The sequence below is a fragment of the Solanum verrucosum genome, unplaced genomic scaffold (genome assembly GCF_900185275.1).
Source record: "Solanum verrucosum unplaced genomic scaffold, falcon-dt-bn FXZP01000176.1, whole genome shotgun sequence".
Classification (NCBI taxonomy): Eukaryota; Viridiplantae; Streptophyta; class Magnoliopsida; order Solanales; family Solanaceae; genus Solanum; species Solanum verrucosum.
Window position 1 is genome coordinate 2,657,524 of NW_026020412.1, and position 72,089 is coordinate 2,729,612.

The 72,089-nt window shown below is 34.8% G+C and overlaps 1 protein-coding gene and 2 pseudogenes across 1 annotated transcript; 1 reads left to right on the plus strand and 2 right to left on the minus strand.

The window, feature by feature from the left end:
• Positions 1 to 6,851: 6,851 nt before the first annotated feature.
• Positions 6,852 to 10,346, minus strand: LOC125840643 (feruloyl CoA ortho-hydroxylase F6H1-1-like; annotated as a pseudogene).
• A 3,726-nt stretch (positions 10,347 to 14,072) lies between these two features.
• Positions 14,073 to 30,970, minus strand: LOC125840678 (feruloyl CoA ortho-hydroxylase F6H1-2-like; annotated as a pseudogene).
• Positions 30,971 to 49,864: 18,894 nt separating this feature from the next.
• Positions 49,865 to 53,513, plus strand: LOC125840645 (probable CCR4-associated factor 1 homolog 7). Its single transcript, XM_049519623.1, has 3 exons — positions 49,865 to 49,939; positions 51,438 to 51,534; positions 52,439 to 53,513. Exon 3 carries the CDS (start codon positions 52,491 to 52,493, stop codon positions 53,313 to 53,315), a length of 825 nt encoding a protein of 274 aa, XP_049375580.1. The 5' UTR covers positions 49,865 to 49,939; positions 51,438 to 51,534; positions 52,439 to 52,490; the 3' UTR covers positions 53,316 to 53,513.
• The last annotated feature ends 18,576 nt before the right edge of the window (positions 53,514 to 72,089 follow it).

The following is a 72,089-nucleotide window of genomic DNA, read 5'->3' on the forward strand; positions in this document are numbered from 1 at the left end:
AATGGGTCAATGATCAGGTAAAACTTTGTTGGATTTAACGAATCATATTTTCATGAATGAGTTTTTGTCGTTAGGGTGATTTTTTTTATATAGAATTTACGTTGTATTTGTTAATCAAAACTCGACATTTGATACCAATTTTTGCCATTCAGAGATTATCTATCACAATCTTTGATGATTGGAGGGTTTTGTCACCCTATATTTGATACCAGTCGTAGGAGTGAAAGTAAATTCATTCTAAAATCCAAATCTATAGTTGATGATTGAGATAGTTACTTCCGGTCATGATCTTAGAAAATGATAAGCATCATTTAAGTAGGTTTTTTTCCCCTTATTTTTTTATTCAGTATCCAATTTAAAACTGAATACAAATCATTGCTAAACTCGTGATCTTTAATTGATGGTGGATATAGTTACTACCCATCATGAGTACGTATTTTTTATTATTTTATATTCGGTATCCGCTTTAAAGAAAGCTCATTTATGAAATTATAGAGTTCAAGTTTAAAATTATTACAGTGTTACACACCAACGATTAAAAGAATAAACTCACAATATTACAAAGAAAAAATATGGGGTAAAGTTATTATAAACAAAAAGTAGGATAAAAAGTAAAATAAGATTATTGAATGATTAGAACAAAACAAGATAACGACACAATCATACAAACTCACTGGTTACGTAAAAAGTAACTTTTTGTCATTGCATGATAACAAATTTGACACTACAATAACATTTACACAACAAGATATTTTTAGATTAAAACATTAAATTTTAGCAAAATCTAGTGATGCCTAACTAGAAGGCCAATTATAAAAGAAATAATCCCAATAATCAGAAACCAAGACATGTTTGTACACTAGTTTTTCTCCATCTTTAAGCATTTGAAGAAATGGACCAATAACATTGTGTAACGACCTGCTCCCGTCGTTATAGAAAAGCCATCGGGGAAATTTTTTGGGTCAGAAAACTTTTTGGTAGTAACTTAAAATTTCCTAGCCTAGTCTAGATTTGGACAAAATCAGAGTCAGGAGAGTCTAGAGAAATATGGTAATGAATGAGAAGTGTAATAATGAAATTGATTGCATGAGTAGATAGCTAAGACGTTAAAAAAGTCGTATGACTTTACAGAATTGAATTTGGGTGAGCAGAACTTTTGAAATTGATCTTAGCGTGAACGGGTAGTTTTTGAATGTCAAGGGTTGAAGGTGTGTTGTGAAATGGGGGACTTGGAACTCAAATTCCAACATTCTATCTTAGTGTAGGCCGCTGTAGCGGTACAGTCGCGACTTAAATAAGGTAAAAAACCCTAAAACGTTATTTTTTCTAAAAGTTCATTCTTGAGAGCTAAGAAATGACCCGTGGCTATTTCTTGAAGGTTTTCCACCTCTTCTAGTGTTAAAGGTAAGGTTTTTACTTTCCTGATCCATTTTTCGATTCGTAGAACTTAGATTCTTGGGGGAAGGTTTTGACCTTCAATTAATGGTGGAAAAAGCCCTAGCTGTACCTTAGGATCATGGGTTTGGTCTAGGGTTATTGGGTTTGTTATAATCTGATTAATTAGCCCTTTGATTGTTGATCCTTGCGTATATTAACTGTTTGTAGACCTAGAACAAGCGGAAAGAATCGGGAAAGGGAAGATTCAAGTGCCTTAGAGGATTCAAGCTTGGATTCGAGGTAGGTGATGATTTGATTTCTTATTTGCGTAATGTATGTTGGTAATTGCTTTATTGTAATGCATGTATGTATGTGAACGAAACATTGTTGATCAACACTTGATTGTATGATTATGAGAATGCATATATGAGTGTGATTGTGATTGTGGTTGTGTTGAATGGATCGGGTGTCACATTTTGACACACTAACTTGTATTGGGTGCCACGTTTCGGCGCATATATTGGATTGGGTGTCACATTCTAACACACTAACTGGGATCGGATGTCACGTACTGACATACATATTAGAACAGGTGTCACGTTCCGACACACTACATGGGATCGGGTATCACGTACCGGTACACTAACAGTTTGGGTATGAGTTCCATGAGAGGACCATTGAATTGTCATATTTACTTGTTATTGAGAATGTGGATTTGTACATTGCTCTTGAAATGATAACTGTGTTTATATTCGGTACATGTCATGTTTACCTTGTTGTGATTCTGATATATGTTATGCTTACTGGGATAGCCGCGTGATCCTACCAGTACACTGTGGTTGTGTACTGATACTGCACTTGCTTCTTCTTTGTTGAGTACAGGTCATCTTTATGCGGCTACTGACAAACCTCAGTTTGGTGACTTTGAGCGTGACCGGATTCAAGGGTGAGTCAATTTTTTTAGGCAGCCATGGATCTCTTTTGTTTATGTCCACTCTTTTCGGACTCAAACTATTTGTTTACGGTGTTTTGGTTAGTTTTCGGGGTTGCGCCTCCTTTTCTTAGACTTGTTAGTTAATAGATGGTTTGGTACAATGACTTTCAGGTTCTAAGGGTTAAACCTCCGCAATAGTTTGGTTAGTTATTTGTTAAAACCTTTGGAGTTTATGAGAACTCTATATAATTTCTGCCTTTAAACCTGCTTCCGTATCTTTAAATGTTTAGTTATTCGTTAAGATGTTTGTTTACGTTATAGTAATGGTTCTCCCACTAGAGGGTTAGTGTGGGTGTCAATCACGACGGTCTGGGTCGTGACACACTGTCAAGGCTAGCATTCACAAATAGCGGTACAGATAATCGAGCCCCACTCGAATCTTAATACTCTTGTATCAATCGTTTCTCATGATCTACAACGAGTCACTTATATATGTTAACCTCTAAGGCACCTTTGATTTGATTTACGTGGATCAAGTTATCGCCTTTAGTCCCTCGGACATATAGGCCTCCCGTGTCATCCTGGAGGGGCAGAGTGATGCAGGACACGTTGCAGTGTCAGCGACAACCAATGGTGACACTTGGATTTAGGCATGGTGGATAGTAGTTAAAATTGATAGCCATATTTCCCATCAAGAGAGGTTCTAAATATTCATCAATTTCATTGACAATGAGGCCTTTCATGAAAGGAGGGTATGAGTAGTAATTATTTTTTAAAGGATGAGTATTTCTTTAATTACTTTGGGTTTGGGTATGGACATGTAATTATTTTGTGTTTTATGACCCATTTATGTAGTTTTCCCTATTTGTTTTTGGAGAAAATAGGAAAAAGCTTTAAAAAATCATAAATAGAGTACTACTTAAATCTGTTAGAAGAAAAAAAATTAATATGTGTGAGTGCATTTCCCCTTACATTACTAAATATTCATCATATTTGTGTTCTTTGTTTGTTAGAAAATCGACACATTAATTTGCCTCTATCCAAACGTGTTAGATCGTGTCAAATGTAAAATTATTAAATTTCAACTATGCCAAATGCTCAAAATTCAATAAATGTGAATTATACACTAATTTATAATGGTTAAATGGTTGAAAACTACATTCTACAACATATTAACATAATTTTTTAATGAGTTGAGCTGGTAAATAAATGGGTCAATGATCAGACCAAACTTGAATGCATTTGACAAATCATATTTTCATGAATGAGTTTTTTTGTTAGGGTGATTTATTTTTAGAATTTATGTAATATTTTATAATAAAAACTCGAAATTTGATACCAGTTTTCGTCATTGAGAGACTACCTATCACAATCATTGATGATTGGGGAGATTTCATCACCCTATATTTGATACCGGTCTTAGGAGTGAAAGTAAATTCATTCTAAACTCGAAATCTATAGTTGATAACAGAGATAATTAATACTTCTCATGATCTTAGATAATTATAAACATCATTTAAGTAGGTGTTTTCCCCTCATTTTTTGTAAAACTACGGAAACTAGTAGACCTAGCTAAGGCTTGACATTAGGGTTAGAATCTTGAACATACCTTCCCGTACCTTAAAATTTCATGTATTAGTGTTAAAACGTCAAAGTCTAAATCCCAAGGACCAACCCTAGGTCCTTGATGAAAAACCTCAAGGAGGCTGCCTGGCAATGACCCACGGAGGGCACCCATGCCTCGTGGGTCAGCCCACTCTCCGTAGATTGGAGTCGTGCGTCAAGCCTGCCAAACCAGGTCCCAGAACCAGCCCCAGAACCCCAACCCACGCTTCACCAACACGGGTCCTGGGTCCATCCACGGTCGGTAGGTGAGGGGGTCGTGGGTCACACCTGGAAGGAAACTTTTGGGAATTAGTTGAGGGGTAGTATAGGGTTTTCCATTTTAATTAACTATTAAGTGATGTCGTTTTGTATTATTTTAGACTAACTATATAAGTGTTTTAAGCCCCTAAACTAAGTCATCAAAATCATAACTACAACCTTCCCAAATCATAATCAATTTCCCCAAAAAAATCTTTTCTCTAGAACTCCAAGGAAGAAGATCAAGCTAGGGTTTAAAGTAGAGGCTTTTTCCACTCAGTTTCGTGAGAATCCTTCATCAAGGTATGGTAGTCTTGATCCATGGATTGTTATCATCCATGGAGCCCCTCAAACTCTTGATTTTAAAAGTAGAAATCCCCTAAAAAGCAGGGTTTTGACTCCAAGTCATGGATTCTTCCAGAAAATGATTTTTATGATTTAATTACTTTAAATTGTGATTGAATTGATGATTATTGTAGTTTTTATGATGAAATCTCCTATGAATCCATGATAATTCCCCATATCCCCAATTTATGAACTTATGATATGGGTGAATTGTGGTGAGATGAATCTTATGAGATTATGTTATAGTAATTTGGTGATTTGAATCATGTTATCTTCCATATTTAATGTAGTAACCCTAGATGTGGTTGGTTGAATGTGATCCTTGATCCAAGAGGGGTAAAACATGAGAATTATGCCAAATTGTGGGCTTTTTGTGTATACTTTATGAACATGATTATAATCTAATTATTGTGTTAATTGTAAGGCTATTCTCATAAACACATAATGAACATGATGTGAAATGTTTTCTGACAATATGATGATTCTAACGTTGAAAGTCCATTCTCACCTATTGAATCTATGAGTTATTTTATGACATGTGTTGGATATAGAGTCAAGGCACTCTTCCATGCTTATGAACTTAATATAAGACTAAACATGTAATTGTGTAAAGTAATGCTTAGCACCGAGCGGATATTGAATATGAGATAGAGGCTCTCCTGTTAAGTAAGGCCGTGTTCTAAAGGAAATCTCATGAGATAGAAGCTCCCCTGTTAAGTAAGGTTGAGGTTTCTAGTAGCAATCTCTGTATCCCATAACTATGTGCCCTCATAGTTCTTTAGCTAGTGGATCCACCTAAAAGCTAATACATGTTAGTTTTACCTTAGGGAAGTAGGACACCTCTTTTCGGTGTGGGGCATGACACCGGATTCCATGTTAGCTTTCATGGTCTATGTCGGTTAAGGCGTATTCCCACTATGCCAAAATATTAAAAAGGACATGAATTATGAACTATGACTACTCAAGAAGCTTTACTTAGCATGGGTAGGATTATGGGATCTTACTCATGCATCGCACAAGTAGACTTTGAGGGTGCTTATGGTATGTTTCCCTTATGCTATGATTATTTAAATGTTGAATATGCTTATGAATTATGCTCTTCCGTTGTCTTCTAAATGAGGTTTTAACTTACAAATTGCATGCATTTAACTAAATTGTCCATTTTAGCATGTTTGCAAGAATTTTATGCATGACTATCATACTTAGTGCATTTTTGTACTAACCCATATTTTTCTACCCTTTTTCCACAAAGTGTAGGTTCCGGTGTTTGAGGTGATCTTCCTTCGATACAAGCTTGGATCGACTATTTTCCTTGCTTGTGGTGAGTCCTCATGAATCCGAGGACGAGTGATGTCTTGTAGTTCCATTTCTTTCATTGTACTAGACTTTCAGATTTATTGTAAGGGTTGTGACCCAATTTGAGACTTCGATTGTAATAGATGGCTAAATGAGACAAGGTCTAGACTTCCGCTTTGCTTTTATGAAAACTTCTTAAGACTTGAAATATTTTTATTGTTCTTTACTTATGTTATAATATGCATAGTGGCTTACATTGTGCCTTTAGAGGCATTATGTGCCTTGTTACGTCTAGGGGGTACCCTTGGGTCGTGACAATTTTGTATTCAGTATCCGATTTACAAAATTATTAAATCTAAATATTATGCAATTTATTTTTAAAAATTTTGGAAAATTTATTCGTAAAAAAATAGTAATATTAATATTAAGTAGTTTAACTTTAAAATTTTCAGTGCATCCATTTATTTTAAAAAAATTCTTATGTAATACTTGGACACCCTTCGTAAAATTTCTAGCTCCGCCACTGGGGATTGTCACCCTTTATTTGATATCAATCTTACGAGTGAAAGTAAATTCATTCTAAACTTGAAATTTATAGGTGATGATGGAAATAGTTACTACCGGTAACGATCTTAGAAAATGATAAGCGTCATTTAAGTAGGTGTTTTTCCCTCATTTTTTAAATTCAGTATCCGATTTAAAACTGACTGCAAATTCATTTCAAAATTTGAGATCTTTAATTGATGGCGGAGATAGTTACGACCCATCATAAGTAGGTATTTTTTCTTATTATATATTCTATATCCACTTTAAAGAAAGCACATTTTTCAAATTATAGAATTTAAGTTTAAAATTATCACAGTGTTACACACCAACGATTAAAAGAATAAACTTAAAAATATTATAAAGAAAAAAATGGGGTAAAGTTATTATAAATAAAAAGTAGGATACAGGTAAAATAAGATTATTGAATGATTAGAACAAAACAAGATAACAACACAATCATACCAACTCACTGGTTACGTAAAGAGACATTTTTTGTCATTACATAATAACAAATTTGACAATACAATAACATTTACCTAACATGAAATTTATAGATTACAACATCAAATTTTAGAAAAATCTAGTGATGCTTTACCAGAAGGCCTCTTATGGAAGAAATAATCCCAATAATCAGAAAACCGAACATGTTTATACACTAGTTTGTCTCCATCTTTAAGCATTTGTGGAAATGGACCAATTACACTATCAAGGCTAGCATTCACAACCTGCTGTACATATATTTGAGTCCTGCTCGAATCAACTGCTACACAATGCTCAATACTCTTTTATCTATCATTGCTCATGATCTGCAACGAATAGCCTATATATGTTAACCGCTAAGGCGCCTTTGATTAGATTTTTGTGGATCCAATTATCACATTTAGTCTCTGAACATATAGGCCTCCCATGTCGTCCTAGAGGGGCAGAGTGATGCAGGACACGTTGTAGTGTCGGTGACAACTAAAGGTGATACTTGGATTTGGGCATGGTGGATAGTAGTTTATGTTGATAGTCATATTTCCATCAAGAGAGGTACTAAAAATTCTGTAATTTCATTGACATTGAGACCCTTCATGAAGGGAGTGTATGAGTTGTAATTATTTTTAAGAGAAAGGGTATTTCTTGAATCACTTTGGGTTTGGGTAGAAATATGTAATTAGTTTGGGTTTTATGACCCTTTTATGTAGTTTTCCCTATATGTTTTTGGAGTAAATAGGAAAAAGCATTAAAAAGTCATAAAAACAGTACTGCTTAAATATGTTAGAAGAAAAAACATAATATGCTTGAGTGCATTTTCCCATACATTATTAAATCTTCATCATATTTGTGTTCTTCGTTTGTTAGAAAATTGACACAATAATTTGCCTCTCTCCAAACGTGTTAGATAGTGTCAAATGTGAAATTATTAAATTTCAACTATGTCAAATGCTCAACATTCAAGAAATGTTAAATTATACACTAATCTATAATGGTTAAAAGTTCGGAAATTACATTCTACAACATATCAACACAATTTCTTTAATGAGTTGAGCTAGTAAATAAATGGGTCAATGATCAAGCCAAACTTGGATGGATTTGACGAATCATATTTTCATTAATGAAGTTTTTTTTGTTAGGGCGAATCTTTTGTAGAATTTACGTAGTATTTGATAATAGAAATTCGAAATTTGATACCAGTTTTTTTCATTGAGAGACTGCCTATCACAATTATTGGTGATTGAGGGTAGGTTTCCTCACCTTATATTTGATACCAGTCTTAGGAGTGAAAGTAAATTCATTCTAAACTCAAAATCTATAGTTGATGATGGAGATAGTTAATACTGGTCACGATCATAGAAAATGATAAGCGTCATATAAGTGTGAGTTTTTCCCCTCATTTTGTAATAAGTATCCAATTTAAAACTAAATGCAAATTCATTTCTAAACTCGAGATCTTTAATTGATGGCGGAGATAATTACTACCCATCATGAGCACATGTTTTTACTTATTCTATATTCGGTATCCACTTTAAAGAAAGTTCATTTTTCAAATTATAGAGTTCAAATTTAAAATTATCACATTGTTACACAACAACGATTAGAAGAATAAAATTACAATATTACAAAAAATATATGGGGTAAAGTTATTATAAACAAAAGGCAGGATAAAGATTATTAAATGATTAGATCAAAACAAGATAACAAAATAATCATACCAACTCACCAGGTATGTAAAGAGAGACTTTTTGTCATTATATGATAACAAATTTGACAATACAATAACATTCACATAACAAGAAATTTGTAGATTAAAATATTAAATTTTAGCAAAATCTAGTGATGCTTTACCAGAAGGCCTCTTACGGAAGAAATAATCCCAATAATCAGAAAACAAGACATGTTTGTACACTAATTTTTCTCCATCTTTCAACACTTGTGGAAATGGACCAATGACACTGTCAAGGCTAGGATTCACAAATAGCGGTACAGATATTCGAGCCCTACTTGAATCAACTGCTACACAATGCTCGATACTCTTGTATCGATCATTGCTCATGATCTGCAATAAGTCACCAATGTAAACCGCTAAGGCACCTTCGATTGGATTTACCTGGATCCAATTATCACCTTTAGTCCCTCAGACATATAAGCCTCCCATGTCGTCCTGGAAGAAAAGAGTGATGCAGGATACGTCGCAGTGTCGGCGAGCCCCAATGGTGATACTTGGATTTGGGCATGGTGGATAGTAGTTTATGTTGATAGCCATAGTTCCCATCATGAGAGGTTCTAAAGATTCATCAATTTCGTTGACGTTGAGGCCCTTTAATAGCACCTCTAACAACTTTTTAGCAAGTGGTTTAGCCCACTTTTGATACTCCAAGACTTGGTTCCTATAAACCAATGACAAAGTCAGGAATTTCGTTAAGAGCGTACGAAATTTAAAGGCAAGTTAATTTAATGTCAAAGTCAAGAACCTCACTAAGAGTTTTCCGATAGTCCATCAGAAACAACATTTTTACTCTACAAAGGTAGCAATAAGATCTGCGTACATCTTATCCTCTCCATACTCTACTTGCGGAATTATACTAGATATATTATTGTAAAAAGGATAAAAAAAATTCCTACATATGGAATATAATTCTGATTTTAAGTTATAGAGACCTTTATAAAATTTAGAGATAATGGTCAAAAACACGCCTAAAATTGCAAGTCTCCTCTGAACTATCATCAACTAATTATCAAACCACATATCTAAATTAATGAGTCAGTTGCCAATAGTTCGAAATTTTATGCCTAATTAACTTGTGACACAACCTTTTGTGAATGTATTGATACACTTGGTCTAGTAAGTTTCAAGGTTTGTTTTGATAAATAGCTAACAATTCAGATAGAAAACACAAACACCTTACCATTAAAAATATGAGATTCATTAAAAAAGTAATACTACATGTATGCTTTTTTACTTACTCAAAAACACATGACCTATAAGTTACATAGAATAGAAAACCCAAAAAGTTACCTTGTTTGAGGAGGCCAAAGATTGCTATCATTTTTTTGATTACAACCATGTTTTATACTATCCTTCCACTCCAAAACCTTCTCATTTTTCTCACCAATAGCACTCCAAAACATTAACACAGATTCACCAGCACTATAGCTCTCTTTAAAAATCTTAACTTTTTCTTCAGTTGGCAATTCAAAGTACTTGTGTGCTGCATCTTTCAAATCTTCAAGAACTTCAATTGAGATCCCATGATTGATGATTTGGAACAAACCCCACTTGCTTGCTGCTTCTTGAATTTAAATCATCAAAATTTGATAAATCAATCGTTGGGATTGATTCTTGATTGTCAATTTGGGATTTGTCTAGTCTGTGTTCTTTTGGTTGAATTCATTGATTTGGGATAATTTCAAGGCTTTGATCTACTAGGCCTTTTATTCCATTTGCTTTCTTGATTACAAAATCAAGTTTGTCATCGTTTGGTTCAAATTTTGATGAAGTCATTTGTGTGTTGAATCTCGATAAGTGTGTATTAATAGAAAAAGAAAATTTGGAGGTTTTTTTATGATGGGTTTGAGATGGTGTGTGGTGGGAAGAAGGGGGGTTAGCTATGAAATGATGGAAGAATGACATTTGGGGTTTTTATGGTGGGTTTGAGGGGGGAGGGGTGCTAGGGTCTTTTTCCTAATTTTCTTACCTTATTTAAAGTTTATTTTCTCTTGAAGGAAAGTCAAAGTATCACCATAAATGTTTCAACTTTTCCAGAAAGGAAAATATAAATTTCTTCCATATTTGGTTTATTCTTTTCTTTAGACAAAAATTCTGAAATCCTATAAATTGAATACACATCTTCTCATACCAAGAACGCAAGAACATTCACAATGTAGACATGTAGGAGTTTAGCTTAGGGAAAATTTTCTCCCAATATGTTTATTCTTTTTCAATATTAGTTTTAGCCCCCAAGGCCAAGCTCGAGTGGCAAAAGGTGGAGGATTTGTGACTTAGGTCATAGGTTCAAGCCCCACACCATGCAAACCGAAGCCCGGTATTTAAGTGGAGAAGGGTAGAGGGGCGGGCCCATTATCCACCGAGTTTAGAAGGTTTTGATTGGTCCAAAGGACAGGTCACATGCATATTTCTCGGTTATCAAAAAAAAATTACTTTAATAATATGTAGGTCGTTTGGACAAATCATATTAACAATATACTTTTAGTATGCTTTTATTTTTCATCTGATTTATCGACCATATGATTTTCAATTGTAAGCTTCAGCATAATACCCCAATCATATTTTGAACTTAACAAGGGAAAGGGGGGAGAAGCGGGGTCAGTTTTGAATGGTGGAGAAGTCTGTACTTTTTCAATTTTAACCTGACATTCTAGATTCGAGTTTTTATGATTACAAAGTCACTTTTGTTAGGGAGTGATTACTCTAAATGTAAGATTTTCTGGCACGAATTCAAATTTAGTTAGATTCAACATGAATATCGAACATCAAATGAGGAAAACATTATTTCTTCATTCTATTATTTCAAGGGAGTGGGGTGGGGGTATATGGATGATATATTACTGACCTAAACAAAATTCTTGAATAATTTTTTTATTTAGTGTTTCAATTTTTTTTCTTTTAAGTTTAATCAAACATTATCATCATCCAATATATCTTCTAGAAATAGCTATTTAGAAATTAGTGAGGTGGCTTCTTGGGTTCATATACATGAATTGTGGTTTATTTGAATAATATTTTTTTGAAATTTGTGTACTCTATTATATCCATAAAAAATTAACAGCAAAAATAGCGCTACTATAATTTAATACTTTATTTTACTTTTAATATTATAATTTTATAGCTATAAAATTTTATGACAATTGAGAATATATGATGGGGACATATACCAAATGTGTATTATTATTTTTTGAGTAAATAGGAAAAAGATTTAAAAATAAAAGCAGTACTACTTAAATCTATTAGAATAAAAAATTTCATATGCTTGAGTGCATTTCCTTATACATTACTTTATCATCATATTTGTGTTCTTCGTTTGCTAGAAAATTGACATATTAATTTACCTCCGTCCAAACATGTTAGATAGTGTCAATTGTCAAATGTGAAATTATTAACTTTCAACTATGCCAATTTCTCAAAATTCAAGAAATGTAAAATTATACACTAATTATACCTGTTAAAAGGTTTGAAACTACATTCTACAACATATCAACACAGTTTTTAATGTGTTGAGCTAGTAAATAAATGAGTCAATGATCAGGCCAAACTTGGATGGATTTGACGAATCATAATTTCATGAATGAGTTTTTGTTGCTAGGGTAAAGTTTTTGTAGAATTTACGTAGTATTTGATAATTCAAAACTTGACTTTTGATATCAGTTTTTGTCATTGAAAAACTACCTATCACAATCTTTGATGGTTGGGGGGGGGGGGGGTTCACCCTATATTTGATACCAGTCTTAGGAGTGAAAGTAAATTCACTCTAAACTCGAAATCTATAGTTGATGATGGAGAAAGTTACCACCAGTGACGATCTTAGAAAATGATAAGCTTCATTTAAGTAGGTGTTTTCCCCCCTCATTTTTTGTATTGAGTATCCGATATAAAACTGAATGCAAATTCATTTCTAAACTCGAGATCCTTAATTGATGGTGGAGATTGTTACTACCCATCATGAGTATGTGTTTTTCTTATTTTATATTTGGTATCTGCTTTAAAGAAAGCACATTTTTTCAAATTATAGAGTTCAAGTTTAAAATTATCACAGTGTTACATACCAATGATTAGAAGAATAAACTTATAATATTACAAAGAAAAAATATGGGGTAAAGTTATTATAAACAAAAAGAAGGATAAAGGGTAAAATGAGATTATTGAATGATTAGAACAAAACAAGAAAACGACATAATCATACCAACTCACTGGTTACGTAAAGAGACGCTCTTTGTCATTACATAATAACAAATTTGACAGTATGATAACATTTACATAACAAGAAATTTGTAGATTAAAACATCAAATTTTAGCAAAATCTAGTGTTGCTTTACCATAAGACTTCTTACAGAAGAAATAATCTCAATAATCAGAAAACAGGACATGTTTATGCACTAGTTATTTTCCATCTGTAAGCATTTGTGGTAATGGACTAATGACACTATCAAGGCTAGAATTCACAAATAACGGTACAAATATTCGATCCCTACTCGAATCAACTGCTACATAATGCTCGATACTCTTGTATCAATTGTTGCTCATGATTTGCAACGAGTCACATCTATATGTTAACCGCTAAAACGCCTTGATTGGATTTACGTAGATCCAGTTATCGCTTTTAGTCCCTCGGACATATAGGCCTTCTGTGTTGTCCTGGAGGACTAGAGTGATGCAGGAAACGTTGTAGTGTTGGCGACAACCAATGGTGATACTTGGATTTGGGCATGTTGGATAGTTGTTTGTGTTGATATCCATATTTCCCATCAAGAGAGGTTCTAAAGATTCATCAATTTCATTGACATTGAGACCCTTCGTGAAGGGATGATATGAATTTTTTTGTAGAATTTACGTAGTATATTATAATAAAAACTTGACATTAGATACTAGTTTTCATCATTGAGAGACTACCTATCACAATAATTGATGATTGGGAGGGGGGGGTTAGTCACCCTATATTTGATACTAGTCTTAGGAGTGAAAGTAAATTCATTCTAAACTCGAAATCTATTATTGATAATGGAGATAGTTAATACTGGTCATGATATTTGAAAATGATAAGCGTCATTTAAGTAGGTGTTTCTCCCCTAACTTTGTATTCAATATCCGATTTAAAACTAAATGCAAATTTATTTCTAAACTCAAGATCTTTAATTGATGGCGGAGATTATTACTGCCCATCATGAGTACATGTTTTTTCTTATTCTATATTCAGTATCCACTTTAAAGAAAGCAAAATTTTCAAATTATAGAGTTCAAGTTTAAAATTATCACAGTGTTACACACCAACGATCAGAAGAATAAACTTACAATATTACAAAGAAAAATTATTAAGTAAAGTTATTATAAACAAAAAGTAGGATAAAGGGTAAAATAAAATTATTAAATGATTAGAACAAAACAAGATTACGACACAATCATATCAATTCACTAGATATGTAAATAGAGACTTTTTGTCATAACAAATTTGACAATACAATGACATTCACATAAAATAATTTATAGATTAAAATATCAATTTTTAGCAAGATCTAGTGATGCTTTATCAGAAGGCCTCTTACGGAAGAAATAATCCCAATAATAAAAAAACAAGATATGTTTGTACAATGGTTTTTTCAATCTTTCAGCATTTGTTGAAATGGACCAATGACACGCTCAAGGCTAGGATTCAGAAATAGTGGTACTGATATTCGAGCCATGCTCGAATCAACTGCTACACAATGCTTGATACTTTTGTACCGATCATTGCTGATGATCTGTAACAAGTCACCTATGTTAACCGCCAAGGCACCTTTGATTGGATTTACGTGGATACAATTATCGCCTTTAGTCCCTCAGACATATACGCCCCATGTGTCATTCTGGAAGAGCAGCGTAATGCAGGACACGTCGCAGCGTCGGCGAACCCCAATAGTGATGTCATGATCCCAGCCTACACCTTGGATGTGGCCGACACTCGAGAACCATTGGTGGTCCCCAAGCGAACCCTCATCCTGGCTGACTAAAAGAGGAAGATTCATTCGAGTAAAATGGGAACTCCAAATGTATAACTAAAATTTAAAAACTCAATTTGAACTCAACTCCAATAAATGTCTAAAAATAATTAACAAGTTATAGTTAACTGTCTCATGACCTCAATACATCTCAACAACAAAATGAAATAATGAGAGACTCCTCAACTTTTAAACTATCTATGAAGCCTCTAATATTAAGATAGGTGTCGGGATAGAACCCCCAACAACTTAACCAAACAAGAAGTAAATGTGAACCCCTACGAAAGCAAGGAGGCTCACCAAGGCTAACTGGAATGTCAAATGATCTCAACGAAGCGCCTGTCGATAATCCTGAACACCTATAATTGCACCATAAAATGATGCAAGTCGAATCAGTACATTGAATGTACGAGTATGTAAGGGGAAAACTGAAAGCAATAACTAATTAAACTGACAAGGATAGAAGAAATACTCAACTCAACTCAATACAAAGCAACAATAATAGATGCAATATAAAACAACTGATAAATCTCAATGATGTATAATTATACAATAAAATACTTTTATTCTTATTTGGGAGATTCTCTAACTGACAACCATCACTATGAGCTACGTGATGATATATTGTCTCGCCCACGCTGCCAGGATTGTCCTATACCTTGTCGAGGTATATGACACCTCAACTAAGTGGATCCACTAAGCTCTGCCCGGAGGCACTTAGGATTCATCTAAAAAGTATGATCATGTACTCATGTTGGCATACATGGTTTATGAGGAATGTGAGTTGTCTGAACTCATCCCTATATCAATGCTCTATACTACTCCCAATAATATATACTCATGCTCAATGTTTAAAAACATACTCTTCCTCTAGTTTGAGATAATTGCTCAAACTATCCACTTAAATGAGATAACTGCACTTAAATATATCTGAACTCATTAACTCATTTAGAATTCAAAGTTTCTCTGTTATTAATGTAAAAACTGATACCTTTGGGAATACTTAGTTCCCTTATACTCTTAATTCATATTTGAAAATTCTTTCTCAAAAATATATCAAAATCATATTGTGATATGATCATTTATGACTCGGGAAGTCATACTGCATAAACATTGATGTCATATTTAAATACCATACTGCTTAAACATTGATGACATACTCGACTGTTATACTAATCATATTTTAAAAACTTTTTCTCAAAACTCTTCTTTACTTCCTCAAGAACTCAGTTTAAAACTCAAATATTAGCTTTAAAAAAAAAGCTTCTCAAGATTTATAACTAAATTTATAAGGTTCATGAGGAATTATGAACATGAACGACTTAACTCAAGGATCTCAATAACAATATGAAAACTTAGTACTCAGAACTCAAGAACTCAACGATACTACTCATCTCAAGAATACTCACTTCATAAGGTTCATGCAGAATTATAGGCATGAACGACTCAACTCAAGGATCTTAATAACAATGTAGACTCATAAATACAACTCTTTTCATGCTCATACTCATTTACTCAAGACTTAGTTCATGTCTATAGTTAATTGCAAAAGACTTCTCAAGATGACTTAAAAAGGACCTCTTGAACTTTCCTCTTAACTTTACTTTAATTCGAAGTGTAAATTAAGAGTTGTGAATAAGATATGTAGGATCTCTCAAGTATTAATGAATACTTCAAGACTTAATATCAAGAAGAGAAAGAAGACACGATTCAAAGGAACACTTTTGGGATGAAGAACGGAGAAGAAAAAGGGCAGACGGCTCTAGCGTATCGGTGGCGCGTCGTGCTAGCCCCAAAAGTACTGGGAGTACTTTGAGGCGCACTAATGGCATAGAGCGCCAGCCCTTCTGGCACTATGAGGGCGCATTGCCCCAGCTCTCCTGGCACTATGGGAGCGCATTGCCCCAGCCCGAACCCAGAAATCCGACAATTTTTCTTGTTAAATTTTGGGTCCTAGCTCATTTTGAATCGATTGGTTTCTTCCAAAATCTCTTTGATTCATAAATCCAACACAAAATCATTGAAATCTCACTCAAATTCTATTAATAAACACCACTCATTCGCAAGACCCTCACCTCAAAAACTCAAAACCTCCATTGATAAAGAATGGGGCTAAAACTCAAGAACTACTCAAGAATCTTTAAATAAACGATTTCATGTATGAATTAATGGATGAATTACATATTGGAGTGAGGAAGAAAAAGTCCATCACTATGGAAAACCTCACATATCTTGAAAGAACAATTGCTCTTAGAAAATTTCCTCAACTCTTTAATGAACGCTTGTAAACCCTTTTTTTCCTCTTCTTGACACATTGCTCTAAAATACCTAAGTGATTAGAACGTGAATGGGTATTTTAGAATTTGATTAAACCCTTAATTGGGTCAGGAAAAACATGCTAAGACAAGTGGGAAAAAAGACAAGACCAAAATACCCTTTCCTAAAACGAATGGAAAGCCTTAAATGGAGATGATTCACTCAAGTGGACATAACTTTTTACTCATGGTTCGTAATTTAGCAAACTTGGTGGCGTTGGAAAGAGGACTCAAAGACCTTCGATTTGATTGCTCATGAGCCACCTAATTCTTTGTGTGATAAAAGAGATGGTCGATTGAAGTTGACCCAAGAAAAATTTCATAGTGAAACTCAATTGGAAGGAGAATTTTCAACTCAACTTTATGCTACAGAATTTTAGTGACCTTAACATCTAAGAAAATTTAGAATCACTCTGTACAAATCTTATTCACCATAAATAATGACTCGAGTCTTAACTTAGAAATTTTTGGGATATTACAGGTGATACTTTGATTTGAGCATGGTGGATAGTAGTTTATGTTGATAGCCATAGTTCCCATCAAGAGAGGTTCTAAAGATTCATCAATTTCATTGACATAGAGACCCTTTAATAGCACATCTAACAACTTTTTAACAAGTTGTTTTACCCAGTTTTGATATTCCAAGACTTGGTTCCTATAAATCAGTGACAAAGTCAAGAATTTCGTTAAGAGCATAAGAAATTTAACAGCAAGGAAATTTGATGTCAAATTCAAGAATTTTACTAAGAGTGTTCTGATAGTCCATCAGAAAGAACATTTTTACAAAGAAAGTTACAAATAAGATCTGCGAACATCCTCTCATCTCCATACCCTACTGTGGAATTATACTAGATATATTATTGTAAAAAGGATAAAAAAATTTTCCTACATATGCAATATAATTCTGATTTAAGTTATATACACCTTTATAAAATTTAGAGATAATGGTCAAAAACACGCCAGAAGTAACACATTTTTGCAAGCCTCTTATCTGAACTATCATCAACTAATTATCAAAACACATCTCAAAATTAATGAGTCAGTTGCCATTAGGATGAAATTTTATGCCTAATTAACTTTGTGATACAACCTTTTGTGATTGTATTGAGACACTTGGTCTAGTATGTTTCGAGGTTTGTTTTGATAAATATGTAACACCCTAGAAAAATTTTCAAACTAAGACTCGAACAGTTCTTCGTAGTGAGTGAGATTTTACCAAGGAATTAGAAATTTCTTAAGTGTTAAGGTCACTAGATGTAGCACTTTGAGTTCCAAAAAGAATTAAATTGGAAATAGCAAAATCTGAAATTTTGTAAGTTAAGCTAAGTATGAGTTTTGGGTCGACTTCAAACGACCATAACTTCTAGCTCAGGATGATTTAGGTGTGCTACTGGATACCGTAGGAAATATCTTTGAGTTTTATTTCCAACGCCATCGAGTTTTCTCAGTTTCGAGTTCGTATGAAGGAGATATGTCCATTCGAAGTTGGGCTGTCTAGATAAGGAAAGTCAAAACCGGATTTTAGAGGGGTATTTTGGTCTTTTCCTTACCAAATCAGATTTAATTCATTTTTAGTAACATTTTAGGGGTCTAATCTGATTAGTTTCAGTTTAATAATCCTAGTTTACGCCTAGGGTTTTAGTTGAGAGTTCAAGAAGAGAAAAGAAGAAGAGAGAGGAGGAGAAAAGGGAAAGGATTGAAGCGTTCGTCGAAATTCTTGAGAGTTGTTGTGGATTGTCGCCATGGGTTTGATCCCTAAGAGGTATGTAAGCTTCCATGGCATTGGGTTTGTTCACCCACACGCCAAACATATTATTTTCAGCGAAGTTTTGATTCTCAAAAAGTTAAAGGATTTAAGTTCTTGGTAGGTGTTCTTGAAGTTCATTCTAAATCTTGTTTTTTTGGGGTTATGATGATTTCTTGAGATGAAAGTGATTGTTTTGAGTGGATTAGTGTGTACTTAGGTTGGGTAATTTAATCTAAGGAAAACTTGAGAAAATAAATTGATTAAAAGCGATTTAGGATAAAAAAACGAGAGGCGAAATTCGTCGAACTTGGCCTGGGGAGAGGCTGGCGCAGCGCACCCCAGATGTGCCCAAGGGGCTGGGGCGACGCCCTTGCAGTGCGCCCATATGCAGTCTCTGAAGTTAAGGGGGTGGCGCCCCACGCCCAGAATGCACCAGGGTCGCCTGCCCCCACTCATTCTCCGTCGGTTGTGTAGTTTGAGTTCTTTTGAAGTGTATCTTCACCCCATTGATTCTAAACACTCCTAACTACTTCCAAACATTTAGAAATCTTTCATAACATGATCATAACCTTGAATTCATAATTCAAATTCAAGGTAAAGTTAAGAGTTAAGTCTTAAGAGTTCTTCCGATCATTTTGAGAGAGTCCCTTTGAGTCCTTCTGAGGAGTCTTCTACAATTTCTATAACTTATTTCAAGACTCAAGTAAGTGAGAATAAGAGTGAGAAGAATATATTCATGAGTCCACACTATCACCTAGATCATTCATATCATGAACCATAACTTTTGAAATCATAATTCACATTCAAGAGAGAGTTAAGAGTATAGTTCAAGAAAGTCTTTGAGTTCAATTGTGAATCCTTTGAGATCCACCATCGATTTGAGTTAAGTTTTGAGAAGTAACTATGAGAATGAGAAGAGTCGTATACCTAAGTTCCTTATTGATATTTTGACCCTTGAGTCAAGTCGTTCATGCCCATAACTTCTGCATGAACTCCATCAGTTGAGTACCTTTGACAGGAGTAGTATCTTCAAGTTCTAAGCCTTTAAGTGTTGAGTTCCTAATCCCTTTTGAGAAGCATCTTTGAGTACTTGAGTTGAATATTTCATGCCCATAATTCCGAATGAACACAATAAGTCGAAAAATCTTGAGATGAGTAGTATCATTAAAGTTCTTGAGTTCCAAGTATTGAGTTATATCTATGGTTATTGAAAACCTTGCATTGAGTCGTTCATGTCTATCATTCGGCATAAACCATATTTTAAGAAGTCTTTTACAAATGTTTAAACTTTGTTTTAAGATTCAAGCTTTGAAGTTGAGTAAAGAGTAAGAGTAAAGTTCATTTTCTTTAAAATGATATATGGGAACTAAGTCTTCCCAAGAGTAAATGTTTTCACATTTAAGATGAGAGGAAACTGAGATTTCCAAAAGAGTTTTGATCAAGAAAAGGGAACATCGATTCCAAGAGAGCTTTTAAGCTAAGTTTTAGTAATTATCTCAAATCAGAGAAGAAGTTGTTTTAAAAACAGATGAGCTAAGTATATTTTAGGAGTATTATTGAGCACCGATGTGGGGATGCGAGTTTCATATTAACTCAAGTCTCCATGAAAACCATGTAGCCATCATGGGTAGAAAAGGGTCATACTTTTTAGATGAATCTTTTTCACATAGACTAGTGGATCCACTTAGTAGTTCAGGTCCTATGCCTTTGGCAGGGTATAGGATGGTCCTTGGCAGCATGAGGTAAAGTGTTGTATCATCACTATAACTCTTAAGTGAAGGTTGTCGGTTAGAGAAACTCCAACATAAACTATATTACTTTATTATATAAGTAAAGTTGAGTTTGTTATTGCATTTTCTTTAACGAACTAAGTTGTTTTACTGTTTTATAAAATTTTCCATATATTGCATGTGTATTGTTGCTTTATATTGAGTTGAGTATCCAGAGTCGAATATCATCTCTTTGAGTTGAGTATCTAATCTCTGAGTTGAGTATCTTATCCTTGAATACTTCTGAGTTGAGTAAGTTGAGTAGTTTTGAGTATTCTTGAGTATTCCTTGAGTTGAGTAAGTTTGAAAAGAGATAAGTATATTTCCTATGTATCAAGTTTGAAGCTTATGTTATGCTTTAGAATTCCTCTTACATGCTCGTACATTCCACGTACTGAGCCATTTGGCCTGCATCTTTTCATGATGCAGACACAGGTATTCAAGATCATCAACAGGAGATTTGTTGATACATTCGAGAGTTCGAGTTAGCTTTGGTAAGCCTCCTTATTTTCCTGAGGATTTCATTTACTTTTCAGTTTAGTTAGGATGTCGTAGGTCTTGTCCCGACTTCCATCTTTATAAGTTAGAGGCTTCATAGATAGTCAGTATAGTTGAGAAGTCTGTTGTCATGCCCCAAACTAGAGAAGGTGTGACTGGCACTCGACACCTTAAGCAATCGAGTTAGCCACATAAACATACCAACTGAGGGCTTAGAAAGTCAGGCAGCATAACATCTAAAATACTATGACTGGACCCTTAAGGTCATAACCTGAATATCAGTAAGTCATATAGACGAAGGTAGACAAACCAAAGATAATATGGTACTAGCTAGCCGACAAGTCTACAATGAAGATATACACACATACATACATATCTATGCATGCCAAGCCTATGTGGCTGGAAACTGGAGGCTGCAAAAAGAAACCCAGAATACTGTGTCCACAATAGCCTCTGTGAGTGACATAAGCGCTAGTCGAGACAATGCCCCAATTATACCCAGACTGTACAATAAAAGCAACATCTTATGAAAGCTCCATGAAGAAGTAGACAGGGTCAAAGTAGCAATTTAGAGCTCACTTGCAGAGTACTTAACTCGCCAAACCATTTTTAAATGTATGATTCACTACCTTCTCTTCTCCAAATTACAACCTCAAATTAATGACATAACATGCATTTCGCAGTAGCTATTAACAAGTGGAGGCCTACACAATAGTCAATAACAACCAAATAGAGTATGCTTGCACAACAATTAAAACTCGGCGTATCACCACACCCCTCTTTTCCAACCCAAAATAACCATAACCAAATCCTAACCACGAGTCTTCAAACCATTAAAGCCATAAAAAATAAGTATAATACAGTCCTATAATTGTTCAATATAACCATAATAACTTGAACTCGCCGCTTCCAATCATCATCCTATACGTTCGTCTAATAATTACATTTGGAGTCATGTCTTTCTCTTCATATGCAATAAGAGCTTAAAAGGACAAAACCTAAACTTAAACTTGATGGAGCTTGCAGTACATTAACATGTCTTGTCAATAACAAACAGTCTCCTTAAACGCAAGACGTTGAACCAAGAAGAAACAATTTGAAAATTGCAATGCATTAATAGAACCAACGTTACAATAATTTATGTTACAATTAAATATCCATCTATACTTCTTCTTCTCTACCAGACTCATATCAACAAGATCCACACACATACAAAGCATGTACAAAAATATTCTAGCAACAACAATATCAGAAAACACTTCAAAATAGCCCAACATCACGTAACTATCCAAATACAATTTTTCCAGCCGTTTATTCGTGTTCTTGCCTATATAGCATAACAATAACTTGGACTCACTCAATAAAATGAAGGGTGAGAATTATTACCTCCAAACAGCAGCAACACCACATAGAAAATGAGGCTCCTTCACCATGAATAATCCTTCAAATCACAACCAACGAGGAGGAAAGAAATAACATAATCTCTATGAACGTTCCAAGGGTGAAACCATGTTGAAATCTTGTAAATATTTGCTTGGATGATAGGGAACCTTTAGAGAGGATTTAGGACTGTTTATTCTTATTTTGGTCGAAAATAATGAGATAAAACGAAGGGAAATCTGATCTTATAGAGCTAAACCGACATAGGAGCGAGGGACCCACCTTCACGTGCCTGCTTGTGCAGTCTCACTAAAATCTGAATATCTCTCAATTCTGAAGTCATATGGACAAATGGTTTAGTGCGTTGGAAAGTAGACTCGTAGACCTTCAATTTCATATATTGGGGTTCTTCTAAAGCTTTGTAGATTGGGAGAAAAGCTCCGAGACATTAAACCCAATTTTCAGAAAATTTTAAAAAGAAACTTACTCTAACTTTTGCCAACTTTTTGTTTCTCAACTTGCTTGACTTCAAAACTTAATTACGATCATTGGGCGACTATATCACCTTATAAAACAACCTTATTAGCATATAAGACACTCTTTGTCTTATCCCCAAAGGTATCGGTTAACTCAAGTGTTCTGAACGGGTGGGGTATTAGAATGGACATTAACGTTAGTCTAATTCTTTGACTTTTTTTTACCTCTCCTTTGCAAATTTATTCTCCTAAAATGATACACCAAGTCATATAAGCCTCATACACTCATTCAATGATACACATATTATGCGAAAGAACCACGGGATCTCACATTCTCCCCTCCTTAAGAACATTCGTCTGCGAATGGATTCGAACAATCTCTTAGTTGTATTCTTTGTTGTTACTTTACTATTTGCAAGAAAATATTTTTTACGTTCGCAAATCTTAAATCCAGTTCAAAAAATCCAATTGCAAGGCTTCATATATCTAGCTTGCGACAATCCATATAAACTGCATTTTTGAGGTATTCAAAATCCAATTAAGTTTGTGTACATGAATAATTGTCAATTATTGAAAAACAACTCAACGTAAGTCGTCAATAGTTGGGCGTAATTCTTCCCTATTTCTTCCTCGGCTTCTCAAGTTATTTCCTCAACGTTGTTATTCCACCGTAACACTTTCATAGAATCCACTTCTTCAGTCCAAATCTTTCTTACCTACCAAACCAAAATGGCCACTAACACCTTAGCATAAAACAAGTCTATAGAGACAAGAATATCCTTAACGGGGATAATTCAAAGCATTTTTGATGTACTTCTATAAACTAGATACATGGAACACCGGATGAACTTCTTTAACTTCTGAAGGGAAATCAATCTCATAAGCCACCCTACCAATCCTCCAAATAATATTATATGGCCCTACATTCCTTGGACTCGGTTTTCCTTTCTTGACTAATCGCATGAAACCCTTCATAGGCCATACTTTGAAGAAAAACCAATCTTCTACATCAAACTCTAAGTCTCGTAGTCAAACATCTGTATAAGACTTCTGACTACTCTGTGGTATCTACAACCGATCTCTACTAAGCTTTACCTTGTCCATAACTTGTTAGATTAGATCATGACCTAGCAACTCTACTTCCCTGATCTTGAACCAATAAATTGGTGACCTGCACTTCTTCCATAGAGTGCTTCATAAGGAGCTATTTGAATACTTGCTTGGAAGTTGTTATTATAAGAAAACTCAACCAGTAACACGTGATCACCCTAGTTTCCATGAAAATCTAGCACACATACCCATAACATGTCCTTGAGCATTTAGATTATATGTTCAGCTTGGCCATCAATCTGAAGATGAAATTCCGTACTAAGATTAACTTGAGTCCCCAAACCCTTCAACAAGGATCTCTGTGTTGTGCTATAAAATGTGTCCATCTATTTAAAGTAATCTATACTAAGACATAATTGAGTATAAATAACACTCTAATGTGCATCCCAACATATTCCACAAGAAGGTAGTCCTGACTAGACAAAAATGGGCTGATATCGTCAACTTGTGAATAATCACCCAAATGGAATTTGATCTTCCCTTGCGAATATGGAAACATGTGACAAAATTCACTTTTATCTCTTTCCACTTCCACAATGGAATAACTATCTCCTGAGTTAGCAAACTAAGCTTCTAATGCTCTACCTCTCCCTATTAACAACATATCTCATTAATACCATGACACATTTTCATGGTCCCTATGTGAACATAGAAGTGAGAATGGTTTGCATGTCCCATATTTTTCAATAGAAGTCGTGTGGCATTCAGAACATATAACTGATCTCTGAATTTGAAGACTGTCGCTTCGACTCTATCAAAGGTGAATTTTTTTTTGTTCCTAAGCCTTGCCTCTAAGCTCATCTAAGCTATGATCTTCACTTTTTCAAGCCTTCACCTCAACAAATAGAGATGATATTACCCAGTCCTGAACTGTGACTCTAGTATCATTGGAGTTTTATAATCTAACCCCAAACCAGCTAGTTGATGGAGCTCTTAGGCCATCTCCTGGTTCTCAGTTCCCAAAGGTGATAAACTACCCATAGTAAAACTAAGGGCATCCGCTACTAGATTTTACTTACCTTGGATGATATAAGATACCCACATCAATAACTTTCAGCGATTCATTCCATCTACGCTATTGTAGAATTACCTTTTCCAGTCTAAAAATATACTGGGGGCTCTTAGGATCTGTATAAATATCAACATTAAAAACATTCAGGTAATGCCTCAAAATCCTCAAGGAATGAATAATTGCAGTCATCTCTAAATCGTAGGTCGAGTAGTTCTTTTCATTCTTCATTAACTATCACGAAGCATAAATAATTGCCTTTGTTTAATGTTTCAGAACATAAACCAGCCTAATTCTTGAAGCATAATAATACACTACATTTCCCTCTTGACCTTCTTGTAGGGTCAGAACTGGTGTTAAAGTCATTTGATATCTCAGCTCTTGGAATCTCCCCTCATAGGCTATAGTCCACTGAAACTTAACTTCTTTTTAAGTCAACTTTGTTAGAGGTGTTGAAAGTGGAGAAAAAAAAATCTTCCACAAAACTTATATAATACTCCACTAACCCTCAGAAAGATTCGAACTTCGACCAGGTTTATAGGTCTAGGCCAAGTCTTCACAACCTCATTCTTCTGTAAGTATACCTGAATACCTGCATCTAATACAATATGGCCCCGGCAAAAAAAAACCATTAAATACAACTAGAACTCATACTTTGAGAATTTAGCTTACAACCTCTAACCTTGGGGTAACTGAAGCACTACTTAGTGATGATCTCTATAATTTGCCTCTGAATGAAATGTACCAGAATATCATTAACCAATACAATTACGAACAAGTATAGAATGACATTGATATACTATTCATCAGGTTCATAAATATTGTTGGGTCATTCGCCAATCTGAAAGACATTACAAGAAACTCAAAATAGCCATATCTAATCCTGAAAGTTGTCTTTGAAGCATTACTCTCTCGAACAAGTACCTAGTGGTACCCTAAATGTAAATTAATCTTTGGGAAGCATCCGACATCATATAGTTGGTTGAGAAAATCCATCAATCCTTTGTAGTGGATATGTGTTCTTTATAGTCACTTTATTCAGTTTTTTTGTAGTCTATACACTTCTACAATGATTCATCTTTCTTCCGAACAAATAACATTGGTGCACCGCTTGGTGATGCACTAGTCCTGTTAAAGCTCTTATCTAATATATCCTTCAATTTTGTTGGTGCAATTCTAAATGGGGAAATTAATATCGACAGAGCATCTCGTAATGTATCAGTAGAAAAATTTATCACTTGTTCCAGGGAAATAGCAAGAAGCTCACCTAGAAATACACCTAGAAACTCATTGCCCACTATAATAACTGAAGAGTCGAGGTCTCAATATCAATATCTTAAACTCGCTCGGAAAATATGATAAGTACAGCCATTGGCAAACATTTCCTTGCCTAAAGATTGCAAATAAACTTGCCTTTTGGCATTGCACCATTACCCTTCCATTCTCATACTACTTCCCCTCAGAACTGAAATCTAACAGTCTTCTCTTGGTAGTCGGCATCTACATAATAAGGTTTCCACCAATCCATTCACATATCAATAGCAAAGTCGAGCATCTCTAGCCCTATCACGTCTAAAAAAAATTTCGATGACAAACAATCTCTACCGTAGAACCTCGATTAATCCTCTTGAGCGTATGTGAAACACAAAGCACGATTCAGATTTCATACGTACTTATAACTCAGCTCTGTAGCACGTTTTATAATTTGAAAGAAATGTAACCAATCCTAATTACCCTATAGCCTCTTGATTATAAGTGTGGTGCATAACACACCCATAAACAAGAATCTACAAGACACGACTTGTAGACTCCCTGGGGCACGACCTGCTCCGATACCAAGTTTGTCACGCCCCAAACTAGAGAAGGCGTGACTGGAACTCAACACCTTAAGCAATCGAGTTAGCCATATAAACATACCAACTGACTCAACTGAGGGCTTAGAAATTCGGGCAGCATAACATCTAAAATACTATGACTGGACCCTTAAGGTCATAACCTGAATATCAGTAAGTCATATAGACGAAAATAGACAAACCAAAGATAATATGAAGCTAGCCGACAAGGCTACGATGAAGATATACATACATACATATCTATACATGCCAAGCCTCTGTGGTTGGAAACTAGAAGCTGCAGAAAGAAACCCAGAATACTGTGTCCACAATAGCCTCTATGAGTGACATAAGCGCTGGTCGGGACAATGCCCCAATTATACCCAGACTGTACAATAAAAGTAACATTCTATGAAAGCTTCAGGAAGAAGTGGAGCTTACCAACTCATAGCTGAACCCCGAATCCTAGCAGAGGGGTCATCAGAATCCCTACCTGGACCTGCACGCACGAAACAAAAATGTGTCCTAGGCAACGGGACGTCAGTACGAATAAAAATGTATTGGTATGTAAGGCAGAAAATAGAATAATAAATAGTTACTATAAAAAGGGGAATAAAGATACCACCTGAAACAGAAACTCTGGTAGCCGCTATGGCTGACATCAAACCTTATATAGATTAAATATGCATGGTATGCTCGCATAATCGTATGTCGTGAATATATATATATATATATATATATATATATATATAGATGCAAATGCATGTCATACCCAACCAAGTGCTAGCAATAGTGGTGCCTTCCGGTAGCAAACCGAGATCATATTCGCCAACTTGTGGCCATTTGTGTCTCATACGTATAAATATAGGCAATAGGCCCCATACCTTCTGATTATAGCTCGGAAGTAGAATGCATAGCATGTAATGTCATGGATCCGTAATGTATTTGTTACCTGAATCATGTTGCCAATCTTGGCTCATTGGTACTCTTGTCCTCATAGTCTCGTAATCAGTTTCGTATCACATGTAAATATCTCGTGAAACTTATATACTTGTAGATTAAACTGGAACACTTAACTTGGATTTAGAAAGGCAACTTAAACTTGAGGATGTTCATAAAGAGCTTAAAGTTATTCACTTAGTATATATATATGTTTCCTTAGTGGTTTGTAAAAGAAAGTATTTCAGAAAAATCGTACTTTAGTAGTTTAAACCTACAATTTATATTTAATAGTTTTGGTGATCGACATTTTATTTTAAAGTTTTCACAAATATAAATTAGCAAGGAAGGAGGACTGATTTCAAATTCATAATGTTCATCCCTAATCTTTTTTAAGTTACTACATCTAAAGAAGAATAAGAATTTGTACACATGTACCTATAGTCAAGAGAATCAACAAAATGACATAGAGACGCTGAATACCCTATCTAATTGAACGAGTGGAATATCAACATAATGGAGTAACAAAAATACGCCAGCTGCAATCTCAATGCCTTTCACAAAAGGACTTTCTAGCAATAGAGTAGTAAAACAATATTTCACGATTTAGGATTTCCAAAATTCGTGCCCAAAGGAAGTACAGTGCTTATCCTTAACATACCTCGATTTTGGGTCTTGTTGTATCAATATGGATTGTACCCCCTTCCTTACAGTGTGTAGTCTACAGAAAATCATGTCACACAACCATTACAAGCAGAATATTAACACGTCAGGGTCAACGTAGCAATTTAGAGCTCACTTGCAGAGTAATTAACTCGCCAAACCATTTTTAAATGTATGCTTCACTACCTTCTCTTCTCCAAATTACAACCTCAAATTAATGACATAACATGCATTTCGCAGTAGCTATTAACAAGTGGAGGCCTACACAATAGTCAATAACAACCAAATAGAGTATGCTTGCACAACAATTAAAACTCGGCGTATCACCACACCCCTCTTTTCCAACCCAAAATAACCATAACCAAATCCTAACCACGAGTCTTCAAACCATTAAAGCCATAAAAAATAAGTATAATACAGTCCTATAATTGTTCAATATAACCATAATAACTTGAACTCGCCGCTTCCAATCATCATCCTATACGTTCGTCCAATAATTACATTTGGAGTCATGTCTTTCTCTTCATATGCAATAAGAGCTTAAAAGGACAAAACCTAAACTTAAACTTGATGGAGCTTGCAGTACATTAACATGTCTTGTCAATAACAAACAGTCTCCTTAAACGCAAGACGTTGAACCAAGAAGAAATAATTTGAAAATTGCAATGCAATAATAGAACCAACGTTACACTAATTTATGTTACAATTAAATATCCATCTATACTTATTCTTCTCTTCCAGACTCATATCAACAAGAACCACACACATACAAAGCATTTACAAAAATATTCCAGCAACAACAATATCAAAAAACACTTCAAAAAAAGCCCAACATCACGTAACTATCCAAATACGATTTTTCCAGCCGTCTATTCGTGTTCTTGCTTATATAGCATAGCTATAACTTGGACTCACTCAATAAAATGAAGGGTGAGAATTATTACCTCCAAACAGCAGCAACACCACATAGAAAACGAGGCTCCTTCACCATGAATAATCCTTCAAATCACAACCAACGAGGAGGAAAGAAATAACACAATCTCTATGAACGTTCCGAGGGTGAAACCACATTGAAATCTTGTAAATATTTGCTTGGATGATAGGGGAACCTTTAGAGAGGATTTAGGACTGTTTTATTCTTATTTTGGTCGAAAATAATGAGATAAAACGAAGGGAAATCTGAACTTGTAGAGCTAAACCGACATAGGGGAGAGGGACCTACCTTTACGTGCCTGCTTGTGCAGTCTCATTAAAATCTGAATATCTCTCAATTCTGAAGTTGTATGGACAAATGGTTTAGTGTGTTAGAAAGTAGACTCGTAGACCTTCAATTTCATATATTGGGGTTCTTCTAAAGCTTTGTAGATTGGGAGAAAAGAACCAAGACATTTAACCCAATTTTCAGAAAATTTATCAAAGAAACTTACTCTAACTTTTGCCAACTTTTTATTTCTCAACTTGCTTGACTTCAAAACTTAACTTACGATCATTGGGCAAGTATATCACCTTATAAAACATCCTTATTAGCATATAAGACACTCTTTGTCTTATCTCCAAAGGTACCGGTTAACTCAAGCGTTCTGAACGGGCGGGGTATTAGAATGGACATTAACGTTAGTCTAATTCTTTGATTTTTGATTTTTTATTTTTTATACCTCCCCTTTGCAACCTTATTCTCCTGAAATGATACACCAAGTCATATAAGCCTCATACACTCATTCAATGATACACATATTATGTGAAAGAACCACGGGATCTCACATCTGTATTATTCATTTGTTTTATTAAATATTTTAAAGACTTAAGTGCCTATTTTATGGCGAGTTGAATATATTATTTTTATTCTAAGTTGTTCATTTGAGTTAAAGTTTTGAACAGTTGAGTTTATTGAATATTATTCAGTTTTAAGCTTTTGCATGCTTAAGTTAGTCTTCTGTTTGCAGTCAACCAGGATGAGGGTTCGCTTGGGGACCAGCAATGGTTCTCAAGTGTTGGCCACGTCCAAGGTGTAGACTCGGGTCGTGACACAATAGCTAAGAATAGTTCAGAGAAAAAACACAAACACCTTACAGTTAAAGATATGAAACTCATGAAAAAAGTAATATTATATGTATGCTTTTTTACTTATTCAAAAACACATGACCTATAAATTAAAAAGAACATAAAACTAAAAAAGTTACCTTGTTTGTGGAGGCCAAAGATTGCTATCATTTTGTGGATTACAACGATGTTTTATACTATCTCTCCACTCGAAAACTTTCTCATTTTTCTCACCAATAGCACTCCAAAACATCAACACAGATTCACCAGCACTATGGTTATCTTTATAATGCTTTAACTTTTTCTTCAGCTGGCAATTCAAAGGACTTATGTGCTACATCTTTCAAATCTTCAAGAACTTCAATTGGGATCCCATGATTGATGATTTGGAAGAAATCCCATTTGCTTGCTGCTTCTTGAATTGATTTTTCAACATTTAAATCATCAAAATTTGATAATTTAATTGTTGGGGTTTATTCTTGATTGTCAATTTGGAATTTGGCTAGTCTATGTTCTTTTGGTTGAATACATCGATTTGGGATAATTTCAAGGCTTCTGTCTACTAGGCCTTTTAATCCATTTGGTTTCTTGATTACAAAATCAAGTATGTCATCAATTGGTTCAAATTTTGATGAAGTCATTTGTGTGTTGAATCTTGATGAGTATGTACTAATGGAAGAATGAAATTTAGGGTTTTTTTATGGTGGGTTTGAGATGAGTGTGGGGGGGAGGGGGGAGAAGGGGGTTGGCTATGAAATGATGGGCGAAGGAGATTTGGGGTTTCTATGGTGGGTTTGAGGGGGGAGGGGTGATGGGGTTTTGCCTTGATTTTCTTACCTTATTTGAAATTTATTTTATTCTTGAAAAGAGTCAAAGTATTACCATAAATGATTCAACCTTTCCTAAAAGGAAAATATAATTTTCTTCCATATTTGGTTTATTCTTTTCTTTAAAGGGAAAGTCTGGAATCCAATAAATTAAATACGCATCTTCTCGTACCAAGAACACAAGAACATTTACAATGTAGACGTTTAAGAGTTTAGCTTAGGGGAAATTTTCTCCCAATATATTTATGATTTTTTCAATATTATAGTTTATAATATGTAGGGAGGTTGGCCAAATCATATCAATAATATTTTTTTAGTATGCTTTTATTTTTATATGATATATCGACCATATAATTTGCAATTGTAAGTTTCCACATAATGCCGCAATCACTTTCGAACCCAACAAGGGGTAGGGGGAGAAGCAGGGTTGGTTTTCAATGGTGGAGTAGTCTGTACTTTTTCAATTTTAACTAGTCATTTAAGATTCAATTTTTTATTTTCACGACCCGAGCCTACACCCTGGACGTGACTAGTACTCGAGAACCATTTCTGATCCTCAAGCGAACCCCTGGCCTGGCTACCACGACTCACATAACTTTACATAATATGCGGAAGCTTAGATAGATGAACCTTTAGACATTCAAAGAAGAGTCTTAAATTACAGTCTTAAAATACTCAACATAAGTCATCACTTGTAAAAATCAAGAACCTGATAGAACAATAATGTATCTAATCTTCTCTGTCTATGAAGCCTCTAACAATTCAAGATAGACGCTGGGAAAAGACCCACGACACCTCAACTACTCCTAAAACTGAAATGAAAACAGAGTCTCTCAGAAGCAAGAAGGCCTCACCAAATACTGACTGCGAGTGAATAGTGATCTCAACGAAATGCATGTTGTTGATCTTGAGCCTGTATATGCATCATAATAAGATGTAGGTAGAATGACGTCAGTACATTGAATGTACTCGTAAGTTATAAGGTTAGAGTAGACAATTAACTAACTTGAATGACTGAAAACAACATAACCGGATCAATACATGAATATGAAGTGAAAACATTTTAAACTTTACATGTCACGACCCGAGCCTACACCCTGGACATGGCCGGCACTCGAGAACCATTGTTGGTTCCCAAGCGAACCCTCATCCTTGCTGACTACAAGTAGAAGACTAACTCAAGCATACAAAGCTTAAAAACTTAATAAAAATTTATGAAACTCAACTACAAAGCTTTAACTCAGATGAAAAACTCTGGATAAAAATAAATTATTCAACTCGCCATAAAATAGGTAACTTAAGTCTTTAAAACATTTAACAAAATAAATGAAACAGACTTCTCAAACTCTATTGTCTATCTATGAAGCATCTAAATGACAAAGATGGAAGTCGGGACAAAACCCACGACATCATGACAAAACTGAAAAGTAAATGAAATCCTTCGGAACTCGAACTTCATGTGGTATCAACGAAGCTCCTGTTGATCATCATGAATACATGTATCTGCATCATGAAACGATACAGGCCAAATGACTCAGTACGTGGAATGTACGAGCATGTAAGGGGAATTGTAAAGCATAAAAATAAGCTTGAACTTGATAAAAAGGAAACATACTTACCTCTTTTCAAACTTACTCAACTCAAGGAATACTCAAGGATACTCAAAACTACTCAAACTTACTTAACTCACAAGTACTCAAGGATAAGAAACTCAAAATCAATAATAAGGTTCTCAACTCCGCATAAATCAACAATAAGGTGCTCGACATAATAAAACACAGATCGACTCAAGATACTCAACTCGAAGGTACTCAACTCAAGATTACTCAAGGATAAAGCAATAGTAAAAGATGCAATATATATGGAAAGTTGTAAAACTGTAGATAAATACAATAATACTCAGTGTGTATATAAAAATACAAAATAACTCTATGGGAGTTTCTCTAACCGACCACTATCACTATGAGTTATGTGATGATACAATGTCTCGCCCACACTGCCAGAACTATCCTATACTTTGCCAAGGTATAAGACCTCTCAACTAAGTGGATCCACTAGTCTGTGCTAAAAAGCACTAAGGAATCATCTAAAAAGTATAACCCTTTCTACCCATGTCGGCTATATGGTTTATGGAGACTTGAGTTATCTGAACTCATCCCCATATCGATGCTCAATACTACTCCCAAAATATACTCAACTCATATGTTTTAAAAACATAACTCTTTATGTGGTTTGAGATTATTACTCAAAATCTCTTTAAAAAGAGATGTTACTCAACTGCTCAAAACTCTTTTGGAAATCTCAGTTTCCTCCTCTTTTAAATGTGAAAACATTTACTCTTATGAATATTTAGTTCTCATATATCATTTTAAGGAAAATGAACTCGACTCTACTCTTTCTCAACTCAAGTGCTCAAGTCTTAAAATAAGTTTAAAAAAAGTTGTAAAAGACTTCTCAAAATAGGGTTCATGTCGAATGATGGACGTGAACGACTCAATTTAAGGTTTTCAATAACCATACAAAGAACTCGATACTCAGAACTCAACAACTCAGAACTCAAGAACTTCAATGATACTACTCATTTCAAGAATGCTCAACTCATAAGGTTCATGAGAAATTATGGGCATGAACAACTCAACTCAAGGACTCAATGATACTCCTCATCTTAAGATTTCTCGACTCATTTGGTTCATGCCGAATTATGGGCATGAACTACTCAACTTAAGGACTTAATGGGAAACATGTAATAGTTCCATGATTAGGAATATAATCTCAGAAGGTTTACGCACTCAATACTCAAGACTTAGAACTTGAATATAATAGTTCCATGATTAGGAATATAATCTCAGAAGGTTTACGGACTCAATACTGAAGACTTAGAACTTGAATATACTACTCCTCTCAAAGATAATCAATTTATGAAGTTCATGCGAAATTTATGGGCATGAACAACTCGACTCGAGGATCTACATGAAAATATGGAACTTGTGTATACGACTCTTCTCATTCTTATACTTACTTCCTCAATACTTAGCTCAAATCGACAGTTGATCTCAAAGGATTCACAATTGAACTCAAAGACTTTCTTGAACTCTACTCTTAACACTTTCTTGAATTTGAATTATGAGTTCAAGCGTTATGATTCATGATATGAAGGATCTCAATAACAATATAGCAATTCTATAATTAGGAATAGAACTTTTAAAAGAAAAATGAACTCAAAATCAACTTATCTCAACAATACTCAAATTTAGGGGTAGAATCCTAGATTTCTCTTTTACTAATTTGAAAGTATATGTAGGACGTGAGGACGAAATAGTCCAACACTATGATAGCTTTAAATACATAGAAGAACAAGGTTCTTGAAAAATCTTGAAAGGATCTTGAAGAAGAACTTGATTAGAAGCCTTGAAACCCTAGCTTGAAGGTAAGTGATCAAGAAAACCTTTCTTGAGATTCTTGAACTCTCTATGGCCAAGAATTATGATTTTCATTAGTGATTCATAATTTTATAGAGGATTTTGAGTTGAAAAAAAAAGGAATTCTTGGAGAAAGACTTACCTTGAAGAAGAATCTTGAAAGAGATTGAAAGAATCTGGAATGGAGTCTTCTACTTTGATTTTCCCTTAGGGTTTTTCCCTAGGGTTTGAGAGAGAAGAGAATGATAGATTAAAAGATGAAAATATGATTGCTTTGAACCTTTTATTAGTCAAGAAATTCGTTTAGGGTTTTCTTGGAGGTAAAAAAACAAAAGACAACCCTTTTTAATGTTTTCCCGTCGGCTAAATTCGTAACAGCACTATATAGGTTACTAAAATAGTCATAACTTTTTACTTAGAAATTGGATTGACGTGAAATTGATGGAGTAGGAAAGTAGATTCAAATACCTTTAATTTAATAGGTTATGGCTCACGTAACTCTTTATATTTTAAGAGATATGGTCGTTTGAAGTTGACCCAAATATAATCTTACATCAAAACTTAATAGATAAGGAAACTTCAAGACCACTTATCAAGAACTCATCAATAAATTAAATTGCTCAATATTTATGGATATATTTGCAAAATAAAATCATGATTGATGTGTGGGTGAACGAACCCAACACTATGGAAGCTTACATAACTCAAAGAATTAGGTTCTTGGCGAAATCTTGAATTTCTTGAACGAACGCTTGAAACTTTAAACTTTTTCTCCTCTTAAATCTTCTCTCTAAAACCCTAAACGCTTTTGGGGATGAATGAAACTAATTTTCATCAGTTTTGACTCCTAAAACCTTACTAAAAACGCTAAAATCCGATTGGGTAAGGAAAAGACCAAAATACCCCTCATATTTTCGGGTAACTTTCCTTAATTGGACAACCCAACTTCAAACGGGCATATCTCCCTCATACGAGCTCGAAATTTAGCAAACTCGGTGGCGTTGGAAAGATAATTTGAAGACCTTTCATTGGATATCTTATGGGCAGCCAAAATCATCCTATACTGAAAGTTATGTTCATTTGAAGTTGACCCAAAACTTAGAAGAACCTAGGAATGACTTGAATGAATTCTCTTTAATTCTTTTTTTGGAACTCAAGGTGCTATATCTAGTGACCTTAACACTCAAGAAATTTTAATTTTCTCGGTAAATCCTACTCACAACAAAGGATGGTTCGAGTCTTAGTTTGAATTTTTTTTGGGGTGTTACATTACGATAAGATATACAATGAAAAAAACATGAAATTAATATACTTTACTTTGTAAGGAGTTTCTCTAACCGAAAACCATTATCATGAGCCTAGCAATATACAATGTTTCACCCATGTTACAAGGGTCATCCTATACCTTGCCAAGGTAAAGGATGATATAGTGACTATGGATCCATCTAATAGGCCTTCTCAGAGGCAGTGAGAAGTCGCATGAAGAATCAATGCTATCCTATCCTACGCTGGCTACATAGTTTTATGGGACTTCCAAGTTATAAAAGACTCTAACCCAATTCGGTGCTGGATACTACTCCCAAAATAATAGATATAATTTTATGCTCAATTCACCCATTACAAATAAGGGACTTTTTACTTTATTGAAATATGTTTCAAAAAACATTAGACGTGCTTGCATTTTTAAAACATGCACTTGTGAACTTATCTTTCAAGCCCACTAATCAACATAGGTACATATAGAAGTTATATAAATAACATTTGAAGTTTTTAAGTTTTTATGAGATGGGGACTTTTCTTAAGTTAATTTGGAATGTAAATGAAGACATGTGGGTGGGACATTTAGACTCTCCCAAGGATTACTGAAGACCTTAAGACTTTATATTAAGAAGAGAACATAGGTACGATTTGAAGGAACACGTTCGGAATGAAGCACGGGAAGAAAAGAAACCCAGACGACCCTGACGCACTGGTGGCGCGTCGCCCCAGGGCCTAAACTATTGAAGTAAGGCCTTGGCGCACTGCTGGCACGTCGCCCCAGGGCCTAAACTACAGAGGCAAAAGTCCTGGTGCTATGGGTGGCGTGCTTCCCCAGGCCCCTACCCAGAAAATCTGACGAATTTTTCTTCTCAATTTTAGGTCCTAACTCATCTAGAATCAATTGGTTCCTTCTAAATTCTCTTTGGTTCAAAAAACCAATACACATTCAATGATATTCAACACAAAATATACCAAGAAACAACACTCATTCGCAAAACCCTCGCCTCAAGAACTCAAAAACCACCATTGTTAAAGAATGGGGTTTAAAACTCAAGAGCTCTTCAATAATACTTACATAAATGATTTCATGGACGAATTAATGAAAGAATTACATGTTTGGCATGAGAATGAACAAATCCATCACTATGGGGAACCTCACATACCTGGAAAGAACGATTGTTCTTGGCAAAATTCCTCAACACTTAAACAACGCTTGAAAACCCTCTTTTCCTCTTCTTGAAACTTAGCACTAAAGTTCAAAGTGTTTAGAAATATGAAAAATAACTTAGCATCTGATTAGACCCCTAAATTGGGTGGGTAAAACATGGTTAGGCCTATAGGGGTAAGAAAAATACCAAAATACCCTTTTCTTAAATGGATGAAAAGCCTTAACTAGAGAGGCTTCACTCATACAATCATAACTTTTTACTCGAAGCTCGAAATTCAGCAAACTTGGCAGTGTTAAAAAGATGACTCAAAGACCTTCGATTTGATACCTCATGGGCCACCTAACTCTTTATTTACTAAAAGATATGGTCGTTTGGAGTTGACCCAAATCTAAAAACTAATCGAAGTTTGAGGTGTTACATTTATGAATACAGAGTCACCTTTGTTAGGGAGTTATTTACTCTCAATGTAAGATATTCTGGCATGAATTCAAATTTAGTTAGATTCGATATGAATATTGAACATCAAGGGAGTGGGGGGTGGGGGTATATGGATGGTATATTAATGACCTAAACAAAATTCTTGAATTGTTTTTTTATCTAGTGTTTCAAATTTTTTTTAAGTTTAATCGAACATCATCATCATAAAATATATTTTCTAGAAATAGCTATTTGGAAATTGGTGAGGTGGCTTCTTGGTGTCATATACATGAATTGTGGTTTGTTTGAATAATATTTTTTTGAAATTTGTGTACGCTAATATATACATAAAAATTATCACTAAAAATAGTACTACTATAATTTAATACTTTATTTTACTTTTAATATTATAATTTTATAGCTATAAATTATTATGACAATTGAGAAGATTTGATGGGGACATATACCAAATGTGTATTATTATTATTTTGAGTAAATAGGAAAAAGCTTTAAAAAAAATCATAAAAGCAGTACTACTTAAATCTGTTAGAAGAAAAAATTACATATGCTTGAGTGCATTTCCCTATACATTACTAAATCTTCATCATATTTGTGTTCTTCGTTTGCAAGAAAATCGACACATTAATTTACCTCTCTCCAAACATGTTAGATAATGTCAAATGAGAAATTATTAAATTTCAACTATGCCAAATTCTCAAAATTCAAGAAATGTGAAATTATACACTAATTTATAAAGGTTAATATCACGCCCCGAGCCTACACCCTGGACGTGACCGGCAATCGAGAACCATTACTGGCCCCAAGCGAACCCCTGGCCTGGCTCAACTATTAGCGGAAGACTCACTCCATAGAGAATAACTCAAAAGATAAACGTTACTCAACTGTCTCAAAAGTAAACTCAAAATACTTTAGAAATAAAACATTCACTGACCAAAATGAAAAAGACTCATTAACTACTTTCTATCTATCTATGAAACCTCTAATACTATGAGGGATGTCGGGACAAGACCCCTGATCATCCTAACAAACTAAAAAGACAAAACATAATAAAAGGGATCCTCCGGAAGCAAGGAGGCTCACCAAATGACTCTGGAGATCAACCGGATCAACGAAACGCTGGATGCTGATCCTGGTTGCTTGTATCTGCATCATAAAAGATGCAGGACAAATGGCGTCACTACATGGAATGTACGAGCGTGTGAGGGAAATCTAAACATGACATAAGCTTGAACTAGAACTGAAAAACAACTTACCTCGTCTCAACTCAACTCAACCTTAACTCATTTCAGTATAAAAGCAGCAATAGTAATGCAAGTATAATGAAACGCTTTTAAAATAGTAGATAGAAACTCAATGTATTGAAAAATACAATATAACTCTATCTGTATATAAAAATACAAAATAACTCTGTGGGAGATTCTATAACCGACAACTATCACTATGAGCTATGTGATGATACAACGTCTAGCCCATGCTGCCAGAACTATCATATATTTATCCAAGGTATAGGACATACTAACTAAGTGGATTCACTAGTCTATGCTAAAAGGCAATAAGGAATCATCTAAAAAGTATGACCTTTCTACCCACGTTAGCTACATGGTTTATGGAGGCTGTGAGTTATATGAACTCTCTCTCATATCGGTGCTCAATACTACTCCCAAAAATATAATAGCTCATATGTTTTTAAAAACATAACAGTTTTTGTGGTTTGAGATTATTACTCAAAAAATCATTCTTTTAAAAGAGATGGTACTCAGAATTACTCATGAAAACGCTTTTGGAAATCAGTGTTTCCTCTCTGCTTAAATGTAAAAACATTTACTCTTGGGAATACTTAGTTCCCATATATCATTTTAAAGAAAATGAACTTAGTTCTACTCTTCCTCAAACTCATATGCTCAAGTCTTAAAACAAGTTTAAAAAGGTTTGCAAAAGACTTCTCAAAAGACTCGAAAGAACTCTCAGGACTTGACTCTTAGCTCTACCTTGAATTTGAATTATGATTTCAAGGTTATGATTCATGTTATGAATTATTTATATATGTTTCGAAGTAGTTTAGAGTGTTTATAATACATAGGGATTGAAGGAACACTTTAAAGGAACTCTGACGGTTTAAACAACTGAAGACAGGACGGGGTAGGCGACCCTGGCGCACGCGCCAACCCCTGAACTACTAAAGTGTAGTTGGGGTGCACTGGCTGGCGCAGGGCGCCAGGCCCCAAACTACAGAGACCTCTTCCTGGCGCAGGGAGCCAGCCTCTGCCTAGATTTTTCTAATGAATTTTCTAACTCGTTTTCTGACCCTAATTCATCTAGATTCGAATGGTTTCTTCCCCAATCACTTAGATTCGAACACCCAACAAAAAAACATCTCTTAAACTCCATATGATTATCTCAAGAACTCATCAAAATCCCAACAATCAAGATTACGAATGGAAACTTCAAGAAAACTCATCAAGAACTCAAATCCTTCAACTTCAAGAATGAAATTGCACTGAAAATAACATGATCGGCGTGTGGATGAACGAACCCAACACTATGAGAACTCACATACCTCTTAGGGATTAAACCCTTGGCGAAACAACCTTTGATTCGCAAGAAAACTTGATGAACGCCTTGACTTTTCTCTTTTCTCCTCTTCTTGAACTTTTCTCAAAATCCTAAGCATAAATTAGTTTGGGAAAACTGAACCAAATCAGTTTAGACCCCTAATTATTTACTAAAAATGCTTAAATCCGAAAAGGTAAGGAAAAGACCAAAATACCCCTCATATTTTTGGGTAACTTTACTTAACTGGACCGGCTAACTTCAAATGGGCATATCTCCCTCATACAAGCTCGAAACTTAGCAAACTCGGTGACGTTGGAATTAGGATGTAACACCCCATAATTTTTTTTTACCTAAGACTCAAACCATCCTTCGTTGTGAGTAGGATTTTACCGAGGAATTTAAAATTTCTTAAATGTTAAGGTCACTAGATGTAGCACCTTGAGTTCCAAAAAGAACTAAAGAGAATTTATTCAAGTTATTCTTAAGTTCTTTAAGTTTTGGGTCAACTTCAAACGACCATAACTTTCAGTACATAATGAGTTAGGTTGCCCATAAGATATCAAATGAAAGGTCTTTGAATTATCTTTCCAAATCCACCAAGTTTGCTAATTTTCAAGCTCGTATGAGGTATATATTCCCGTTTGAAGTTGGGCTGTCCAATTAAGGAAAGTTACCCAAAAATATGAAGGGTATTTTGGTCTTTTCCTTACCCAATCAGCTTAAAATGAATTTTAGTAATATTTTGGGGACAGATCTGATTTGGGTCAGTTTTCATAAATCTAAATACGCTTAAGGTTTTAGAAGAGAGTTCAAGAAAGAGAAAATAGGAGAAAAGAGGAAGGGTTCAAAGCGTTCTCGAGATTCTTGAGTTTCGTTGTGGATTTTCACCATGGATTTGATCCCTAAGAGGTATGTAAGTTGTCATAGTGTTGGGTTCATTCACCCACATGCCAATCATGAGTTTCTTTTACAAATTTCATCCATAAGTTTTGATATATTGAGTTCTTGATAAGTGTTCTTGAAGTTTCATTCTAAATCTTATTTTGTTGGGGTTTTGATGATTAGTGTGTACTTATGTTGAGTAATCTAATCCAAGTGATTGTGGAAGAAACCGTTCGATTCTAGGTGAGTTAGGGTCTGAAAACGAGAAAGAAAGTCGTCGAGGTTTTCAGGCATCCCTAGCGCCCTGTGCCAGCCAGTGCACCCCAACCACACCTATATAGGTAAAGGGATGGTGCCCTGCGCCACTCATCGCACCAGGGTCACCTTCCCCCACCCCTTCTCCATCGTGTTTCCCGTCTGAGTCCTTTAAAAGGGTACCTTCAAGCCCTATCGATTCTAAACACTCTAAACTACTTCTAAACATCTAGAAATCATTCATAACATAAACCATAACCTTGAATTCATAATTCAAATTCAAGGTAGAGCTAAGATATAAGTCTTGAGAGATCTTTCGAACATTTTGAGGAAGTCCCTTTGAGTCTTTTTGAGGAGTCTTCTACAACTTCTAATAACTTGTTTCAACATTCGAGCAAGTTAGTATGAGAATGAGAAGAATGTATTCGTGAGTCTACATTATCATCAAGAGATCATTTATATCATGAATCATAACTCTTGAATTCATAATTCAACTTCAATAAAAGTTAAGAGTAGAGTTCGAGAAAGTCTTTGAGTTCAATTGTGAATCCTTTGAGATCAACTATCAATTTGAACTAAGTTTTGAGGAAGTAAGTATGAGAATTAGAAAAGTTGTATACATGATTTCCATATTGTTATGTAGACCCTCGAGTCGAGTCGTTCATGCCCATAATTCCGCATGAACATCATAAATTGAACATCTTTGAGAGGAGTAGTATCTTCAAGTTCTAAGTCTTGAGTTTTGAGTTCCTAACCCTTTTGAGATTATATTCCTAATCATGGAACTATTACATGTTACCCATGAGGTCCTTGAGTTGAGTAGCTCATGTCCACAATTCCGCATGAACCCTATGAGTCGAGCAGTCTTGAGATGAGAAATATCATTGTGCCCTTGAGTTGAGTAGTTCATGCCTATAATTCTGCATGAACCCTTCGAGTCGAGCATTCTTGAGATGAGTAGTATCATTGACTCTTTGAGTTCTGGAGTTGTTGACTTCCAAGTATTGAGTTCTATGCATGGTTATTGAAAACTTTAAATTGAGTCGCTCACGTCCATAATTCGGCATGAACCCTATTTTAAGAATTCTTTTTACAAATTGTTTTAAAACATGTTTTAAAGACTTGAGCACTGAGTTGAGGAAGAGTAGAGCTGAGTTCACTTTCTTTAAAATGATATATGGGAACTAAGTATTCCCAAGATTAAATGTTTTTACATTTAAGATGAGAGGAAACTGAGATTTCCAAAAGAGTTTTGAGCAGTTTGAGTACCGTCTATTTTAAGAGAAAGATTTTTGACTAATAATCTCAAACCACAGAAAAAGTTATGTTTTTAAACATATAACATAGTTACATTTTGGGAGTAGTATTGAGCACCGATATGAGGGAGAGTTCAGATAACTCACAGCCTCTATAAACTATGTAGCCAATGTGGGTAGAAAGGGTCATACTTTTTAGGTGATTCCTTAATGTTTTTAGCATGGACTAGTGGATCCACTTAGTAGTAGGTTCTATACCCCGGCAAAGTATAAGACGGCCCTGGTAGCGTGAGGCAAGACATTGTATCATTACATTGCTCATAGTGATAGTTGTCAGTTAGAGAAACTCCTACAGAGATATTTTGTATTCTTATATACACAGAGGTTATTTTGTATTTTTATATACAAACAATTTATATTTTGTATTCATGCATACAAACAGAGTTATATTGTATTTTCTAATGCATTGAGTTGGTATCTACTGTCTTAAAAGCTTTCCATACATTGTATATTTTATTGTTGTTTTATATTGAGCTAAGTATCCAGAGTCGAGTATCTTATTATTGAGTTGAGCCTTATTTCACTGATTTGAATATCTTATCATTGAGTTGAGCCCTATTTTCTTTGAGTTGAGTTGAACTATTTTTCCTTGAGTTGAGTTGAACTATGTTTCTTTGAGTTGAGTTGAGTTAAGTGAATTGAGAAGAGGTAAGTATGTTTCTATTCCACCAGTTTAAGCTTATGTTTATGCTTTAGAATTCCCCTTACATGCTCGTACATTCCATGTACTGAGCCATTTGGCCTGCATTAATTCATGAGGCGGATACAGGTATTTAGGATCATCAATATGCGTTTCGTTGAGGTCATGGGATGTTCCAGTCAGCTTTGGTGAGCCTTCTTATATTCCGGAGGACTTCACCTTTATTTTACAGTTAGTAGTTTTGAGATATCGTGGGGCTTGTCCCGATATCCTTCTGTAATAGTAAAGGCTTCATAGATAGACAAAGTTAGTAGTTTTCGGTATGTATCTTCTCTAAGTTGTTTTTATAAACTCTGAGTTTTCTATTGAGTATTGTTCAGATTATTTTAAAGTTGAGTATTTGAATTTAATTCAGTTTTTAAGCTTTTGTATGCTTGAGTTAGTTTTTCGCTTGTAGTCATCTAGGATGAGGGTTCGCTTGGGGACCAGCAATAGTTCTCGAGTGCCGGCCACATCTAGAGTGTAGACTCGGGCCGTGACAAACTTGGTATCAGAGCACAAAGTTCAAGTGTCCTAGGAGCTATTTATCTTCTTAGTCCATTATTTGGACTCAAACATTCTAAATCTATATTTTCATTCTTGTTTTTGGGTTGCATCCCCTATCCAAGATTATTAGATGTTTTGGTACTATGACTTTCAAGTTATAGAGAGTTTTATTCTGCAGTTTTTCTTGTTAAATTTGAATTTATGGGAACTCAACCTTTTCATTGTTTTAAGACTATTTCCTTAACATTTTATATCATCACGTAGCTTATAATTGGTTGTTTGGTTAAACTTGGGTTGTTAGTTGGTTCTCCAACTAGAGGGTTAGCGTGGGTGTCACTTATGACAAGCCATGGTCGTGATGAAAATGGAGACAAAGTCCTAGGTTTATTGATCTTGTTGTACCAAAATAGGTCTAGTAGAGTCTTGCGGAACAGTACGGAGACGTCTGTACTTTTCTTCAGGAGGCTACCATACATTAGGAAAAATCATCTCATTTCTTTCCCTTTATTTTATAACTTGATTCCAATTGGTATTTGGCGATCCAAATTTATATCTAATCTTATTCATTATTCTGTCTGCAGATGGTAGATACTAGGTACAATAGAGCCAAAGTACTAGTTCCAGCGGCAAAACCAATGGTCAAAGGTAGAGGCAAAGGCACATGTAGAGGTAGGGGCAGAGGAAGGACCACACCCGCCAGAGGTGAAGCTCGAGAAGCTGCTGAGCTAAAGCTGGCAACCTATCCCCCACCTCATGGTCCCGTTGAGAAAGAGGTTGAAATGGAAATTGAAGAGGATGTTAAACCGAAAGTAGAGGCACAAGTTAGGGGTGCAGGTTTCCCTCTATGACTTCTAAAGTGATCCAACAAATACTGGATTTTTCGAGTGGTTTGGCAGGCATTGGAGCCACTCCTGCTACACCAGGTTCCAACTACCCAACATGTTGATGCTATGACACTCAGAATGGATAAAGCTTCATGTATAAAGGCTTTCTTCCATATAGTGTTGGGTCCCGTTATGAATGGTTTTGAGCATGAGGTTTTGACTAAATTTTTGAAGCTAAAGCCTCTAGTGTTGCATGGTACAAAGAGAAAGAATGCTTATGAGTTTATTTAAGGTCGATATGAGAGGGTGGACAAGTTGGGTATTGTTCATCAGGATAGGGTAGAGTTTTTCCCCTTCCAGTTGCGAAGTAATGTCAAGCAATCCTAGAGAGCGTATGTGGCAGGAGTGTCGATTGTGTATCCTACCTTTATTGACTTGGACTCTGTTTCATGTATTATTCTTAGAGAAGTATGCTCTGCGTACTTAAAGAGACATGAAGAAGGATGAATTTCTGGTCCTTGAACAAGGTTATATGTCTCTTGTAGCCTATGAGGCCAAATTTCATGTCTTGTCTCATTATGCTACTCAATTGGTAAGCACTTAGAAGGAGAGGATATGCCTTTTGTGAAGGGACTGAACACAAACTTGGAGGTTTTATTGGTGCACATGACTTCAGCAGGGAAAAGATTCAATGAGGTAACAAATTTTGTTAATAAAATTGAGGGGGTTCGACAAGTTGGGCAAGACAAGGAATAATCTAAGAGGCCCAAGAATGTGGGAATCTACAATGGTTCCTACTCCAGAGGGTCTGGCTAGTCGGTGCTTTCAGCCCGTTTGATTCATTCAGCACTACCCACCTCTATGGTGGCCATTCTAGGGTCACACAACAGTCTCCAGATCAATGGTGGCATGTTAGGATTTCATTGTTTATTGTGATGCTTCACATTCGGGCTTAGGTGTTGTGTTAATACATGACATGGATATTATAGTTTATGCTTCCAGATAGATGAAGGTCCATGAGAGGAACTACCCCACCCATGATTTAGAGTTGGCAGCAGTAGTGTTTGCTCTTAAGATCTGGTAGCATTATATGTATGGGGTCAAGTGTGAGGTGTTCATTGATCATCACAGTCTTTAGCAAGTATTTACTTAGAAGGATTTGAATTTGAGACATAAAAGATTGATGGATTTGTTAATAGGCTACGATGTGACCATTTAGTACCATTCAGGTAAGGCCAACGTGGTAGTGCACACTTTAAGTTGGAAGACGGTTAGTATGGGCAATTTGGCTTGATTAGGGATGTCCAAGAGACCCTTAGCTAGAGAGATTTAGGGTTTGAAATCTTAGTTCATGCAATAAGGTATCTCTAAGAAAGGTGGGTGTTAGCTAGTATTGAGGCTAAGCTCACCTTTAGAAAAGAAATAGAAGGTAGGCAGTTTGAGGATGAGAACTTGAATAGGCTTAGGAATAAAATGGTGTCTAGAAATATTCTAGATGCAGGCAGTGTACTCAGTTTTAGAGGAAGAATTTGTGTTCCTTAGGTTGGTGACTTGATATAGAATGTGTTGGTAGAGTCTCATGGTTTGTGGTATTCCATGTATTTGGGTAAAACGAAGATGTATTGGGATTTGAGGCAGCTATATTGGTGGCATGAAATGAAGAGAAAGATATATCCGAGTATGTGTCCAAGTGTTAGAATTCTCATCAGGTAAAATATGAGCATAAAAGACTTGCCGGTTTACTCTAGAGAATGTCCATTCCTAAGTGGAAGTAGGAAAGATTAGCCATGGACTTTGTAGTGGGACTCCTTAAGATTTTGGGGAAGTATGATTCTATTTGGGTTATCATTGGCAATTTGACTAAATCAACTCATTTTATTCAAGTAAGGGTGGATCACAACTCTCTACAATTGGCCAAGATATATGTTAAGTAGATAGTAAGGTTGCACGGTCTATCATCTTTGACAAAGGCATTTTACTTCTAAGTTATAGGGTAAGTTCCATGAAGCATTGGGCACTCTAGCCCACTTTTAGTATGTCTTTTCACCTACAGAAGGATGGCTAGTCAAACAGAACTATCCTGGTGTTAGAGGATATGTTAAGAGCATGTGTGATCAACTTTGAAGGTCATTGGGGCTAGTTCTTGCCTCTATGTGAGTTTTCTTATAATACACCCCCCCCCCTCCCGTTCCTTTTTATATGTCATCCCTTTCTATAAATTGTTGGACCAAAATACTTGTCATTTCCTAAAATCAATGCATCAATTACCATATTCTTATTATACCCTTGATAAATTAGTTAATTAGTCTTGAAAATATATACTTTGACCAACCTAGGAAAACTAATAAGTAATTAATTAATATTCATTGGAGTACTTGATACATTGATTAATTACTCTCTCTCCATTCACTATTCTATAAAAATCTAATTTTGAAAATAAACTCAAAATTTAAATAGCCATCCAAATGCATTTCAATTTTTGAAATCTAGCATATTCATCATTTATTGAAAAATTAATTTAAGAAAATATTAAATAAGGATAAAAGGGTAAAATAATTAATTTCTTAATGCAAGTGCAATCTAAAAAGGTGACATATAAAAAGGAATGGAAGGAGTAACAATTAACATTTCAGCATATATATAGCACTACTCGAGGCACTCTATGGGATGAGATGTAGATCACCTATAGGGTGGTTTGGGGCCAGTGATTTGATGCCCTTGGGTGTTGATCGAGTGTAGGTAGCTCAAGAGAAGGTAAGAAGCATCAAACCCAAGTTATTGGTAGCTCAGAGTAGGCAGAAAAAGTATGCAGACCATAAGGTAAGGGACATGACTTTTCAAGTTGCTGAGCAACTGTTGTTGAAGGTGTCACATATGAAGGGAATGGTGCGGTTTGGTAAGAAAGGTAAGTTTATCCCTCATTGCATTGGTCCAATCAAGATCCTTAACCATATGGGGCCAGTGGCTTACAGGTTAGCACTGCCACCCAACTTATTTATAGTCCATCAAGTTTTTCGTGTTTCTATGCTAAAGAAGTACCATAGGGATGGAGATTATATCATCAAGTAGGACTCGATTGTACTAGACAAGGATTTGGAATATGAGGAGGATTTGGTGACGATTCTTGATCGGGATGTCTGGAAGTTGAGGACAAATGAGATCAAATCAGTAAAAGTCCAGTGCAAACATCTTCCGATTGAGGAAGCCACCTGGGAGACTGAATGGGACATGTGAGAAAAGTGCCCTCACTTGTTCGAGGATTCAAGTACTACCCTCTTTTCTAATTTAGCCAAGTTTTCATATTTGATCACTTGGGGACGAGCGACGGATAAATTGATATCTATTGTAACGACCCACCCCGATCGTTAAGATTAGGCCAATGGTGGAAAAAATTGAGCCAAAAAACTATCCGATTGGTGATCTAAAATTTTTAGGCTAAGCTAATCTCAGATGAAATATGATCAATATGAGGTCTAGGGCCATTAGGGAATAGGTATGGTGATTTTTCTAGGCTTGGTTTATGTTTTCTAGTAGACAAGACATTAAGGAATCCATAAGGCCTTTCAAAATCAAAATTAGATGAGTAGAACTTCTGGTATTGGATTTTGTCGTGAAGGGGTTGGTTTAGAATGTTAAGATTCGAAGGAGTGTTGCAAAATGGGGGTTTGGGTGAAGATATATGAAGTTTTGCCTCCATGCAACCAGCTATAGCGGATGTCACACTATTATAGTGGGATGAATTAATTCCCACTATAGCGGGTGGACCGCTATGGCAACGCCGCTATAGCGGGTTGGGCTGCTATAGCGTGGTTAGTCGGGGTTTTGTGCAGAAAAGTCTCAAAAACCTCTATTTTCTACAACTTCGTTCTTAGAACTTGGAAGGGCAATTTCCTTAAATTTTCCACCCAATTCTTCGATTAAGGTAAGTTAATTACTTCCCCAACTTGTAATTTGATTCTTAATCTTTATAATCTAGGTTGTTGATCTTGGGGGAAATGTTTTAAAGTTAAGTTGGAAAGAGCCCTTGATGGGTAGAATGATCATGAGAATGACCTGTAGTTAGGATCAAGTGATAACTAGATATTGTTAGACCATCTTTTATTGATTATTTGGTTTTATTATGGTTTATACCAAGAACAAGCCAAAATCATAACAAAGGGGAAGCTTCAGTTTTCTAGAGTTTTGGGGGATTGATTTGAGATAGGTGATGGTTGTTGTTTTCTCATTCATATATATATATATATATATATATATATATATTATGTGCTTGTTAAATGCATCGTTAGTAATGCATGCATGCTACATGATCACAGAAGTTAAAAAGGAATAATGTGAAATGTAAGATGTTAAGAATCACATACAATGAATGTGTTACATGAATGTACATGAGTGATTGTGATTCATTATGATTTGTGATTGTGTTGTGTGTGTTGATGATTGGGATCGGGTGCCACACTAGTACACTAACTTGGTATCGAGTACCACACGTTACACTAATTTGGGATCGGGTACCACGTCGGTACACTAACTTGGGATCGGGTGCAACGCCAACACATTAATAGTGTGTATGAGTGGGTTCCATTAGAAAACCAAACTGACTTGATGTGTTGTGATAATTCATGTTGCTATGCATACAAATTACAGGCTATGTTATATTATGTTGTGATGGTGTATTATGTGCTTACTAAGTTATGGTTGCCTATCCATATTTCGTATATAGAAACTAGCCGATGATCCTACTAGTACACCATTGTTCTGTGTTGATACTTACACTTTCTCTCTCTTTATTGAGTACAAGACATCTTGAAGCAGATGTTTCGCGCCTCAATTGTGAAACCACTGAAATCTGACTCCAAGGGTGAGTCACTTCCTCCAGAATGCTATGGATTCCTCTTTATGTTCTCGGTCCATTATTCAGACTCCAACATTCTAGAACTATATTTTTATTCTTGTTTTGGGTTGTATCCCCTATCCTAGACTATTAGATCGATGTTTTGGTACTATGACTTTCAGGTTCTAAGAAACTCAACCTATTCATTGTTTTAAGACTATTCCTTAGTATTCTATACATGGGTTAGTTCTTAATTGGTTCTTGGGTTGAGAATACTCAAAAAATTATTATTGGGCCATGTAATTTGTGATAAATGGGCTTCACTTTCACAATAATTGAATGAGGCCATAGGGCCCCCATTCCGACCACATCTTACATTGAATCCGGTGACCATTATTTATGTAACGCGCTTTAATTAACTAAACCGCAAACCAAACACGACCTGCCCACTCGTCCAAAAGCAGACTTCAATCAAACAAATATAATAAATAAAAAGAAAAGGCCAAAAGAAGAAGAAAATGAAAGCAAAAAAGAAGAAAACACCATCACTACATCACACTTTTCTCACATAACCCCTTTTTCCTTTTCCTTTTTTTCTTCTTCTTTGATGAGCTCTACCATTTTGACTTGCTTCATTCTTCACAGATCAGGTTTACTTTCTAATTTTTACTCTTGATCTATCAATTTTATACCTCAAGTTCACTTTTTTTTTGTTTAAACTAGGGTTTTTCTTTTTATATTTATGTATGAATCTAGAGAAGGATTTGATGATTTAACTATTGATGTTTATGGATATGTTAAAGTGATCTTGAAGTGGATATTAGTTATGGGTAGTTCTATGTTTCTTCAATTTTGAGTTAAGGTTTAAGTTATGATTCGATCTACCTGAAAGTTCAGCTATTTGATCTGAATCTAACTCATATCTGTCATGTTATAGATCCAGTTCACCCGATTTAGCTAGCTTCGTTTCCCCTTTTCTTTTTTTTTTTTGTTGAAAAAATGTTTGAAATGATTGATTTTGTTTTTTTGTAAAAAGACTATTTCTGGATCCTTAACAAAAACTGAACTTTTTGCTATACCTTGCTTCATTTACCTACTTTGTTTAGGGATTTGAGGGTCAAAGCATTCAATCTTTGGTAAAAATTTGAACAACAATTCTTTAAATTTGATGGAGTAGGTAAAACTATTTAAGAAATGTTTGAAACTGTCATAGTTCAAGAAAGAACTACTATCATAGCTCAAATAGGAAGTGTCATATAAACATGGATCCCTACGAGGAGTATTTTGCTTAAACTTCAGAAGGGGTTATGTTTTTTTTTTTGTAGTTGCAGTCGTGACTAAATTTTTAGCCTTGTTTGTTAAAACTGAGGAAGAAGAGAGGAAACAGTATATATGTTTTCCACAGCTGAAGAGAGCAAGTTCGATAAAGCAGAACTTGTGTTTATCTTTCTTGCTTAGTTTTCATTTGTGTTTATCTTTAGTTCTTACTGTTTTCTCTTTTTCATGTATTTGAGCTCTATTTTTGTTGGAAAATTAAAAATGGGGAGATGATTGAGGAGAGAGGATTTATAAAGAAAAGTATTATGCTGGTAATTGTGTTCCCTTGTGTTGGCATGTACTGGCTTATTCTTGAACTTGAGAAGTATAATGACTCAAATTTCTTTTGGTACTTTTTGTGGTTTGAAACCTCAAAATATGTTTCTCAAGAACAAGTTTCTTCTGCTTATGTGAATGTCGAGTTTATATGAAAGTGTTTTTTAGTTTGAATTGGTATGGTGTACTGTATCCAGCAGATTACTCTCTTCTTGATAACTTCAGTGGGCTTAAAGCCTGCTTTAATCAATTAAATTTATTTTCCACGATTGTCCAGTTTATTTATACCAGCATGTTAAGGTTGATGACAAGAAAGTAATGTGGAGCAAAACTTACTGGCTGGAAGTTAAAAATTATGTTGAATTTTGGAGCACATTCATCTCTTCTTTAGTTTTATGCTTACTTTGTGTCATTGTGTTGTACACTTACTCTTGATATGAGACCAATTTTTTGTGCTTATATAAGGACTTTGCTGGAAGACCTATTCTGTTCTTTGCTTTTCAGATTTTGACCTTAGTTGTTTAACTTGCAATGTTCTATGATTGCATTATGCAGGATAGTCTGTCGTGCCGCATTAGCTGTTGTGATCTTTTTGTATTTTAGCTTTGAAGTCCACCATGTAATGAAGATTATACCCAGGGCTTTTTGATCTGTAAGTTCTATGCCTTAAAATTTACATTTTCCTTTTCTATACCTTGACTAGGTTTTTTGCAAATAATGTTGTAAATAAATAGGAAAATAGGATTCATTACTCCGACTCCTTTCAATAATTTGCAGTCGCGAACTGAAGCTAGACTAGACTATATGTTAGAGGAACTACAGTAATGGTATGGATTTGGTTGATGATCAGAGGTTACAAAAGTATATCGACCGTCTATGATAATCAATGTTACCATTAATTACCATAGATGTCTAACCACTCTTTTCTTGCATTTTAATGATTTACGACTTGCCTTTGATAAACAACGAGCCTACTTTTCCTCATAATTTTTTTAAGAAGCAACTACTCCTTGAATGTCAAGGTTTCTATTAAAATAGTTCTGCTAAAAACCATTTACAAGTAATCAGCACTTGCATATAAGTTCTTAAGCAAGACAGTGGTGAGCTAAGGGACGTAAAAGTTGATACTTGCTGGATTACATTGCTTTCATTTACGAAAAAGCAGAGTGCAGCCACTAGAAATATTTTGAGAATGTAGAAGCGGGTAGGTCTTGTCATAATAAATACGATAGAAGAACCACAAATGTGGTAGGAATTTCTGCTCTCACACAAAAACCCATATGCAGTAGACATAACTTAAGTAATAAGTAAAACTTAATTAAGTTAGTGTTTGTATTTACAAATCTTCCCTGCTCTGTAACCAAGCTCAGAGGTTTGTAAGACAGATTGAGTTTTACCAAAATAACAAAATGTCCTTACGTATTCTTTGTTCATGAATGCGCTGGGATCCCAACCTAGAAAACATAATGCCTTTCACTAGAAATGCTTCATACACACAAAAAGGGCTCTTTAGAATTCTTAGTCTTATTATATTTCTTTTTTCCTGAAAATTGCAGGTCTACTTAATTTAAACTTCACCAGATTCAGCTTTTTTTTTTTGCGAAGAATATGTCTGTATTACCAAAAACTGATTCTATCCAAATTAGAGAAGTATGGAGCGATAATCTTGAGGAGGAATTTGCTTTGATTCGTCAAATTGTGGATGACTATCCTTACATTGCCATGGACACTGAGTTTCCAGGGGTGGTGCTTCGTCCTGTTGGCAATTTCAAGCATATCAATGAGTATAACTATCAGACCTTGAAGGACAATGTTGATATGTTGAATTTGATTCAGTTGGGTCTCACATTTTCCGACGAAAATGGCAATCTACCTACTTGTGGGAGTGAGTACTACTACATTTGGCAATTCAACTTTCGTGAGTTCGACACAAGTGCAGATATTTTTGCAAATGATTCAATCGAATTGCTGATTCAGTCTGGGATTGATTTCAAGAAGAACAATGAAATGGGTATTGATGCAAAACAGTTTGGTGAGCTCTTAATGTCTTCTGGAATCGTTTTGAATGACATGGTTCATTGGGTGACATTTCACAGTGGGTATGATTTTGGGTACTTGCTCAAATTATTAACTTGTAGGACCTTACCGGAAACACAAGCAGGGTTCTTTGATTTGCTAAACATGTACTTTCCGCTGGTTTATGACATCAAGCACCTGATGAAGTTCTGTAATAGCCTTCATGGTGGCTTGAACAAGTTGGCGGAACTACTGGAACTTGAGAGGGTCGGTATTTGTCATCAAGCAGGTTCAGATAGCTTACTTACCTCGTGTGCCTTCAAGAAGTTAAAAGATAACTTCTTTAATGGGTCTACCGAGAAGTATGCAGGTGTCCTGTATGGTCTTGGCGTTGAGTATGGATCTGATAATAAATAGATTGACTTTGTGTACTTACTAGAAAATAAAATAGAAGGAAAGGGTTCAGTGTATGTCAAGTGGGGTAGGTAATGTATCATGTGTCTGTAAGAAATTAATTGTGATAAAAGTATTTGTAAGACAGTTTGGACTTTCACTGAGGGTACTCAGTTTCTAATCCATTGTTTAATCAGCTTTGAGCTTTTTACAGCAAGACAAGTTTGTGTCTCTACCTTCACTCATTTCTAATCTACGAAGAGATGTTGCAGCCTTCTAGTTAATCCATTGCTACCTCCAACAATAGGGCTCTTCACCAACTTGATGTCTAGAATGGTTTCGTACATGGTGACCTCCAAGAAAGTGTTTTGATGGTCCAATTGTCTGGATACACGAACACACATCTTCTTTATTATGTGTGCAAGTTGAACAAGTACCTATATAGCTAAAACAGGCAATATGTGCTTACTTCATTTCTTGCTGGCTATGGATTTCAAATGTTCCAAAACTGATGCATCTGTATTTATTTATAATTCTGATCCTCTTGGTTTACATCAATGCTTGTTATGACAGGGAGCAACTCCTTTTTTCTAGAGTCAATTATATCTAGACTTGGTGCCGTTTAGTCATTTTTCTTGGGTATTCACGTAACTCGCCACTCAAATGACCCTTCCTTATCATAACTCCAGTATGGTTCTAGCATTCTTGCCAAGGGCAGATATGCAGACTTGCAAATCATTGTTGTCAGTGGCAAACGAGCGAGTCGAATTGAATATGAGTCGATCGAAAATGAATTGAATAAAAATGGATAAAGCACTCGACTCACATTTTAAATGGGTAAAACGAGTTAAACAATGGATAATATGGTAAATATGGGTACCCATATTATAGTAGAGATCTTGTTAAAAGCTTTTAAAAACAAAATCTTTTTAAATTTTTTATCACTCCACCCTCCCTATCAACTCTCCTACCCCTATTCCTAAAAATAATAATTTGTTTTTTATAATCTTTTTTAAAAAAAGTTCTTTTTTTCACTTGATCCCCCTACCAGCCCCCCACCCCTATGCTCCCCCCCCCCCCTTTCAAAAAAAAATTTAAATCTTTTTATTAAAAAAATTAAAAAGTCTTTTTTGCCATCCCACCTTCTACCCCCCCCCCCCCCTCACCCCATCCCCCCAAAAAAATGTAATTTTTTTTACCTCACCACCCCCTACCAACCCCCCTTCCCCTCCCCTATCCCAAAAAAAAATGTAAAAAAATAAATTTTTAAAAAGCTTTTTTTACCACTCACCCCTATCATTTTTCTTTCGTCTAGTCAAGTTTCAGTTCCAAATGAGCATGTCCTAAAGTGGAAATGGGGGAATTCTATGCCTAATGGTCAATTTGTCTCTTGTCTAAATGCTAGAAAGATGGTTGCTAAGGGTTGTATATACCATCTAGTTACGGTGAGGGATATGCATTCCGAAACCCCTACTCTTGAGTTGGTCACCGCTGTTAACGAGTTTCCAGAAGTGTTCCGAGATGATCTACCCGATATTCCTCCCGAAAGGGAAATAAACTTCGGTATTGACCTTCTCCCAGATATGCAACCTATCTCTATCCCTCCTTACCGAATGACTCTGACAGAACTTAAAGAATTGAAGGAACAATTGAAATGTTTGTTGGATAAAGGTTTCATCCGATCGAGTATCTTTCCATGGGGTGCTCTTTTTTTTTTGTTAGAAAGAAAGATGGTTTTCTCCGTATGTGTATAGACTATCGACAGTTGAACAAGGTTACCGTTAAGAATAAGTATCCACTTCCAATGATAGATGACTTGTTTGACCAACTTCAAAGGGCAAGTTACTTTTCTAAGATTGACCTTCGGTCGGGTTATCACCAATTGAGGGTGAAAAAAGATGACATTACGAAGATGACTTTTTGGACTCGGTATGGTCATTATGAGTTTTTGGTGATGTCATTTGGGTTGACTAATGCTCCGGTGACATTTATGGATTTGATGAATAGGGTGTTTAGACAACACCTTGTCATGTTTGTGATTGTGTTCACTGATGATTTATTGATCTATTCAAGAAGTGAGGATGAGCATATTGATCATTTGAGGATCGTGTTGCAAATTCTCAAAGACCAACAACTTTTTGCCAAGTTTAGCAAATGTGAATTTTGTTTGAGGTCTGTGGCTTTCCTTGGTCACATTGTTTCAAGTAAGGGTATTGAGGTATATCCTAAGAAGAGAGATACGGTTAAGAGTTGGCCTAGACCTTTATCCCTTTCGGATATTAAAAGCAAACTGGGTTTCACTAGTTACTATAGAAGGTTTATTAAGGGATTTTCGTCGATTGCCTCTCCATTGACAACATTGACTCAAAAGAAGGCTAAGTTCATATGGTCCGAATCATGTGAAAAGAGTTTTCAAGAATTGACGGATGGACTTACTACCGCTCCGATATTAACCTTACCGAAATGGACTGATGGTTTTGTGGTATATTGTGATGCCTCAAGAATTGGGTTAGGATGTGTTCTTATGCAAAATGGAAAAGTCATTGCCTATGCTTTTCAAGGCAACTTAAAATTCATGAGACGAATTATCCTACCCACAACCTCGAACTAGCGGCGGTTGTTTTGGCCTTAAAAATTTGAAGGCACTATTTGTATGGTGTTCATGTAGATGTTTTTACCGACCATAAGAGTTTACAATACATGTTTAATCAGAAGGATCTAAATCTTCGCCAAAGACGATATTTGAGTTATTGAAAGATTATGATATCAATGTTCTCTATAACCTCGGTAAAGCGAATGTGGTGGCGAATGCTCTTAGTGCCATCTATGGGTAGTGTTTCACATGTTAAGGATGATAAAGCGAAATTGGTTCGAGATGTTCATAGATCGGCCCAGTTGGGTGTTCAGTCGGTGGACTCTATCAAGGGTGGTGTTATGGTTCACAACGGCTCAGAATCATTTTTTGTGGGGGATGTGAATGCCAAACAAGGTCTTGATCTGACTTTTGTTGAATTGAAAGAGGCGGTACTTAAAAAGTTCGTAGAGGATTTCTCCCAAGGGGGAGATGGAGTACTTAGATATCAAGGTTGTCTGTGTGCTCCCAATATAAATGGCTTGATGGAGAAGATCTTGTCAGAAGCCCATAGTTCTCGGTCTTCCATTCACCCGAGAGCCACCAAGATGTATCGTGATTTGCGAGAGATCTATTGGTGGAATTGGATGAAGAAGGATATTGCGGGATTTGTGTCTGAGTGTCCTAATTGTCAACAAATGAAAGTTGAGCATCTCCTAAAACATTACCATTCCTACTCGAAAGAAAGAAAATGTGAATATGGACTTCATCGTTGGTTTGCCTCGCACTAAGAGACAACATGACTTGATTTGGATTATAGTAAATCGAATGATGAAATCAACCCATTTCATTCCCATCAAGGTTTCTTCTTCGGTAGAGGATTATGCTAAGTTGTACTTGAGAGAAATGGTAAGGTTGTATAGAGTGCCTTTGTCCATTATTTTCGATCGTGGTACCCAATTCACTTCTCAGTTTTAGAGATCTTTTCAATAGGATCTTGGTACTCGTGTTAAGCTTAGCACGACCTTTCTTCCATAAACTTTGGAGGATATGTTGAGAGCTTGTGTGATGAATTTAAAGGGTAATTAGGATGACCATTTTCCATTGATCGAGTTTGCCTATAACAATAGTTATCACTCAAGTATTGGTATGGATCCATTTGAGGCTCTGTATGGTAGAAGGTGTAGATCTCATATAGGATGGTTTGAGATGGGTGAAGTTACCCTAATAGGTCCTGAGTCAGTACATGAGGCTATGGAAAAAGTACGACTTATTAGAGGAAGGTTGAAAATGGCTCAAAGTCGGCAAAAGTCATATGCTGATGTGAGAAAAAGAGATCTTGAGTTTTATGTTCATGATTGGGTTTACTTGAAAATCTCACTTATGAAGGACGTAATGAGGTTTGGTAAGAAGGGGAAGCTTAGTCCCTGTTATGTGGGCCCATATCAGATTTTGCGGCGTGTTGGTAAGGCTGCTTATGAACTTGAATTGCCTAATGAATTGGCATCGGTGCATTCGGGTTTCCATGTCTCTATGTTGAAGAAATAAGTTGGTGATCCAACATCCACAGTTTCCTTAGAATGTTTGGGAGTTAAGGAAATTTTTTCCTATGAAGAAGTTTCGATTGATATTTTAGACCGGCAAGTCAAGAAGTTGAGAAATAAAGAAGTTGCTTCCGTGAAAGTGTTGGGGAAGAATCAATTAGTTGGGGGTGTTATTTGGGAGGCCGAGGCCGATATGATGTCCAGATATCCTTATCTCTTTCCTTCTACCCCTAGTCTAGCTTGAGGTAATGAATTCCTCATGGTTTACTCTTTTGGTGTCATGTGTCTTAGATATTCCCATGATTTCCTCATTTATACATGTTCATGAAAAGCTTAAGTTTTGAGAAAACGAGTCAACTTGATTGATTCTACATATTTATGTGCATTTGAGTATGAGTTGCATATAGACTACATGATATGATGTTTAGAACATGATTTAGCTTGGAGTTGATGTTTCTTCCTCGAATATGCACATTTATGAAATTGCTTGCATGTTGGGTTGTTAGATTTAGTTTCTACCTTCCTCGTGATGTCTTGAATCTCATTTGAGGACGAATGATTCCAAGGTGAGATAATGTAACACCTCGAATTTGAGAAAGGTTAAAAATTTCTGCTTTTTAGAAATCTGGTGCCAATTCTTACGGAGCCATCCACGGCCCGTGGAACAACCCACAGACCGTAGGGGATGTCCATGGTTGGTAGTTGGGTTTTTCCAAAATATAGAGGTCTATACCCACGACCACGATTGATGGACCGTCATTGGATCCACGGTCCGTGGATGAGGTCCGTAGACCAAGGCCTCAAATTATGGTTTCTTACGCCAAACAAAGGTCGAACAAGAAGGACCGTCGGTTGAACCACAGTCCGTAGGTCGTCCCATTTGTCTGGGTCAGCTGTTAAATTGTTAGGGATTTTTGGGTCTTTTCCTAATTAGTCTTAAATTTACCAAAGAAGATAAAGTTCTTCCTCTCCAAAATATTTCTCTCTCTAGAAAACTTGAAGAAGAAGGGTTCAACCTAGGGTTTCAAGGCAAGTCTCCAATTCCACCATTGAAGGCAAAACTTTTGGCATTAAGGTATGATAGTTTTCATTCATGGATTTCCTTTAATTCACGGAGTTTCCTAATTCTCTTATATTCAATGTTAGAACTCCCCAATTGAGTTAGGGTTTTCTTCTATGTTATGAGTTCTCCTAATTATTGATCTAATTGATTGATTTATGATCTATGCATGAATTGAGTTAATCTCATGATTTTATGATGATTCCCCATTAACCTATGTAATCCCCATGTTTCAAAGTTATGGTCATATAATATGGGTTTTGGATTATGAAAGAAGATTATATGAAATAAAGCATGAATTGATGGAATTACATGAATTTATGATGAATTTCCATGAACCCATGTCTAACTTATGTTTTCTAGATATTGATGTGTGAAAGTGGGTTTTTAGCTATGAAAGATGAGTTATGAAATCATGCATGTTCTTATGAAATTAATGTGAGTGTTTTAAGGATGCTTTGAGAGTGAAGTATCAATAATGTTGTTGTAGTTGTGTTGTTGAAAGGATTTCTCATATACACATGTAAGCATGAATTGTGAAAGGTTTTCTCACATGATAAGGGTTCTTAGGGTTGAAATGTCTTCTCACCTAAAATGAACCAATGCTAAGCTATTCTAATGATGAGGCAAGAGGCGATTACCCATGCTCTCTTATTGAAAGACAAGAGGCGATTACCCATGTCATACGATATAAAGACAAGAGACGATTACCCATGTCACATGATGTAAGGACAAGAGACGATTACCCATGTTCCTTTAAGAGCTAAGATGAATATGACTAAGTACTATTCCGTGGAAGTTAAGCTTAGAACCGAGTGGACAAGTGGCGATTACCCATGTCCCATAACTATGTGTCAACATAAGATTGTCTAGATAGACATTAGCTAGTAGATCCACAATAGCTAGAAGTTCATGGTCCTTACCGTGGCAAGTAGGATAACTCTTTTCGGTGTGGGAGACACCGGATTTCATGTTGTTAGCTCACATGGTCTTATATGTCGGTTAAGGCTACTTCCCACAAACAAGCAAGTTATGATGAACCAAGGTTACTTCAAGAAGTATCGTAAGTATGTCTTAAGATGACATTCACTTGCATTGATCATGCCTTATGACTTAAGCTTCCTAACTCTCAAGTTTAATGTTTTAGCTTAATCATTGCATGCCTATGAAAATGTCCTATTTTAGCACGATTTAATTGTTTATATGCATGACTATCATACTTGGTACATGTTTGTACTAACACATACTCTTGCCTACATTTCCCTAAATATAGGGTTTGGCCCTCAGGGTTCTCAGTTTCGTGGCTAGAGGTTGATTTGAGAGATTTCAGGCTTTTGTGAGTCCTCATGCTTCGAGGACGAATTTTCATAGTTTCCAATTTCTTTCTTACTTTCAGTTTTGGACATGATGTATGGGCTAGGCCCAATTTCATTTTTATGTAGTAAATGACTAATGATGCAAGTGTTTAGACTTCCGCTTTACTTTTATAAATTGATTTGGAGTTGAAATATTCCTCTTTAACTCTTTTGTTCTATTTCTTATGTTATGAATGCTAAGTGGCTTGTATGGGGCCTCTTTGGGTCCTGTACATCATGTTACGCCTAAGGGGTACCTTGGATCGTGATAGGTACGGTATGAATGAATTAGGTTGTGAATTGTACTCTGATGATTCTAAATAAGGACTAGTGATTTCATCGTAAGCTCCAAGGGAGTGGATGGATATCGGTGAAAAGCTTATAGGTAAAGAAAATTTCCATGAATATACTTGTGTGAAGGCAATTAAGGATTTTACTAAGAAGGTGCATATAAAATAGAGTAAGTACTTTGGATTTAGTTGGTATAGCTGGGTTTGAGGTGCCATGTCAATGACAAGATTGACTTTGTGGTGATGACAAGGGATAACTGAGCATGATGGTAATAAGAGTTTTGTTATGGACCATGATTGAGATGCAACTATGTGATAATGATTGGTGGTTATAATAATTTTTGTATTGTAATGAAGACTTGTGAGTATCTAAGTTTGTGGTTTGCTACTATTTGGTGATTAGCATGGTTGCATGGAAAGTTGTAGGAGGTGCCGAGACACTGCTCGAATAGAATTGAAAAGATCTAGAGTCATAAATTAAAAGAATTAGTGGGATGTAGTTTAGCATTCAGAAAGAGGTGAGAACAAGGATATTTACTCAGATTGCAAAGGCCAAAGATATATTTTGAGAGAGTGTGTAAAATTAGGTTCAAAGACATGTGGTCTATCTGTTTTTCTCTAATTGTGGTAATAGTGTCACATATTCCTTAGATTGGTTAAAAATTGTTGGGTAAGATTTGAGAAAGAAATCTGCATACATTTGACTAGAGAGTGGTGATAAGTTCTCTTATGGTTTCAGGTTGGTTATCTTGTATGGTTAAATTCTAACGATAAATACAATAAGATCGATGGAAAGGAGATCAAGGATAAGCTAAGGTATGTAATTTCTTAAAATCTTCAATGTATGAGCTAATGTTGATAGATAATGGATTGTGTTACATGATTGAGATCAAAATTTAAGTTTTTCATTATGAGTCTACGTTCGTGGTAGTATGTTTTGTCAAGGTATGAATTGGTAAGGTAAGAAATGATTGATCGCATTAAGTATTGAGCATTTGGAAGGACTTTTGCATAATTTGAGTTGTAAATTTGATTATTTTTTATTGTTAAAGGATACTTAAAGTTTTGGTTTAGAGGATGATGTAAATTTCATTGGTTGTTTGTCAAAGGATAAGAATTGTAAGCGAGTTAGCAAACGAAATAAGTCTGGTGTATTGAAGAGTTCAATGTATTTGGAATTTTTGACATGATAAGAATTTAAGAAAGGTGAAAGAATAAATCATCTCGTATAGACCCTTGGTTTGGATTGAAGGTTGTATTGATTTTGCCTATGATTTTAGATATGATTGTGAGATGTGAATTAGTTCGGTACAAACTTATTAGAGGTGTATCATAGACTTTTATAAAGATTGATTTTTGATTTGGGTGACAAGTAATGATGTGTGAAAGATTCTATGTGATTATGTTGAGCTAGATTATGCAAAATATGATAGGTAACTTATGGATGTTCAACACGGTGTGTACCTACAATTCTATATGGTTAATGAGGATTTCAAGGGGATTGACACTACTTTGTTGATAGTATACAAAATTATTCGAGTGACCAAGGATTTCTTTGAGTTTTGGCATGAGGTACATGATGGTATGAATGTTGGTTGAAACTTAGTATGTGCAATATTGTGTGAAGTTGATTTTGGGTGATTAATAGCTTTACCTCGATGATATAGTACTATCAAATTTAAATTAGTGTTATCATCCTTGGGTGTAATCATATCTGTTATGCGATGCTTACATGGAAAGAGAGAGAGCCATAGTTCAGAAATTTTGAAGGCGATAATGTGTTTGCTAAAAATACTTAGATATTAGTGATATTTTGAGAGTAAGGTAAATGATCTGAGTGGTTATGATATTTTGTTAGTATTGAGAGTTTGAGCTTCAGTGGAAGGATATGAAGAGTGTGTGGAGTTTGATAAATCGAGTATGATGAGTACGATTGTAATGAGGATCAGACTGGTTGACTGTGGATAGCTAAAAGTCAAGGAAATGGTGTCAAATTAATGGAAATATTTGATATGAACACTATGAAAGGAGTATCTTGTGTTATTTGACCTTGGTCCTGTACATTCTTATGTGACCACCTACTTCATTTTGGACATGGTTTAGAGTATGATTCATTGTTTATGCTCGTGCGTATTTTCACTTCTGTGGTGAATTCCTAGTGGTGGATCGGGTGTACTGATCCTATGATTGTCATCTTAGTGGGGTGACAATCTTGGGCAGACTTGGTCATTTCAGTTATGTCAGATTTGGTGTTGTCTTAGAGTAGTTAAAGTATTCAAGTAATTCTATATGTACTGCCTTGCTTTTGAGAATTTACAGAAGTGTTACCATAGATATTTATTGTTGTACAATGGTCTTAATATTCATCTAGTCGTCGAGGTCACGTCTGGGCTGTGTGTGATTGAATATGGGGGGCCATTGGGTCTAATTCTATCATTCTTAAGAGTTGTCTACAATCACAGTTATTGATCTAACTTCCTGGCAGTGTTGTTAGAGGTTCTGTATGCTTGGGTGTATCACTCACTAGGTAGTCACTTGATCATTTCCTTCTTTGGGTTAGACAGGTTTGATTCTCCCTTGATGAGTAACTGATGTCTAAAGATCATATTTTATAACTTAAGCTCGTGGAAGATTATGTTGTGAGAAGAGAATCTTGATAATACTAGTGATGATTTTTGCATTATGAGTGTTTGGTGGTTGGTGTAGACTCACTCCTGATTTTAGTCAGTATTGGTTCAGAATTTTTCTCGTAGTTATGTGAGAAAAGATTTGTCTTGGTGGGTATGTTGTTGTTAAGAGAATTTTGGTTCAGTTTGGGTTGATGGATTAGTCCGCGACTTTGTAATCACTCATGATTTGAATATATGTCAAATTTTGATTTGAAAGTGCAATTCTTGTTAAGTTGATCTTGATGGAATGGTCCTAACTATATGTTCACTTTGAGAGATTAACATGACTCTTGGAAATCATCCCTCAAGCTCTTAGTATCCTCGAGTATTCTACTTTCTTTTACTTTATGTTCGAGGAGAACACGGTTTTTAGTGGTGGATAATGTAATGACCTAGAAATTCATTTTTAGATATTTTTGTAAAATTACAATTTTACCACTCCCGGTAGTTCCGTCAAGTCATTTCTGATCAGTCGGTGAAGTTGGTTTGGGGAATTTGAAACTATTCGTTTAACTTTAGTTAATTAATTGACGAATAATTTTTAGATAATTAATTGAACTTGTGACTAATGGGCTAAGTCCATAATTTATTTAATACCCTATACCATTTATCCCATATTTGTATTAAAAATAAGCGAGGATTAATATTTTGAGTGATAACTCAAAATCAGTCGCAAGATCTTACGGAAGGGACAAACTGCAAGAGGAAGACGACAATTCTTTAGGTAAAGGCTAGTTGAAGCTCCATCCCTTTAAACTTTGCATGAATTTTATGATACCATAAATATATTTGTATATTATACTTTCAATGGAAAGAGACTAAATCAATTATGTGATGGTTGTTTGTAATATATTTGTCCAGAAATAGGGAGACCACCAATTGTATTGAATAATAGGGTAATTTGGGAATCTTTGAGTAGGAAAGTAATTATGCCAATGATTGGGATAATGAGCTAATGATGGATGGAAAAGGATAATTTGCTAATTGGCATTCTGCATATAATTTAGTTTTGTTGTTTCTTATTTTTATGGTTGAAACTTCTAATTTCTCTTTTAACTAGATTTCGAGTTAGAATTTTTCATAAGATATCACATTATGATTTATGTTTTAGTATATTAAGATAGGTAATTAAATGTTAGGTGTATTTTATTACATAGGTACCATTAGAATTATGATATCCGATAAGTTGGAACTTAACCGTAAGCTTGAAATTTGAAAAATAAAATAAAATATGAGATTTGACGTATCAATTGACATTAAGTTCAGGAACTTGATTATAGATTTGAGTGAGTTTTTGGGTCAAGGCTACACATATAGTAATATGGGTGTGGTTAGTTTCAAAATCTTATTGTGATTATTTATTTGAATAAATTGTTTTGATTTGGAAGCACAACAAAAGGGGAATGCTCAAGTCCCAAAGTGATTGTTCGATTAATTGAGACAAGTGGATTTTCTAAACCCTTGTTAAGTGTATAGAATCGTGTATTTCCTTGTGGTATGTGTTGGGAAGTAATGAGACTTGGTGATGGGTTGACTTGTCCATATTGAATTATTTTAATGATGAAAAGGGGTAATAAAAGGCAATGTGATTATCATTAGTGTATGATATGTTGAGAATGGTTTGAAAGACTTATTGATTCATTGTTGATGTTGTATCACGATTGTGTTGTTGTGAATTGTTCATTATTATGAAAATGACCATCTCATAATTATTTGTGTGAACATGTCATTTGTATTGGTTCTGAGACATGATTAAACAAGTGTTATGTGAATTGAGGAAAAAAAGAAATTAAAGAAGATGTACCATTTCGAGGGATGTGTCACGCGCCGCGACAAATTCTATTATCGATGGACGTGTCAGACGCTGCAACGAATTCTATTATCGAGGGACGTATCGCATGCCGCGATGAATTCTATTATCGAGGGACGTGTCGCACACTGCGGCAATTTTATTATCGAGGTTGTGTCGCATGCCGTGATGGATGCATGGATAGATATGTCCCCTATGGGTCCCGAGTTGAGAGACAACGGGTGTGTATCATTAGGCTAGACATGCATCACTATACTTGACATTGCATTTCATTGCCTTACACGTCTTTATCGTTGGTGAACTTGAGTACCCGTATTCTATTCCCTTAGCTTGTGTTTAGAAGTTTACTTGCTGAGTACCGTATGGTTTGGTACTCACCCTTTGCTTCTACATTTTTTGTAGGTTACGAGCCCATATCCTTTGATACTTTCTATTCTCTTCTTTTCCGAGGCAACTTGTGGAGGTTTGTGAGGTAGCAGTTTGTGATCTCAACGGACCTTCTTACTCCTATATATGATCTTGTTCTACTTTAGTGATAACATCATTTGAGACTTGTGTTCTTCTTTCAAATCTGTTGTAGTACATTAGAGGCTGGTACACGTGACAACCAAGTTTTGGGGGTTTTATTAAGTTGACTTAGTTATCCGCACTTATGATATTTTGAGATTTCAATCTGTCTTACTTCCGCCTTTTTGTGATATTTAGATTTTAGGCTGATTTGTCTTGAAGGAATAAGACGAGTGTCATCACATCCTTTTTTCTGTCGTGATAGAATTATGTAATATAATCAATGATAGATACGCGAGAGAAAAAATGAATGGGATAATTTGTTTATTAATCGTGTGTTAGTTCATCATTCTCTACAATTGATCATTGAGATATTTTTTTTTTGTTTTTCTTAGAGTATAGAGACAATTTTATTGAAAAAGTTATGAATATATAGCATTCCATCAACTAATTTATATATATATATATATATATATATATATATAATATAACACTTACATTACACAATATATACATTGGTTTTGTATATGTATATAAAGTATCACAACTTATACCTTTTGTAAAGATTTTGTAAGCTAGTTTATCGGAGTGTATAATTGTACCATTTCCTAATATTATCATTTCTATACTCCTATCATTTGTACCATAGCATAAAGTCGTAATTCTTTTTTGAAATAATATTTTCCTAATCCGTAATTGCAAATTGAGTTTTTATTATTATGCAAAGAAATAAGAAGATTAGAACTTAAACTATTAGAAAGGTAAGATGAAGTTCATAAAAATATTGTATACATTAAAGGTGCATAAAAAATTAGTGTATGTATTCAAATGCAATAAATATTCAAACTAGAGGAAAATAAAAAAAAATTATATATAACTAATTACGATAAAGAATGTGGACTGTAGTCAAATCTAAAATTTTTATGAATTTAAATACAATAAATAACAAAGAAAGAGCAAGTTCAGTACACAATCACATTGTACTGGTACAATCACACGGCTATTTCAATAAGTGAAACATATACAAGTGATCACAATATAATGAAACAGACATATACCGAACATATACAATATCACTCATCATTTCAGGATCAATGTACAATTCAACATTCTCAATAATATATCTATATGACAATTCAATGGTCCTCTCATGGACAATACACAAACTGTTAATGTGCTGGATCGTGACACTCGTTCCAATATGTATGTCGGTACGTGACATTCGATCCCACTTAGTGTGTCGGAACGTGACACTCGTTCCATTCAACATGTTGCAATCACAATCACAAGGTACACTCTCCAAATCATACAATCAAGTGTTGATTCATGGCATACAATCATTGATTCATACTCATTTACGATTAGTGTGATCAATAGTGCAACATTCGCATACATACATGCATTATAATGAAGTAATTATTAACATACATCACACAAACATGAAATCATAACCATCACCTACCTCGAACAAAGCTTGAACCCTCCTAAGAAACTTGATTGTTCCCTTTCCGGATTCTTTCGGCTTGTTCTAGGTCTACAAACAAAAAATTTAATACGAGGATCAATAATTAAGGTCTAATTTACCCGTATTATGACAAACCCAATAACCCAAGACCCAAATTATGATCCTAAGGTGCAGCTAGGGTTTTTTCCCACCATCCAAATTAGTTCAAAACCCTCCCGCAACAATATTTAACTAAGAATCTAAGCTCTACGGATCGAAAAACGGATTAGGAGAGTAAAATCCTTACCTTTAGCACCAAATTTAGTGGAAAACTATTCGTTTCCTAGCTCTCAAGAATGAAATTTGCAGAATAATGGCATTTTTGGGGTTTATTTTCAACTTAATTCGCGACTGTCCCGCTATGGCGGCCCCCATCCCGCCATAGTGACCCGTCCTGGCGGGAATAATCCTACCCTGGAGGGAATAATCCCGCCCTAGCGGCTTGCACGGAAACAAAGAGCTAAATTCAGAGTTCCAAGCCCCTATTTCACAACACACTTTCAACCCATGATACTCAAAAACTACCCGTTCACGCTAAGATCAGTTTCGGGAGTTCTACTCGCCCGAATTCGATTCCGTAAATTCGTACGGGTTCCTTAACGTCTTAGCTATCAACTCATGGGATAAAAATCATAATTAGTTCTCTCGTTTGCTACCATACTTCCCTATACTCGCCTGACTACGATTTCGTCCAAATCTGGACTAGGCTAGGAATTTTCGAGTTACTTCCAAAAAGTTTTCTTACCTAAAAAAATTTCCCGATGGCTTTTCCATAACGACGCGAACAGGTCATTACAATATATATAGAGACACACACAGTATCATAAGTTAGAGACGTGATGCATATATTATAAACTAGTTGATCGACATATTTAGGACCACATTTATTCTGTTTCCAAACATGAACTGTTTGGTTTTCATTCCTATTCTAATTCACTTTAATGATTACTATGAATATTTAGTGGGAGAAACTACATATTTAGATATACCTCACTATTGTATATACTATTATTATTTATACTTTCAAAATATTATGTATCTTACCACTAATTAAGAGCTTTCTACCATATTGAGAAAGATATACTTGATGCATGTATTTTTGCTATCAGATAAACTAAAATAGGGAGAAAGGCAAGCAAGATCGGCAGGCGAGTGACATTTGTTATGTATCTCAGATACATTTGAATCATACTAGATACACACTATATCATGTATTCAAATTTATTTGGTGCGATTCCCAGATACATAGGATAGTGAAGAGTGAAATGAGAGAGAGGCGAGGGAGATTTGTTATGTATCCCAGATACATGTGAATCAACTTGGATATAATGTATCTAGAACAAATTTGATCTCATATATCTGGAGATACATGCATCTAAAAAATTTCCCCAATGGCTTTTCCATAACAACGGGAACATGTTGTTACAATATACACACACATATATATAGACACACACGGTATCGTAAGTTAGAGACGTGATGCATATATTATAAACTAGTTGATCGACATAATTAGGACCACAATTATTGTGTTTCCAAACATGAACTGTTTGGTTTTCATTCCTATTCTATTTTTCTAATTCACTTTTATGATTACGATGAATATTTAGTGGGAGAAACTACATATTTAGATATACCTCACTATTGTATATACTATTATTATTTATATTTTCAAAATATTATGTATCTTACCACTAATTAAGAGCTTTCTACCATATTGAGAAAGATATACTTGATGCATGTATTTTTGCTATCAGATAAACTAAAATAGGGAGAAAGGCAAGCAAGATTGAAAGGAGGCGAGTGACATTTGTTATGTATCTCAGATACATGTGAATCACACTAGATACACACTATATACATGTATTTAAATTTATCTGGTGCGATTCCCAGATACATAGGAGAGTGATGAGTGAAATGAGAGAGAGGCGAGGGAGGCGAGGGAGATTTGTTATGTATCCCAAATACATGTGAATCCACTTGGATATAATGTATCTAGAATAAATTTGACCTCATATATCCTGAGATACATGCATTTGGATGTATCTAAACATATGTGGATGCACCAAAAATCTGGTAAGATATGTAATATTGTAAACTAGAGTGTATTTATGTAATAAGCTTCTAAACTAGTAGAATTTATGTAAGTTCCCCTATTAAGTTTCACACCACCATTAAGTTATTAAAATTTAGTTTTATGAATATGAAAAAAAAAGGTAACTGACTCTATTTATTCTCTTTTCAATTCATTAAGTAAGTAAATCTCGAGAAATTAATCCACATGGAAAGTAAATTAAATTTTGAGCACTATAAATAAGATCGGTACTGCTTATTGTAATACTCAATCGTGAGTTCTTCTAATTGGTCGTCTGTGAAGATTTCGCTCTTTGATCTCCTCTTCTTTCTTTTTTTTATTCAACAATGTAAGTTTTTTTTTTTTTTTTGCATTTTGAAAATTTATTTTATAGAATTATAATGCAACTTTAAATTCCTAACCTAGACAACTTTATCATCAATCGCCACCACCTCCGTTATCCACCACAAATATTATAAAATTATTGTACAACCTCTTCTACAAATCATTTCCACTATAAATAACCACCAATTCATTATTATCAGCCATTGTGACAAATTTTTTTAAAAAAAGATCATCGAACAATCAAATATTTGAAGAGTCAGCAAAAATAAATTTTATATATTTTATCTTTATAATATTTAATTATTATTTAATTAATTATTTTATTTAGTAATTATTTGATATATATATATATATATATATATATATATATTCCGGCCCCAGAGAGAGTGTGCCAAAGCCCTATGAATAGACAGAGGATGGACAATCCTTGCAGTCATACCCCCAAGAAGAAGATCAAGGGAATCTCTACCATCAGACTTCGAATCTGAGGTTGCGGTCTAGTCTCTCCTTCAGTGGAAGGTGAGCTCGTCGGATCTGTTGCCCGTGACGTGAGTGATCCTTAACCCTGCCCATTCTTATTGCTATTTGTGACATCAAGTATATATATATGGAATTTCAAATTTTGATATATACGGGGCGATTACAAGTGAGACCTATATTCACCAAAATTAAAAAAAAATAACTTTTTTTTGCCTAATTATTTAGGTCTCAAACCAATGATAATTCGGAAGGACCCAAAACTTAGCGATCATGTCGAACATGTATTAATTATTTATTTTTTACATAAGTAAAATTGATTACATGAACAAATATTTGTTCAATCAAAATAATTTTTCCAGAAAATTGTGTTTTTATTGTATAAATATTTTAAATTTGTTAGACCTTATTTACGTTTACATATAGCAGAAAAAGTTGTGAAAATACATTTTTGGTTATATCATAATTTATTTATTTTTGTTTATTTTCTTAATATATATGTCGGAATGAGTTTTAAAAATTTACCCTATCTAAAAGTGTAAGAGATATTAAATACATTTTTTTTAATTTTAGATTTATTAAACATACTTTTAAAGTCAAAAACATGAATGTTATCAAGTGTTATGTTCATACACTTTTAATTTAATTGTATGGCCTATTCATATATTTTTTTCTAATTAGTTTTTTTTGAAAAATTTAGCCAGCAAACAATTGTGTGAACATCATCGACTACATTCTGATTTTATTTTATTAATAAAATATTATTGTATTCTATCAATTTATGAAGGTCTAAGGTTGAAACGCCTCAGGTTCATGTATACCTCCGGAGGTATGTTTCTTTTACATCCTCTATTTTTTTAAATTTTATTATGTGTTTTATTTATTATATCATTTTTTGTCTTTTTTTTAAAATTTTATTACTTATTTTTGGCTTAGGAAAATAGTGCTAACCCCTTTGAGCATTTTGTTCCTCCATTATTGGAAAATTCACAATTCAATGATTTCATGGTATTTTTTTTGGATATTTTTATTGTATTAATTATATTATTTTATTTGAGATGTTAATGAATTATTAATCTTTCTTTTAGTATGAAATATTACTTATAGCCTATTTTCTTATGTAAATAAATGCAGGCTAGGTATGCGTGCGGTGATATGTCAATGACGTATCATGAATCTAATCTTTTAAGATTATATCTCATTCCTAATATAATTTTAATATTTTAATTGGTCGAATTCTTTTTTTAAGAAAAAATAATTTTCAATATAAACAACAATTTTGATCAATTAAATAATCTGTAATTTTCAATTTTAATGAAAAACTACAATAGAAAAAAAGTCGTTGAGCAAGAAATTGAAAGGAGGAAAGAAGAAACTCCACGGGCGACCAAGTAACATTCCTTTGTTTTTTTGGTAATACTAGAATATCTCAAAGAATTTAAAGATGGTTTATTTTTTAAAAAACAAAAAAAAAATTCTAAATATATCTAAATCTTACATAAATAAAAATTATTTACTACTTATGTGACGGCTTGTTAATCTATATTGAATCACAAAAAGTTTAAAATCATGAGTTTATTTTGTACGATATGAAAATACAATAAATTAATTGTGAAAAATACTAATAATAATTGTTGATTTTAATGTAGCCCTCTTGGCAATCAGTTGTATGATCCAAGCTTTGTTGACAAAGGTCTGCTGCTGGATCCTCACCTGCGTATGCTCAAGCAAAATTCATGCTTTTGTAAGTCATTTTTTATTTTTAACACTTTTTAATTTTTAAAATGATAAGCCAAATAAACTTGAAATAATTTTGTACGTAGTTTAATTTGAATTGATTTTTTAATGTTACCTGTTAAAATTGAAAGGGAGCCTCAGGCTGGCAACGAGGGTAAAAAGGTGATTGACTCAGGTGATTAAAGAATATTATGCTTAAGTTGGAGCTATTTTATAATAAATAAAAAATTACATGGCTAACCAAATCATGTTTTTCCCTTTTAGTCATTTCAATTTCTTAGGTAATATGTGTTGAACATCTTTATTCAAGTTTAGTTTCTGCTATTTTAATTTGTTGTCAATTTCAAGTAATCAATAAGTCATATTTCCTTAGTAAAACTCTTCAAGTTTAAATAAAAACATCATGCTTAAATTTATCGATTTTCACCTATTAATCTTTTCCACTGCCTTCCTATTCTCTTATCTTTTTATATTTAAATCATCAAGCTGTTATTCTATAAGTAAGCAAGAGTTTTGATGATACCTTTATTTTATATTTACTTTAAATGTAAATAATAAAATATCTCAGGTGAAATTAGTGATTTACGTTCGAAAAAGTTATGTATCAAAATATCAATTGCAGAAAATTTAAAATTTAAATCTTAATTATATTATTATTTGAAAATTTTCAACTAATTACAGCAATCTATCAGAGATTTTCATTAAGACACATAACTTTAGTAATATTATAATATATTAATTGCATAAATATTTAATAGAAGTGTTGATTCCTCCACATTAATATGTTGTGTGGGATACTAAATATGTTTTTTTTTGTTTTTTTGTTTGATTGATTAATTTTTTCTAATAATTTC

Bases quoted from the DNA above. Each gene is read 5' to 3' on its own strand.
- LOC125840645 (XM_049519623.1), top strand. From the start codon at position 52,491: ATGTCTGTATTACCAAAAACTGATTCTATCCAAATTAGAGAAGTATGG.